This window comes from Dermacentor albipictus, chromosome 8, assembly GCF_038994185.2.
Source record: "Dermacentor albipictus isolate Rhodes 1998 colony chromosome 8, USDA_Dalb.pri_finalv2, whole genome shotgun sequence".
In the NCBI taxonomy this organism is placed as follows: Eukaryota; Metazoa; Arthropoda; class Arachnida; order Ixodida; family Ixodidae; genus Dermacentor; species Dermacentor albipictus.
In genome coordinates this window covers 28,680,218-28,745,556 of record NC_091828.1, presented here as the reverse complement: position 1 = coordinate 28,745,556, position 65,339 = coordinate 28,680,218, and the positions used below count along the sequence as shown (strand labels likewise).

At 46.5% G+C, this 65,339-nt stretch overlaps 1 protein-coding gene across 1 annotated transcript; it reads right to left on the bottom strand.

Annotated features, from left to right (window-relative positions):
* Positions 1-29,934: 29,934 nt before the first annotated feature.
* LOC135905267 (uncharacterized) lies at positions 29,935-62,527 on the bottom strand. The gene is made up of 6 exons (XM_065436285.1): positions 62,239-62,527; positions 51,663-51,966; positions 49,771-49,857; positions 45,237-45,320; positions 42,891-42,935; positions 29,935-30,106 (listed from the first exon to the last, which is right to left on the bottom strand). Exons 2-6 carry the CDS (start codon positions 51,712-51,714, stop codon positions 29,970-29,972), a joined length of 405 nt encoding a protein of 134 aa, XP_065292357.1. The 5' UTR covers positions 51,715-51,966; positions 62,239-62,527; the 3' UTR covers positions 29,935-29,969.
* Between the last annotated feature and the right edge of the window lie 2,812 nt (positions 62,528-65,339).

The following is a 65,339-nucleotide window of genomic DNA, read 5'->3' as shown; positions in this document are numbered from 1 at the left end:
CCTGATTCTACTATTACACCTCTCCTGAGAGGAGTGGCAATTCCAACTCAACCAAGGCGACGTTAAGAAGAGCGCCTTCATAACGAGTACTAGTCGCTACCTGTTTAGGCGTCTTTTCCTGGTCTGTGTTGTGTGCCTCCTGTTGTAGCTTCGACGGGGCGGCCGGACGAAAGGTTTACGGCATGGGGCCTAAACGGTCGGGGCGCGCAGCGCCGCAAGAAAGAGCCGGACACCTTCAGTCGGGGACCAGACAAAGAATGCTCTTTTATTTCTCCGAGGGGCAGCAGGAGGCAACTTACGGCGTTTGGCGCTGAGTGGCGCCCTGACGTAAACGACCCAACACCGAAACCAGAAGCTTACACAGGATACCACACCTCCCACGGCAAATGACTCATAAACCGTGTTCAAGAATACGTGAAGTTGTTGATAGCGTTGGTGTACTTGGACAATAGAATTCAGCACGCTCCTCTTTCCAGCATCCACGATGACTTCAGTTTGTCCAATGAGATCTCGACAGTGATACTCCCTATCAAACCATCCATATTTGCGCATGTATTTCGGATGTGAACTACTAGGATTGTGTTCATAAACATGAAGAAAGGGAGTTAACCGAGTGTTCTGATATTTATTAATCATAGCATAAGAAGCCCACTAGAAAGACACCAAGGGCAACACAGGGGACATTACTTGCACTTACTATTTGAATTAAAAGAATGATAAATAATGGAAAGAAAAGTAAATAAAAAATAATGCTAGTTTATGCTAGGATTGTGTTTAAAGACGCACAGCATTAGCCTTTGTCCTTGCGTTTACAACTTTCGGACACCATACCGCTTCCCATTAGGTTCAAACAAGTTGCAAGCATCGAGTACCGCACCTTCAAGTTTCGGTTTCCGGTCCCTGGATTTCGCACTTGGTCGGCACCCCTAAATTACCTTTCAAACCAAGATGAGTGCTGAAATAGGCACCCACACAGCGATCAACATACAACTATTAAAGTTGCGAGATACAACAGTACCGATTTGTCACTCAAATACACTGTATATAAATTGAAATACGCTGACAAAAAAACTACAAAGTGCATGAGGTCTTAGAGTTACATTTCGTTGTATATAATTTGTACATAGCCTCGTATGAGTTAATAAACTAGTGATTATTGTTAAGGTCGTAGTAATTTAGAAGCGAGGGAACAGTGTTCTACAAGCGCTTTTTCTGGAGTGTAGACGTGTTTTCTCTATCTCCTAATTTTCTCCACCACGCATACGATTATTTTGGGGTCCAATTCGTAAGTTTGTTAGTATGTGTAAACATCTGATGTTCTTCAGTGTCTCTAATTTGGATTTCCTGCGTCGTGTATAAATGTATGTATACGAAATGGTATTTCGAATAAAACTTGCATCATGGCTGTTAACGTTGCCTTAGTCTTCCCGAGCTTGTTGGATAAAGGTTCATGCTACGGCGGCAACCTGAGCCTGGCTGGACACCCCATGACACTTGCATTCTCTTTATGGCCATCCAGGGACACCTTCAGCATGAGCGAATGAGCATCTCCAACACACGTCACGTTAACGTTGCGGTAAAAAAAAAAACATTCGCAATAGTATGGGCCAAAACTAACCTTTGATTTGGCATACGTGCTCCCATAGAAACAAGCAAAAATCAAGTGACAATGATAGCGGTCAGCAGAAGATTAAGTCTTCGGATCTTGTATCATGAATGAACTGTCCTCGCTGAATGCCGTCAATAGATTTCATCATATTCGGCTGTACTCGCGTAAATTTCAGGGTGCACAACACTACTGATGTCGCGCGCACACTTTAGCCAACGACGACTCGGCTGCTATAGAACTGGTGACAACGCTGAAGAAACTGCGGATGCTGTAGGAGCGTCTGGTGGAAAATCACAACTTGATAACAGTCGTCGTCGTGTGTCAACGTACAGTCGTAACCAGTCAAATAACTACGCGTGGCTAACTGTCAATGCGACGGGTGCCTTGCACAGTTAGGTGTTCAGTATGATAGCCAAGTTAAATTTCGTCTTTCAAAGCCCAAAATATTTGGTGTTTTATATTTAAGAAATGCCACCATCCTGATAGATTACAGAAATAAGCATTGGTTTTGAAAGAAAAGCAAGAAGCTCATCGCAGTTTCAGTAAAATCAAATTCCGTAAGATCTTGCCCATAGAGCCCCAAAGTACTCGCAGGATAATTCGAACATCCCTTTGAAAAATATGTAGACTCCGTCGAGCCATCCTCATTTATGTCCTTCAGCTGTGTGGTGCGGTCCTCATAGCATCCCTCCCACACCAAGTTACTGCTTGATGATTACAAGATTTATTTTCGTTACTCAGGTCATTGAGCTCATTACCATGGCACCACCAAATGGCCACAACCGAATGGCGACGAGGTAATAAGGACGATCTTGATGAAACAATAACACCGATGAACTTACGTGACAAAAACTAGTCACGGCGACAAAACGATAATGACAAAATTACGAAGGCGAAACAGCAGTTTTATCGCGAAAGCGTTAACGGCCCCGTGTCGCAGACAATCGGGTGAAGTTATGCGGCATCCAGCGGTGGACGTCAATTGGGCAAAAACATTTGAGAACCGCCCATACCCAGCCCCTCCGCTTGGCGTAAGGAAGTTACTGATCTCATTGTATTTCTCAAGCAACAATATGTATAATAATCGCAAAGTACGCCTTACACACAAACTTCAAACAAGATAGCGGCGGATTGTAATTTCAATGTACGAGAAAACACCATTCTGCTACGCGAAACCTCAAATGAACCCTTTTTCCAGCGTTTCTGCCATTTATAGTCCGGCCACGGCGTCCACCATTTGCGTGTGAATATATGGGTGTCCACGCAGCGGCGTGCCTGCTTTCTTGACACAATTCCAGATGGCGCTCAACTCCGCCGCATCGCTGCCCACGCAGGAGGCCCCGTTTCTTCTAGAAAGCTCACCTTCACGCATAGCATTCACCACGAGCGTTTCCCGGTATGCATTAGGGTTGCATACGCTGCAGTTGCCGGAAAGCGTGAGAAGCAGTCAGGGATCTTTGAATGCTATCACGTTCCACTCTTAAAGGCGAAGCTTAAAGCACCCTTCACCAGGTCTTGCCATTTTGAACTGACAAGCGCCGAGCATACATTGCACGGTAACGATAATGTCTGCAATGCATTACATCACTACGCGCCGCGGAAAGATCTGAAATTACAAACCGAACGCCGTTTTTCCTTATCCTCGCGGCCGCCGCACTCCAAGCCGGAAGACCACGTACTCGTGTGCTTGTGCCTACGTCCGCAGTGTGACGTCACTCGTGGTGACACGTGACTGCGAGAAATATTCAAGACAACATCTGTTATCTGTGCGATCTCTTGCTTGAATTGACGAATTGAAGTTTAGAGACATAATAAAACATAGAAACCGAATATCTGCGTGTTTTTCGTTTTACTTCACACTGAAGCGAGAAAGGTGTACTTCCGCTTCAAGTGCTTGTACCCACGGTCGTGCGATTACGTGCGCAGGTACCGAAACTACGCCATTTTCTACCGCGCTCACGCGCGTGATCATGCCCTGCGATCCTTTTCTTCTGCCTATATTCGTGTAGCACTGAACTATCCCCTTAGTCATGCTTCCTTGTGCACAGTGCGCAAAACCGTGCGCTGCGCGAACGAGACAATGCGCGCGCGACACCGTCGGCGGCAGTGCGTAGCGCTGAAACAATGCGAGGAGAAAATAAAGTGAAGGTGGGGCCTGTGACGTATGCGTCACGCGATCCGCGAGGTCCGCTATGGGAGAACGCAGGGAAGGAATTTCGTTTATGGGAGCTAGACGGGGCGAGTGGAGAGAGCGTCTTGCTTGCCAGTGGAGTCGGTGTGCTGAAATCATGGGTTCGCGCGACACTGAAATATTTCTATCTGGGCTATTATGAAGCGGATTTGAAAAATTCTTGCGGCAGCACGCTCCCTAGAGGACACGTAACCACTTCCAGTGTATAACCAAAATTTGGTATGGGGCCTGGTGAGGGGCCCTATCATAGGAAGCCTTATGTCGGGTGCTCCTATATAAATACATGTAAAAGAAGAATTTGTTTTTCTCGGCAACGACTGCACCAAATTGGGCGAGGTTTGTTGAAGTTAAAAGAAAAAATGTAAAATCTAGTGACATTCTACTTCAGCTTAAAGAAGAAGTCATCGACGGCCTCAGCACCTTCCACAAGAGTGCTATCCTGCCACTCGACGTGAAGGGAGCCTTCGACAACGTCTCGCACGAAGCAGTGCTAAACAGCCTACAACATACCAACTGCGGACGGCGGACATACAACTACGTCCGGGGCTTCCTGACGGGTAGAACGGCGACCATAGGCCTGGGAAATCTCAGGACCGAGAAGTTCCAAAGACCGCAGAAAGGAACCCCCCAGGGGTCGGTGATCTCCCCGTTGCTGTTCAATATAGCGATGAGGGGATTGCCGAACCTCTTGGAGAACATCAGGGGTATCCGTCACGCAATGTATGCAGACGACCTGACCATGTGGACGTGCACGGGATCGGCGGGCGAACAACAAGACGCCCTGCAGGAAGCTATCGACAGGACCGAGCAGTATCTACACCGCTGCGGTCTTTCATGCGCGCCGGAAAAGTCGGAGCTCCTGATCCTCAAAAAGAGGACAAGAGGGCGGCCTCCGCAGGAGACACCTGACCCAACGTTGACACTAAATGGAGTCAGCAAACCCAAGGTGGACACACTCCGTATTCTGGGCCTCACTCTCCAGAAGGACGGTGCCGGTCTTGCCGCCATTAAAAAACTGCAAGCGACAGTTACCCAAGTCGCGCACTTGGTGCGAAGAGTGACAAACAAAAAGCACGGCCTGAAAGAGCAGGACACAATCAGATTAATACAAGCCCTGATAATCAGCAGAGTCACTTACGGCACCCCGTACCTGTGTCTCAAGAACAGCGAGAGAGGCTAATTGAACACCCTAATACGAAAGACCTACAAGCTGGCACTGGGGCTTCCATCGACGACGTCGACGGAGAAGCTACTCAGCCTGGGCATCCACAATACTTGGGAGGAACAAGTAGAGGCCCACAAGACGAGCCAGATAGAGCGACTCAAGCTCACCAGCTCGGGTAGGGAAACGTTAATAAGACTGGGCTACCCAGTCGAATATGAGTCCACAAAACAGCGGGTTCCTCTACGCCTGAGGGAGAAGATCACGGTGGCCAACATCCCGAGAAACATGCACACTGAATTCCACAGAGAAAGGAGGCGAGCGATAGTGAAAGCTCTACGTAAGGCCTACGAAGGACCAAAACAAGGAGAAGTCCGATACACCGACGCGGCAAAGCACAAGAACAGAGCGGCCCACGCTTTCAGCGTGATCAACGGCCAAGGACAAGAGGTAGCAGCGGCCTCGGTAAGCACTCCAGACATCGACTGCGCGGAAGAAACGGCGATAGCCCTGGTGGCCACTACGGGACAGCGAGAGGAAGATCTAATCACAATTATCACCGACTCACAAACAGCATGTAGGAATTATCAAAAGGGCCGCATTTCCAAACAAGCCCACAGCATTCGAAAAACGAGACAATTTTCCAGAAGTGTACATTGTCTGGGCCCCGGGACACGAGTCCCTGGCGGGTAATGTAGCGGCTAATGCCGCTGCCCGAGATCACATTCTCCGGGCTATCCCACCAGGTTCACGAGCACCGGTAGACCAACAAAATAGCGTCCCGAAAAGATACGCCGATATCCTGAGCCACTACAGACTGGATAGAAGGATCTATCCGCCCCCGCATCCTCAGCTGACAAGAGAAGAGGCGGTCATCTTCCGAAGACTACAGACCGGCACATTCCCGCACGGCACCCTGCTACACGCCACGTATCCTACGAGCTATACTCACAAATGTGCCTTCTGCTCTACGCCCAATACCCTCTACCACATGGTATGGGAATGTCAACAAAACCCATCGACACCGCCCGTCACCGGACCAACCGTCGAGCAGAGGGAGGCACAGCTAACAAGCTCGACCCCTGAAGACCAGCATCACCTGGTGAGCAGGGCCAAGCTATCAGCTCAGGCCCACGGCATCCTGGACTAGGGACGCCGCCCACCTCGGATGATTTTACCGTCGGCTCATTTCAACTAATAAAGTTTATTCCTCCTCCTCCTAGTGGCTGTTCGTTGCAAATCTTTGAGTTAGGTTGTCAATATTTTATTAAAAATTTGGAAAAATCAAATATTTTCGAAAACGAAACTGTCAAGTCTACAACTCTGTAACTCAGCAAGGAAAAATGATATCACAATTCTGTGAGTTCCATTTGGTAGTACATCTAAAGCGGACAACATTGTTCTGGTATGCAGGAATCTAAATATTTGTAATATGAAAATACAGCTTTTGCAGAACCCTTGTAAACAACGCAACAAATTCACGAAACATATTAATGGACATATGGAATTAGTCGGCTTTGAATCATCTAATGGATGCCGTTTACAGAACCACGATATCTGTTTTTGTTGCAGAGATGCTAATATATAAACTTCGTGCGTCTATATTTTTCGAACATTACAATGTTTGAAATTTTTTTCAAACATTCTGGCCCAAAATCGAAATTCTGTTTGAATCAGTCACAATTATTTAACTTTCTCTCTCAAATGCAACAAATTTCATTACAGGTTGTCTAAGGGTTACCTCAGAAAAGCGTTTTGGCATTTTGCATGTATTTGACTAGGCCTCGTCTGAGTTATGCCCGAGCAAATGGTTCCTCTTAAGCGTCCACAAACATTTTTACTGTGGCGTCTACGAGATTGCCTTTACGTCGAGAAACGACACCTTGACGGTGACTACGACAACGAGGGCTAGAGGCTTTCTTGGTGTGGCTCTTTTCTTCACTTTCTTATTACATTTTTAAGTAAGCTTTCCAGATTGAATGGAGATGCCACTTGTGAGAAAATGACGAGAACCTCAGGGAAGTTTTGCGAGCTCAGCAAACTGCCGAAGGCTTCTCGAAAAAGGTCACTCTTTCAGAACGCAATGCCGCCAACGCGAACATAATATGTGCGCTCTTATGGCAGAATAGAATGCTTAGAAGAACAATGATAAAAAACAAACGAAAAGTAGATACGTGATCGAAGAAAGCGTGCTGCCTGTGTGGGCTTTCCTTAAAAAATGAAATAATAAAATGCATATGAAATTTAAGAACAATGTCGAATATATGTTGAGTGCATGTAAAGCCAAGCGTTAGTGAAGTGATTCAGCAAGTGCTGTAGGTAGAACCAAGTTTCATCCATAGAATTATTTTTGCAGTCAAACCAGAGATAGCCCGCACACTAAGTCGATGTATCGTGTTATACGTAAGAAGCATTGTGATCAGAGGCGGATTCACTCGGAAGTGCGACACAAGCGCTTAAACATCATAGCTCGTACACAATGTTTTAATCTAAATCGCGCACAGCTTGCTTAAGTTCGTGAAGAATAGGCGTCGTTATTGCGCACATTTATGAAGTTTTTATCATTGTGCATTGTTATAAAGTTTACGTCATTGCGTTGTCGTCATACAATCGTTGTTATACATTGGTCGTCATAACGACGTTGGGGTGCGGTCGTGGTCGTTCTATCGTCGTCATTCTAACTTCGTCATCCAGTGCTCGTAATCCCATGGTTGCCATAGCGCCTTGATGAATCCATCGACGTAATTGCTTCGCTTTTATTCTATCGTAATCATGCTGCTTACATTCAGTCGTGGTTATGCCGCTATTGTATCGCTGTAGTCGTCATGGCGTCGCTGTCAGAGAATCGTTACCACGCATCCGTTATAGTTTCATCGTCACGCGGCCGTGGTCGCGCGTTGGTCGTAATTCGAGCTTCGTCATTCGATTGTCTTCAAACTGTAGTTCTCACGCCATCATCGTCATGCACTCGTCTTCCTAATGTTCCCATGCCTTCGTTGTCACGCTGTCGACGTTATACCATGGTCATCTCACTGCCGTTATGCTGCCGTTGTCATACCTCCTTTGTCTCTCTATCCACGTCATACCTTCTTCTCATACAATTATCGTCATGCCGTGAAGCTCATGGGTGACTTTGGCCTTTGTCAAGCAAGTGCCATACGAAAGCGGACCAATACTGGAGACAGTGTATGTCGCACATTGCAACGGAAGCAGCGGAAGTCTTGGAAAGAGCAGTACAAGTTTTAAATAAACGTGATTTGGCCAATATGGTGTGTCGCTACATAGCTTTAATGCTAATCGTATTGCCGTCCACAGTAATGGCGAGACGTGTTCTGCCATAATTTGTTTTTTCACGCTATCGGGTCAACCACCGCACCATCGCGTCATTGGCCCGTTTTTCACTTCTGGCGAACTTACACATCGAGCTCAAACTCGTAATGTGCACCGACATTGTTAACACAGTTAGCAGAACTCATCTGATTTGACCAGCAGCTCAGTATAACCTTGTGCGCAACGCAGTGCAGACGATGCCCCTGTCCCCGAGCCCGCCGCGACTCCCTCATTATGTCACACGTTACATATAAGATGGTTGTCGCTACATGTTGGGGAAGCTTCGAGCTCGTAATTCAAATCGCCGATCTAAGAATATTTAGAGCCCGCCAATTTCTGAAAGTTCACGATTAGGTTAACAGACTCCTGAAATTTTCATTACAATGTCATGCTATAATACGACAATCGACCTCGCCATAGCCCAATAAAGGAGTACGGAGACAAAATTTTTGTCGCATTTTTCTTGTTTTTTTTATTGCAGCTCTCGACACAACAATACGTGATGGTACCACACTTAATCGAGAGCACAACAGATAATGGCATAAACTTTTATGAGAATCACAAAAAAATATATATATAAGAACGGCTTTAGCTTCGGACATGAACCCGAGACTGGAAGAAGGGGGCGGGGGAGGGTAATCTGCAAGCGTGTACCTAGTGCACTGTCCCTTTCGGCTGCTCCTCAAGGCTTGTTGGAGCGCTTCAAATGGATAAACTTGACATATTTGATTGCAGTTCACGTTAACTTGCCACAGCGTTCAGAAAAATTTTCAAAAAATTCATTTCTCTGGTGATTGGTATATTGCACAGTCATGTATACTGCTTCCATTTTTTTCCGCTTTAAATGTGTTATTAGGAAGCTTACAGAATTGTGGTATGGTTCTTTTGATTGATGTGTCGCACAGTTGTAAACTACACATATTGCAATTTTCCACATTTTTCCTAAAAAGGAATTACTATATCAATTGAAAATCTGATAACAGCACTTGCTAGACCATACATTTTATTTTAAATGCAACAAATGTCAGCAACATCGGTGGAGCAAATACTGAGAAAAACGTTTTCACCATTCCCATGTGTCTGTATGGGAACTTCCGAGCTAATTGAAATTTCAAGCCCAAAGACAGTATTTGTCCGACACATTGAGGAAACTAGACGATCGTCCTCTGAGTGAACAGACAATATTAGAGCACCGTCCCGACCGATCATCGGCTCAGAAGGCAGTGAAGGCACTTTTGTGTTTTCTCAGAACTTCTGGTTTGCTCGAGCGACTTTAACTGAAGTGCTGTCCGTACGCGTACCTACACCTTCTCTCTCCCTTCTTTCTCTTCCCCTTCTCCCTTCCCCCAGTGTAGGGTAGCCAACCAGACTATTGACTGGGTAACATCCCTGCCTTCCTGTATTCTTCTCTCTCTCTCTCTCTCTCTCTCTCTCTCTCTCTCTCTCCGAGCTAATATTTGCAAGCGTTGCGTATTTCAGAGCTGGCGCGCTACTTTCACTGCTCCAGCTCGTTTACATTGATTCATTTCTCCATGCTAATGGCACCGCAGGAGGTAGACACAGAGGGACGATGTGATTGGACTTTTCTACATTCCCGCACACCCTGCAGCCGTGGCGGCATATCGGCATCTCGAACTGTCACGTTACCGAAAGGTTTCAGAAAGCGAGTTCCGTCAGCTCAGCAATGATCTGCCTTCAGCCTCATTTTATAGCGATAACAACCATACGGACACTCGGAGCCCATTAGTTCTGTCGCCCACGCCGTGATGTTTCGTATAATGTCCAAAGGTCATAAAATCGTCCACGCGCGCTGTGTTCTGCATGTGCGGGTGAAAACGTGTGAGGGCAAGCCGACGGTGGTGGCTCGATCTCGCGAGCGCCAGCGAGGAAAGCTGGGAGGACGTGCGCCGCCTACCATCGCACACAAGGCACGGGGGAGAGGGGAGAAAAGGGTCGTCTAACACTGGGCTTCTTCGATTTTCCACTTCTGGCTACCCGCGGGCTGTCAGAGTAAGCCAGAGCGTCTTCGTTTTTCTCGGGTTGCTCCGCCCACCGCGCTACGCACTTCCGCCGGGCGTTCGTTTTGCTCACGCTGGACGGTTCTCGCTACCCGCGGGCTGCCAGAACCTGCCAGGACGATTTTGGTCTGGCTGCTCTCTGGAAGTTCTCTGGCTAGCAGACGACTAAAAGAGGCGGTGGGCGATCGCCGGCATCTTTACGGGGACTTCACGGATTGCAACGCGGGCGCTTGAGGACTTAAATTTACCTCGCTCAGTCAACTGTCTACGGTCATCTTCGGATTTCCTTACTTCTAGCGTTATCTTTTTAGGTGCTAACGTTCCGTTCCGCGTCACGAAGCGGTGTGATACGTGCCGTGGTGAACCGTTTGAAGCTTTTGTGTGTGTGTCCCCTGATTGCTTCTTCGCGGCGGTGAACAGCGCGCCGCGCTCTCATGCGTGCATGTTATCTGCATCGTGTTCCACGTAAGCTGTAGACGCTCATGCATTCACACATTGCGGTAAATTTTGTGTTCGTATTTCTCTGGTGGCGTTCCTTTTCACATATTTCGCGTATGTATATCTCTCCTTTCTTTGCAGTTAGGGAAGGCTTTGCAGTTAGTCCTTGTTCGCTCCGTCTCTCTGTCGTATGCTTAGGTGGCAGCTCGAAACCGATATGTGTTCGAACTGTAGGCCGTTGAGCTAAGAATACACTGATTGCACTCGGTACATTTAGACACACGTACATTGGCTTATTGCTCTCACGATTGCGACCAATGTTGTTTTTCATGTGAAACGTTTCGCTGGTCACAGGCGATGTGCATTTTCACGCGCCAGCCGCGTCCCCAGCTCCTTAAATGAGAAGCACAATCAGCCACAACAAACTTTCTGAAATCGAAGCTCAAGCAGGTCGGCGCGAAATTTTATGCGTAAGAGACGTACTCGATAACCTGCTTTTTCATGTCTTGAGATGACACAACGCCAACTTGGTGGTCGACGTGATCGCTGCGAGCAGGGATCCTCCAGCTATCGCTTTCGAGTATACAATCACAATTTCGCGTCTTGTCATCCGCATCGTCGGTGGCCATCTGTTGCGCTGCGCAAGGCGAGGTTGGCCGAGTACGCGTCCTGCGCCGATTCGCGCGAAATCGCGCGAAAGTGATCGTATTCCTGAATGCAACTACACATGTTTAAGCTGGCAACGCATAAATGGGCCGACTACGCCGAGCGCGCGTCGGCCTCGACGGGCGCTGCCATGCTGGTAGCATATTTGCATTCAGCCAGCTGTACCGGCGTTTGATTTTGCAAACTTCGGGCAGGTTCGGGTTGACTTGGGATCCCTGCCCACGTGACTTCCTGTCAGAACCGGTACTAGCTGGCTGCCGTCTGGCTCCCAGCGGGCTGTCAGAACTCCGAAAATCGAAGAGGCCCACTGGCGGCTGCTGCGTATGGATGGCGCGGCCGCTCGGTTTCTATCTTGAAAGCGATCTATGATGCGAAGAGAGTGCACCAAGTGGTGATAGCTTTGTGTGCGCTGTCTTTTCGCCGCTTAGTTCGCGTTGAAGGGAGAGGCCGCACGAAGGACAATTCGCTCGCTTCTCATACCGCGCTTCCTCGTTTCAACTCTTTGACAGAGAGTTACAGACTTGCGCCTACGGGCAGTGCTGTGATCCGCTCCATCCACCCGGAAGTTCCCGAACGTCTATTTACGTCCGTGCGCGCCTTGCCCAAGCCGTCGTTCATGTGGCCGACATCGTTCCCACCTCTGTAGAGTGTGTGGCTGTGACTGTGCGCGTTGGGGGGGCCGACCCTTGTGTCGCCAGCGTGTACGTGCAACCTGTGCAGCGATGGGATACGTCTTTCGTGGAGAGCCTTAGCGCACACATCATCGGTTACTGTGTTTGTGCGGCGACTTTAACTCTCACCACACGGCATGGGGCAGCAGCCGCTGTGAGCCTAATGGCAGGAACCTGCTGACCTCAATCCACTCCTCTGGTCTGCTGATCATCAACACCGGCAGTCCCACTTTCGTGCGTCGAAAGGTGCGCCGGAGTGTGATAGACTTATCGCTGGTTAGCGAACGGTGCCATTATGAGCAGGTACGCAGCCCTGACACTCAGGGGTCGGATCATTATCCGATCTCGCTTGACCCGCTCGGTCTGAGCCGCGACCGGACCTGTACCTATCGCATCACCGACTCGTCTCTGTTCAGGACGCTCTGTGCCACGCCCCCTCTGGCGAACACCGACTTCCTCACGCACATTTCGAGGTGCGTTGTGGCCGCGACCAAGTCGTGTACGGTGCCCGCTGGAACGCCGGCGCCCGACATCAAACTTCTGAACTTACGAGCGGCACGCCGACGCGCTGAACGCCGCGCCATCAAAAGCGACAAGGTGGAGCACTGGACAATTTACAACCGCCTTGATGCCACGTGCCGTCGTCATGCCAGTCAGTGTCGCAACCAGAGCTGGCAGAGTCTCTGCCTCTCCTTGGAGGACACTCGCGACAAAGCACGCCCCTGGTGCATTCTCGCCGCCATACTTAGTCCCAAGATCCCCCGCCGCCCCGCACTCTCCGTCGCAGTGGCCCGGGGCTTGAGTGCCGAGGAATTAGCCGAACTCTTCGCGGATACGTTTGCTCCGCCGTCGGTGTGCCCTGTCACAGCCGCCGTCGAACTTCCGCCACACAACATGGTTGAACGCCTCGCTCCTATGCGCTATTTCCCAACGAGCGCAATTCTGCAGCATGAAGAAGTGCTGTGTTCTGCTGAGTTCATGCTCAGCGAGTTGCGCATCGTCTTGAACAGACGGAAACGTCGCTCCGCTCCCGCTTCCGACGGCGTTACTCATCAAGTCCTGAGGAACATTGACGCAGCTCAGCTTCCGTCACTTCTCGAGGTCTTCAACTCGGTCTGGCGCACCGGCATCATTCCCGCCAACTGGAAAGAGGCGATCGTCGTTCCCATTCTCAAGCGCGACAAACCAGCCTCGAACATCAACTCCTACCGCCCAGTATCGCTAACCTCGGTACCCGGCAAAACAATGGAGACCATGGCTTTGCACCGCCTTAAATGGATTGCCTCCGCCCTAGACGCCTTTGCCCCTGAACAAAGCGGCTTCCGCCGACTGCGCTCGACAGCTGATTCCATCGCGGACGTTGTCGCTACGCTCGAGGTAGTGGCAAGCCGCCACAAAGCTGGATCCCTGGTGCTGCTAGATGTGGAACGCGCGTTCGACGGCCTCCAGCCCGGCACCATCATTCATGCGCTTCGCGAGATGCGTATCACCAGCCGCCTACTGGACTATGTCTCGGCCTTTCTTAACGACCGAACGCTCAGAGTGCGCGTGGGTGATGCGCTCAGCACCCCCCGTAGCGTGACCTCTGGTGTCCCTCAGGGCAGTGTCCTCAGCCCTTTCCTCTTCAACTTGGCGCTGGCAAAGCTCCCTGATTTCATCCCGAAGCTGACAGCCTTCGAAGTCCGTGTGGCGATTTACGCTGATGACATCGCTCTTTTTGCTTGCGGGCCCATGGACCATGGCTACCAAGTGCTTCAATCACTTCAGTCGGCGATCAACGCCGTGGACGAATATCTCGGCAGCATAGGGCTTCAGCTCTCGGCGTCAAAAACCGAGGCGCTACTAATTCACCCCCCTACGAGCCGTGCACGCTTCGAAGTGCCAACTCTCTCGCTGCGCGGAAGCCCCCTCCCGTGGCAGAGAAAAGTCCGATACCTCGGCCTCCACATCGACTGCCGCCTCAACTTTAACGCGGCCACCACACAACTCTGCAGGGACTCCAGGAAAGTCGCAGGCGCCGCATGCTCCCTGCTCGCCCGAGGCCGCGGCTGCACACCGCATCTTGCGCTCCGAGTTTACAACTCGATCGCAACGTCGCGAGCGCTCTACGCGCTCCCACTCACCAACGCCAGTGCAGCCAACTAGAAGGCGGTCGACTTCGAGCACCGCACCGCAGTCCGCCAAATGTACGCGCTTCCCCTCTTCTCGCAAGTGGGGGCAACTCTCGCCGAAGGGGGAAACTGGCCGCCCTCACTTCGCGCTCGTAAACAAGCGCTTCACCACATCGAGCGTCCGCAACGGTCGCCACAGGGTCAGCGTCTCGTGTGCCGCCTCCACAACCTCCAGCGCTCGGGCATGGGCCAGCGTGCCACCGAGTTCAGCACTGGCATCGCCTCTTTGCCTCAACTCCTCCCCCTGCCGCCTTCGCCGCACGCCTCCCCGCTCCTCGACGTAAACATCACCATCCCGGGCGTCAAGAGCAAGCGACAAACAGCACTGTGTGCCATGCAGCAGGAGATGGCTGCATTGATCTTCGGCCATCTACGCGACCGACTCTTAGTGTACACTGACGGATCCGTGTCCAGTGACGGTTCCGCCGCTGCCGCGTGCACGGCACCGGACATTTCTGCGCCTCGACAGTGCCGCCTTCGTTTTCCTGCCTCGTCGACAGTCGCCGAACTCGCGGGGATTGACCTCGCGGCTGACCTACTTCTTCAGCAGTACGGTGTGTCGTCTGCCGCGATACTGTCGGACTCGCGTGCGGCTCCGTACATGCTGAGGAAGGACTATGCTGGTCTTCCTCTTGTGCAGCGCGTGGGATCCAAACTGCGCCATCTCGTAAATCAGGGCTGCGATTTGGCATTGCAATGGGTCCCCACGCACATCGGTCTGCCCGGGAACGAAGCGGCCGATGCCCTCGCGAAGCAAGCTCGTTCGACTCGCTTCCCCTTCGCCAGCTCTGTCACCCGTTTCGACGTGGCCAAGACGGCGATACTGCGCATCGTCCGCGCGCAGCATCCGGATCCGCGCGTTGCTGCAGGTACGCCGCCTCACCTCCTTCTCCGCGCGGGTCTCTCCAGATGGGACCGCTCGTTTCTCCTTCGGCTGCGCATCGGCTGCTACAACACGGGCGCCAGAATGCGCAGACTGCACGGGAGAGGCAGCCCCGCGTGCTTGGACTGCGGCGAGGAGGAGACGCTTGAGCACCTGCTGCTCCGCTGCCCAGCCTTCGATGTTGAGCGCACTGCGCTCTTTGCATCATACCGTCATGTGAGACTGCCCTGTGACTCAGAGGGAGCACTTCTCTTTCCGGCAGCCCACCCTCCTATTGTCAAGAAAGTGCTTCCTGCCCTACTTGACTTTTGTTCTGACACGCAGCTGGGAGCGCGCCTGTAAGCCTCGCATTGCTTCTTCAACCTTCTTGTTATTTTTTTCCGCCCTCCTTTCCTTCTCTCCCTTATCATTTTCTCCCCACTCCCCTTTCCCTGTGCAGTGCTGTTGAGGTGTCCTCCTCTGAGAGACAGTTACGGCACTGCACTTCTCTCTTCCTCTCCTTCAAAAATCACTATACACACAGAGAATTTCCGCAGTCATCCAGTCGCAGGTGTTCACGTTTGCTTCTGCACGCGTGGAACCATGCTGGTTGATTTAGTTACTAAGCGAGTATTTCGAAGTTTATACGACCTCTAGAACTATTATCCTCACTTCGTCTATCTGTGTACTAATTAGCTATCGCAATCGATTCGCCTTTCGGGTGAAACTGCAACTTTTTCTCACCTTGGCTGCATTTCTAATGGTTCCCCCTTTCCTACCTTTCACCCTGGGGAACCTGCGCTGGTTACGTGGTCAGGTCAGTTGGCCCCTTCGTTTGTTTTTAGTTAGGACACTCCCAGAAAATGTTCTCTATTTCCTGGTTTCAGTGCGTTAACCAGCAACACTTATTGACCCTTGGCCTCCGCGGTGTCTCTTCTTTCATTCGGAAAGCGGATCTTGCCTCGACGATATTTGTGTTTCGTCGACAAATGAAATTCACCGGCGATAACCATGTCGAGCCTGTCCGTCACACACGTTTTCCCCTTTCCAGTTACCTTGTCTGGCCTCCATGTGGAGGTCATTACCCCCTGCTCTATCTTGGAAGTGAGGTGGATGACCGACAGGGGTGCTACCACAGCAACAGGGCAAACCTGCTTCACTGTGGTCCAAGGCCAGTCGACTCTCCATTTTCAACCTGTCAAAACGTGTATTACCTCCGCTAAAACGAGATCCCTATAAGTGCAGACACAGGACATTTACGCTTTATTTTCGACCACTGCCATGGACGGCGCTTCTCATAATCCTGCTGGCAGCGAAGATGCCACGAAGACGCCCCGGACCAGATGACGTTTGCGCAAAATTGCTAAAACTTACAAGACCAACTATATCACGTATCTTAGTTGCTATTTTTCAACAGTCAGTTGATACAGGATGCGTGCCTGACGCCTGGAGGTGTGCACGCGTGATTTTCATTTTTAAATCTGGTGATCCCTCCTTATCTCAAACTTCAGGCCCATTTCATTAACAAGCATGCGTTGTATATTACTAGAGCACATCATGTCATCCACTGTCGTGAAATTTCTACCAGATCACAATTTCTTCTCTAGCAATCAGCATGGTTTTTTTCGTGGTCGTTCCTGTGAAACCCAACTATTCGAATTGGTAACTGACCTCCCCGAAGCCATTCATGGTGGACTAAAAGTAGATGCCATATTTATTGATTTTGCAAAAGCACTTGACAAAGTTCCGCAAATCCGCTTAATAATGAAGCTAACGAATATTAACATAAACAATAGTATTACAAATTGGATAGCTATTTTTTTCCCCAACCGAAGTCAATCAGCCTACGTGAATGGGTACTCATCTTCACTTTCGCATGTATAATCCGATGTACCACAGGGTTCGGTCCTGGGTCCAATATTATTTCTGATCTATATTAACGACATAGGAAACACTTTATCTTCTACTATAAGGTTATTCGCAGACGACTGCATCATCTACGGAGGAATAAGTAACGCCGAAGACGAGAACTCGTTACAGGTAGACCTCGACAAACTCGCAATTTGATGTTGCCAGTGGCAAATGGGAATTAATATTTCTAAAGCAAAGGCCATGACGTTTACGAGAACACATATACCGGAATTGAGCTACTACACGATTCAGGGAATTCCTGTTGAGAAAGTATCCGCATTTAAATATGTCGGCGTTCATTTATCCTCTGATTTATCTTGGAACGAGCACATTATTACCATAACCAGTAAGGCATCCAGAACCCTCGGCTTCATTAAAGGTAACTCATACTTGGCGAACTCTGCTACTAAGTTATTAGCATACACTACGCTTGTTCGTTCAAAGATAGAGTATTCATCCATTATTTGGAATCCGCATCAAACCTATCTGGTCGATCAGCTCGAAGTAATACAAAATAAAGCAGCAAGATATATCACAAAAAAGTACTCGCGGAACTACAGTGTTATGGATGTCAAGGAATCACTTTCATTGCCCTCTCTTCAAAACCGCCGACTAATAACATTGTTATCACATTTTCACGCGCACTTTATCATAGTAGATACCCGTACCGCGAATCTTACACCAATGCAGCTCATAGTATTTTTCAGCGTTTTATTCATCCACTTAAAGTACAACCCCTTTTTGCTCGCACTTATTCGTACCGTCATTCACCATTACTTTTGCCAATCCATCATTGGAATAAACTACCAAGGGACATTGTATCTGCCATTAACCATGATGTTTTTGTTAACAAGTTGAAGGTTTTCCTAAATGTGTGATTATTTCTGTGTTGAGTGCTTACTTGCGTATGTTATTCTTTCTGTATATAATTATGTCACTGTATCTTACCAATGTTCTTTTTTACACGTTTGTAATTCTACCTGGCTCCCTCCCCCCCCCCCCCCTATGTAATGCCTGAATGGTCCTTTAGGGTATATGAATACATAAATAAAATAAATAAATAAATTACGTCTCCTGTCATCGCCGCGGAGCTTCAGCTTCGCAGCTTTGAGGACAATAATTCTCGAGTTTGGTTTACGAAATTAGAGGCCCGTTTTCAACTCCCGCACATCACTTAACAGAAAGCAAAGTACTTGCACGTCGTCGGCGCGCTGCCCTCCGACATCGCCGATGCCATAGACGACTTGTTAGTGGGTACACCTTCGTCCACAACATACGACGACCTGAAACTTCGGTCATGCAGCGCCTCGAGCCTTGGCAACAGAGCCGGCTTCAACAGCTCCTCTCCGATGAACTCGGGGAGCAACGACTGTCACAACTCCTGCACCAGTTGCGCCAGTAGCTCGATGGCCACACTTCAAACGAGAGCCAGCTTCCAATGTTGCATGAGCTGTTCTTGCGGCGCCTCGCACAGCCCGCACGCATGGCGCTGGCGGGTTCTGACGAGACGAGTCACGATTGGCTAGCTGCATTCGCTGGCCTCATATGCGACTGCTCATCTGCGGCACTGCTACCTATCGCGGCTGCCAGAGTCTCAGAGACAAGAGAGCGACTCTCGCGCCTGGAGGAAGCAGTCGACCGCCTTATCAGTGTACTGGGGAAGCTGAAGACCGGTGGTAATATTAGCGACCAACCTCGGCGCAACCATTCGCAGGCAGCTTCTCGCCCGCTCGTTGCCCATCAGTTTCGGTGCCCAATATTTGATTCACTGCATGGGCTTAGCCAACTCGGCAGCAGAGCGACACATATGCTTATCACAGACCGCTTCGTCTGTCCAAGTATTACCAAAAATTTTCGAAGCTGAGAAAGCAGCTGCCGAGCCTGTCGAACCATGAAAGTGACTGGGCACACGTGTTCAGCGGCGCCGCCGTTTCCACCACCCGAGAGCCGTTTCGATCACGTGCATTTGGACTTATTGGGGCTTCTCCTGCTCTGCAAAGATTTCAAGTACCTCTTCACGGGTGTGGACCGGTACTCAAGGTGACCTGAGGCGACACCTCTTCAAGACATCACGGCCGAAACAGTGGCGGAATCTTTGTTGCTGCATAGGTGTCACGGTACGTTTGTCCTATGCGATTAACTATGGACAAAGGCCGACAATTCCAAAGATCGTTTTTTTTTCTGCTTTGGCGAGACTGCTCGCACGCGCCTTCATAACACCGCATCTTACCACGCACAGAACAATGACATGGTCAAGTGTCTCCACCAACACCTGAAGGTGTCATTGACCGTCACGCTCGACACACAGAACTGGGTAGGAAGGCTACCCCTAGTAACTAACCACTGGGGCTGCTAACAATCAAGGATGACCTCGAAGTCAGCGTAGCCGAGATTCTGTATGGATCAGCAATCCGCGTTCCAGGTCAGTTTTACGGCACTCAGCAAGACACATCGCCAATGGCCACGCAGCACGTAGAGAAGCTGCATTCATGGCTCGACCAGCTTTGACCTGCACCACAACGTATTTCCCGCGGGCAGCCTGTGTTTAGTTTCCTGACAATGGACAGAACCATACACGTGTTTCTGCGGTGCGACTCTATCAAACCACCATTGACTACCTAAGAACGCTTCTTACTTGCGGCTTCGTGTTCAGAGAAAACCTTGAAGAATGACGTACGCGGCAAAGAGACAATGTCGTGCGACCACGTGAAGCCAGCTATACCTGGAACGTTACGATTCAGTCCTTTGCCACTCACACTCAAACGTTCGGCATGCATTCTAGGGAGGGAGCCCTAGTAGTGACCATCCTTCACTACACGTTGTCCCTGCTTCTGGGAAATCCAGTTATGTCGCCTGGCCTCCACGCGGGGTCTTTGCCTCCTGCTCTTTCTTGGTAGCGAGGTCGCTGCCCGACAGGGGCGCCGCCACAGCCACACGGCGAACCTGGCTTTACTGTGGAATAAAGCCAGTCGAGTCTCTGTTCTCAGCCTGTCAAGACGTGTAATACTTGCCTCTGCTAAACCCGGCACCCTTGAACGATACTCCCAAATGCGAAATTTTAGCACAGCTCTATACGTGTTTTCGTTTCGCGATATATTGGCTGGCGCGGACAAACTATATCGTGCAGCACCTAGCAAATGGAGCGAATTGTGGCGTGACTGCCTCGGTAATTGGGAGATCGCGTAAGGCAGCGCGTGCATAACGCGTGGTCGCGATTCAAAGAAGCCGCCGCCGACATACATGCGCTAATGCAACGCTTTGTTTCCATATATCGTATCGATGGCATCATCGGTTCACAGACGACGTGCGCTACCGTTGTGCTATCGCGTAGGTATCGTCCGCACAGAGTCCGTCTTTCGCGGCCCAACGCTTTTCTTCTCAACCCTTCGCCATACTCTCCTTCTGTGCTTTACACCTCATGGATCCGCTTCACTATCCTCCTCTGCTTTCCTCCTCGTGCTCTATTCGCTATCGCCGTCTTTCAGCATCTGCTGCACTGCTGGTTTGCTCTTTCATTCGTCGCTGTGCTCGTTCGACCGGTTACTAGATACGCCGACGCTCCCCGTAGGAACGAAAACTGAGTGTCTCACGAAAGCGTCTTATTAGTGATGATTGTAACACCAAAATGTATTTTGCATTGGCATGTCACGTTGGCAGGGTTCGGAATGGTCTCGTAGAAGTATTTATCTGGACTTTGTGGTCAATGTTGCCGGACTGCCTACCAATTTGTACGGGGAAACACGTCGTCAGATGTTGCGAACGCAGTGACGCCATTTCCGAGGGGCGCAAGGTTATCAGACGAGGGACATAACAGACGCTCCCTCTCCAGTCTCCAGCTAGTACGGTAATGTTGCTTCATAACCCGCACGCTTTGGATACGGTTTCTCGCATTGTGGGCCCTGTTCTACGATGGTTAGGCGCGCTTTTTGTAGCACAAAGCTACACTATGCGGGTTCGAGCCGAGCTTAGCATGGGTGAGCGCCTGCCATACTGCGCATGCGTCGACCTCGCGCACTGCGGCGCCTTCCAGAGGTGTGACGTTTGCAGTCTCCGCAGATGCGCCGGCTCCGTGTGCGTCCGCTGCTGCATTTAAGGCCTAAACATAGTCTGACGTAGCGTGAACGCGCGCAAACATTACGTCACGCTGGCGAAAACAACAGTGCCTATAGTTCGACCCATGGTTCAAAGCACTGGCACCGCCAACGTAACCGGACGCGGCCAACCAGGCCAACGCGCTCCGACGCCCACGGCGTCTAACGATGCTCGCCCGCGCACCGATATAACGTCGAACAACGCGCCTTTACGATTACGGCGCCGCGCGGCACTGCGCATGCGCGAGGAGCGCGCACCGTGCGAGCCGCTGCCAGTCGGCGCAAACGACTGGAAAATTAACCATACATAACCGTACTATTACGCTACGTATATCCAGGCATAGTTGAGCTAAGCCACTGTCAATTTTTTCGTTGCGCGTGCTGTGGCGCTTACGCACAGGATGAAGGTTTTGGTGGATCTGAAACTGAAACGCGCTGTAGGACATTATTGTGCGTGATGGCGGCAACCGGACAAAGTTGATTGATTTGCCTTGCATCAAGTCTGAAAAATATAGGGGTGGCATCTATTTCTACGCGCTATATCTGAAACGGGACGAAACGGTTGGTTTTCCCTGCTTCGCGGCGGTAATATCTCCGGCTTTCGCTGTGAGCGTTTCTAACACGCGTCACATAACTCTCATAGAGCTTCTTTCGCTGCACGCACTGTTGCTATTTTGTACAGGTTGAAACGTTCGCTGGATGTGAAACTGAAACGGGTCGTGCAAATCTCGAGGCGCTTTCTATCGCTGCGCGCGATGGGTGCGAGGGAGACAAAACGTTTTCTCTACCGTGTTTTGCATAGTGAATTGGCCGCGGCTTTCGCTGCGAGCATTACAGGCTTTTCTGAAACGCGTTGCAAAACCCCCGGAGCGTTTCTTTCGTCTCTCTGCGACCGCGACTACTGACGCAAGTGCGCCGCACGCCGGCGTGGAACTGTTGCTGCCGGCACGCTATTCATACTTGTACAATGCTTCTTCTTGCCTGTCACCAAATGCGGTAGCTTAAGAGGAAGCTTAAACTCGGGTGCTCGTAGCTAAATACATGTAAAAGGAGAATTCGTTTGTCTCGGCAACCACTGCACTAGATTTGGCGACGTATGTTGCATTTAAATAAAAACATAAAAAACTATTGGCCGCAGGTATCGCATTTTTTATTTTGGTCGTCAAGGTTTTCTTAAAAATTGGCAAAAATTGAAACAAACTCGGGGAACGAAACAATCAAGTTTACAACTATGTAACTCAGCAATGAAAAATGATATAACAATTAAGTAAATTGCACCTACTAGTACATCTAAAGCGGACAAAATTCATGATAGACGTGAATCTCAAGAAATTTAGAAATATGAAAATACAGCTTTTGCAGAAGCCTTCTACACAACGTAACGAATTCGCATGTTGAAGTTGTCGGCCTTGTATGACCAAATGGATAGCATCAACAAAACGGCGATATCTGTTTTTGATATAGAGCTAATAATTTGTGAATTTCCTGCTTCCATATTCTTTAAACTTTCGAATTCTTGAAAAAAGTTTTGACAAAAGTCAGGCCCTAAATAAGAATTCCGCGTTCACCAGTCACTAGAATTTCCCCTTTTCTCTCAAATGCAACAAACTTCATTAAAATCGCTCCAGGGGTTATCTCGGGAAAGCCGTTCTGCATTTTACATGCATTTGAATAGGCCGCGTTGGAGTAGGGCCCGAGCGAAAGCTTCATCTTAAGTATTTTCAATCTTTCAGTCGCCACAGCTGCATATTCCTTATATATGCATTGAATGTGCTTGGAGAGCATTGCAGTGCAACTGAGTTATTTCTCTGGTAGAGAAGTTCACCGTCCGAGTAGTATGAAATTTCTCAACTCTGCCGATGCATCACTAGAGGGGCCCTGAAAGGAGGCGTGTTTTCACTAACAGAAGTCGAGACAAAGCACAGGATTTTCGACAGCAGGGGCTGTCAAGCAGGTGCACGTCGTTGTCTTAAAAGGGCGTATCGGTGGGCGATCGCCTCCTTTAGCAAATAGAAGCAGTCTGTTTTCCCCGATCACCCATTGACCGCCATCCACAAGATAGAGACTAGCTGTCAGCGCAGCAGAGCTGGCGACGTTTTGTGGCCGGTCCGAATTAGTCAGAGCTTTGCGTTCTGTCACTCGCTTCCATTAATACATTGCCCGCCGATACCCACTCAAAGACGATTAAGCGCACCTTCTTGTTCCCTGTTGAAACAGCGCAACCCTCTCTGGGGGATCGGCCAAGACTTGTGCGGTGAAGGAACTGTTATCAGTTTCGTTTAATAATTTAGGGTGAAATGAAATAAGTATCTTGAGTATGGTATTCAACGTGGGTACTGTTACGGATATGTATAATTAATTGTATACCTATTATGTAAAGAATTTTGTGAGCATAACACGTATTAAGAAGGATTGCATCATGCAATTCACCTGCTTGACAGCACCTCCTGTCGAAAATCCTCGTCTTTTTTTCTCGTCTTCTCTTTTAGCACATGCACTCCTTAGCCCAATTTGCCGTTCATCAACTTCATGGCGTGACTGCCCGGTCTGCGAGTCAGGTTAATAATGTAGCGCCACAATTTAACTTCGATCCTTCTCAGAAGTATCAATTCAACTCCAAACCATTTCGTACCTGTCACATATTGTTCTTTCCTTTAATTTAACTGGGGTAAGTCATCTTCTGCTTTCCTTCGCAGTAGCTCCTGTAAAATGCGTGTTTATGCTAGCCGCTGTGTCCTGCATGAAATAATTCCACTGACGACTATTATTGTCTTGTTGATTTGCTTGTGGTCTTTGGCGCGTGGCGTACGCTATTGGTAAATAATAATTCTAGTAAGACAGTCTTTTCGTCATTTACTAACAGGCGTGAATCCTGTATTTTTGCATATTCTTCGAATGCCAATGTGGCCATCCGGCGCGCATTGCCGCCATCAGCAACAGACGATCGCTTACAATTTGTTTGCACGAAAACTATTACCCACTGGAGTAAAGTGCTGTATAAATTACCATTCGCTGCATGTCACACCTACTGTTAAACTTCCTGCGCAATCGGGCTACGATGCGAGGCTAGTTCAACTCGGTAGCTAAATTCCACAGCCTCTTCACTGGAAACGCAGCTCAGCTGCCTGCACACCGTAAAAAGCAGCCTTGTTATTACTAAGGAAATATTAGGAAAATTGTAAAAGATGCGAAAAATAAGCACGTTGTGTTTGGCAGCGGCTGTTGCAGGACATGCCATCGCCTTTGAAACGAACGGTGATATGCTTAGCGGCGGGGCGCTTTGTAGCGCCGTCGATACCCAGCTGGCCGCGGGGGTCCCTGCTTCAGCACTAGGGTTATCGTTCCCAAACTTTGCTTTAAGTTACCAGGCTAACGTCAGCTGCAATAGAGTTGATACAGTGGCTACGTCGGGTAAGCCTGCGGGATGGAGACATGAGTTGTTGTGTCTTCTGGCACGCAGCTAAGCAGCGCTGGTTTTCAATGAACAATTTCGTAGACAAAGATTATAAATATCAACAGACCATAGTAGCTATATTCAGAAAAAAAACTATTTCTTGAATAATAGATATAGCATATACAGCTAACGGACGGCTCTGCATATATTTAAAACTCGCCGCGGCTTTGACAGCCTAAATGGCATTATTTAAAGCAAGCGGTGGCACCGTACCTTTCTGGCGTGTGTTGGAGAGCCGATTTACAAGTATAACTTTAATATTCATATCACAATGAGTCGAAATATTTTCATCTGCACGGTAACCTTAGTACACAATTAGGATGGTTGTCTGTCCTTTTAGGCATATTCTACAAATGCTATTGTTGGAAGGCTGCGGCTTTAGTGGGCTCATCGCGAGAGATGAACACATCTATGAAACTATTGTACATGTCTGCAATGACTGCGAACAGTAGCGGAGCCACAGTGGAAGCGCAAAGCATTTAATATCGTGTCCACAACCATCAACTAACTATTTCCTTTTTTCTTAATTAAAACTAATTAATTTGTAAGATAGATTGTCCCGTAACCTTGACAGTGCCCACAACCGTGGTGCGTAGTGGCAGCACCTTTAAAGTGAAATCTTCACAGGCAAACACGTGCTTAATTTCCAGCCACCGCCAAGAGAGAGAGAATGAAGAGAAAAGGCAGGGAGGTTAACCAGATATGAGTCTCCGGTTTGCTACCCTACACTGGGGACGGGGGATAGGGGTTAGAAAGATGACAGAGAGGAAAACGCAAAAAAAACGAACGCGCACACATGGAGACACACACACAAAAGGCGTTCCAGTTAAAGTCGTTCACACAGGCCGGTAGATCGCAAGAAGCGCAAAAGCGCTTGCACGGCCTTTTTCTGTGACGGCAGGTCCTTTCGATGTTGCAGAATTCGCCGCCGATGTTGCAGCCACCGCCAAAGCTACTACTGTGGCTTTGGCTTGATGCTCCTGCAATCTGGTGTCGCCGTGAATAAAAACGCCAAGGCAACTCTTGGCTTAAAAGTGTGCGCTGTGTGGAAAGTTCAGCCGACAAACTTTAATGGCGTGCCTACCTAACGAACGAACCTGCAGTGTCGGGTACGCTATCGCAATAGTTTGGGATCAAGGAAGCAGACGCCATAGTGACTGCAAACGGCAATGTTGCGGTGTCTAGGAGCGCCCGATCATTGCTGCTTTTCATTATGAAGCGTTCACGCATAATTTTAGTGGAGATGTCCTGCGGAGAGACCTTAAAAGTACGAGACTAGGGTTTGGCTGGCACCGGGTGAAAATTGCTAAAGCGCTCACGTTGGTCCAATACAATGATGGTTAAAGCCACTGCGATCATGCTTTTTGACCGCTTATTACCCATTCTAACACATATCAAAATTCAACTGTCTCATTATCACCGAAATAACGAAACTCTCTTCTCGAGTTGTCGCGCTAGCCGATTAATCGGTTTTCCAACTATTACTATTATCTTATCTGACAAAACTGTCTGGTTCATTTTTTAAGGTACTTATATACGATTTGCCGCTTCGCGCAACCACCCACTTCCCCATTTTCATGGTCCGTGTTTTTTGTTCTTTTTTTTAGTTCAGTGGCATGCGAGTTTCAGTTTCAACTTTACATTTTCATTTCGACTGTGATAATTGTTAAAGTCTCCTATGTAAGTTCAGATTTGCTAGTATAGTATTTAATAGACAATAATGCTTTATTGTACACGTGAACTTTTCCTACTTATATTTATGTGCACTAAGAAGCACTCGCCTTTGCGCTGAGACAAAAAATACTCATAATGTGTCTTTTTAGCGTACAAAATGGCATCGCTATTATTGTAAAACATCACACAGTAGTAGCGAGGCTGCTTATTAGCTTTGGGAGTTAGGAAAGAAAGGAAGGAAGAAAATAATATGAACCGTATATCTGAGCGTAGGGATCGAATATTTTTTTAGGAACGTGCTAGCAAAGAAGGGAGTGCCTCTTACTACTTCCGAAGAACCTGGACTCGTCGTATATATGGAACACTTAGGGGGAGGCACCTGAACATTCTTTGGTCTTTTAAGAGCCCGAAGACTATCTCTGCTCCATATAGCGTGGTTATTTAACTGCTTACACAATAATCATGCACACTTTGTTCTAATAGTCCCCTGGACTTTCAAGAGGCTTGCATGGATACCCTCTGAATTGTCACAGAACTACTGCTGATGACTAAGATGACTCATGCAGAAGGGTCACATGACCACTGCTTAGCTAGTCAGTCAGAAGAGTCCAATGACTCCAACAGTGTTTCAAGGTTCCCTTTGTGAGGGACGCATAACTTTTCCATAGAGAGTAAAGCACCTAATCCATGTAACTCGTTGGGCTCTTGCTATCAGTGTCGAGACGCTTCTTAAGATCAGTCACAAACTCTTGCTGACAGTGTCATTTCTTTAAATGAGCGAGATGGCCATTGCAAAAATGCAACAAAAAGTAATAAGTAACCATTTAGTTCTGAAGGACTTGGCAAGTCAGCAACAAAAAGTGAGTATTGATGCCAAAGCGTCAAGTGGCTCATTGACCGAAAAAGCCGACGTCTGTCGTCTGGAGCAGCAAACCAACAGCCGAATTCCCATTGGCTGCCACGCCATGTGTCGACCAGACCTCGACGGAGCAGAACTATCACATTTTAGCCCGACCGAAACCACAGCCTACCGATTTCATCACACCGGAATAGGATGCTAACAGCAAAAACCGCTGAAACACATGACATGACGCTGCCGCTGAAACACATGGCATGAGGAGGCATGTGCCCTGCAGGGGCACTTGGGCCGCTTTGGCTATGTGGTCCAGCTTGAAACCTTTCTCCATTTCGAATGAGCTTATTGATTGTTTTATGCAGGTTATATATTTCGTACCTTTTGTGGTTAATTATTGCCTCTGTTTCAGCAACGCGTCGTTTTATATAATATTGACTATTACGTTTACTTTGCATTTCTGCTATTCTGAGCTTCGTATATTTGTTAACGTTTACAAGTGTTTTAAGAATTTAGTTACATATATGTGTCTGTACATGGTTCACCATTACTCTCCATGGAAAAGCTTTGTATATGGTCATTGTGCTGTTTTCGGCGCCGATCAAATGGGGTCAAGCTGGAAAACAGAACAGTTTCGCGTCTATAAAAGCATTATCCTGCTGATTCATTTAAAAACATCGAATAAAGAATTGGAGTATGATTATTATAAATAAGGAAATCAGCGCACTTTCTTGATGTTAGTGTTGTCAAGTGCTTATCCTTCTCATGGGAACAGCGTACGCTCCGTTTGTTTGTTCTAATACACGTATGCTTTTCTTTAACTTAAAGGAGTACTGACACAAAAATTTGAAGTCGAGATAACTTGTGAGATCGATTTAGTGGGTCACACACACATCGTGTGTAAAATATCACCGGCGAATATCGCTTAGAACATATTTAAAATCAATTTTAAAGTACGTGCGCGCAGCCAACCGTAAAACAGAGCACCTCGCGACATTGACATCTCCCGGTTCTGTAAATAGCCAAGAAAACGCTACGTCATGTGGCTACGTCACGAATTTTCGTTGGCTGCCATGCAGCTTTACACGTGCTCTTTACACGTGCTCGCCGTCGCCGGCTGCAATATCCGAGTCGCTGCTCTCCAGTGGGTCAAATTGAAAGTTATTGGCCACGTCTAATACGGCGGCAACTCCCACATGCAGGAAATCGTCGCCGCTGGACGACGAAAACGAGGACGACGACGACGATGATGGTGAGGACATGGCAAACTACGTGCAGGCGTAGCAGACGACTAGCAACACGAAGCTCGCGTGCTGGCGCGCCGCACGCTGGCTGCGCGGCAGAGCATACGTCATGGCTTTTTTGCGAACACGTGACCACTTTGTTTACACTCCCGGTGGACCGTTTCGTTGCTCTCTGAAACCGAAACTTGGACTGGTCGCTACAAAAAAGACTGCAGATAGTTACCTGTCGTGCTCTGAAGTAAATAAGGTCTCGTGCCGTGATTACTGGGTCATTAACTACTTATTAAAGCAGCAAAAACCACATGGACTTTTTTTGTGTCAGTACTCCTTTAATGTACTATACGAGAATGGCTCCTTTACGGGGCACCAGATACTTCTTGTCGCTTATGAAATGGAAATGATATCACAACATTTTTCACACACTGCGTAACTGATGGGTCAGGAAATACAGTGAGTCAGCATGAACAAAAGATTGCCTACGTGAGCCCACAGAGGAGAAACATCTATACAGATGCATACGCAAACAGAAAAGCATCGAATTGTCGGCGAGCACATGACAAAACACAGTTTTGCAGACGAGTGCGCGAAGCATAAGTACGTACACATCACGTAGGGCATAAATACACGACAAAATAAAACGTTCGCATTTATCCCACTCAGTGTACATCACTTGATTTTACTCACTTGTTTTATTGTTGTTTTGACGCTGTCTTTTCTCCGTTTGGGTGGAAGCTGCAGCATATGAAGCTTTTTTGTTTGCTCCTCTTGTCACCAATGTATATATTTGGGCTAATAATTCTGATTGTTTATTATGTGTCTGAAAGACTCTAAAGTGTAACATACACTTAAGGTTTATTGTGTCTTTTAAGGAAATTTCTAAAGGGACAAGCGCAATTTATCTGACGCCGCGCTGTTGGCTGTGGGCCAATATCTTTTCAATAATCGTCGATCTAACAGCATTAACTCTGCTTCCAACGATAGCCTTGCAGTTTTGTATCTTGACCACTCAAAAAGAGGTGGTGTACAGGTTTCTCCGGGTGATTTGTTGAAATACTTCAAAGAAAACAGAATTTCACTCGGGAAAATAGAAGCTGTGCTCGAAAAGAAGTCTGCAAGTAAAGTTCTGTTGCGCACGTACATAATCACAAAACTGGAGTTGAATTCGCAAACCTCCTTCTTCATAAAGGTTCTGCAGTTGACAAGCTACTTTCTGCACTAGCATGTCCAGCATACAAATTTGCTTAAGTTTTCCTTACGAACGATCCTATTGTGAGAGCTTTCGTAAATACTGGCCCTGGTGTATCAGCAGGAGAGCTCTGGTATACGCGCAGCTAACTGCTTTGTTTTGAAGAAACAAACTTCATATATATTTATTAAAACGCTGCACGGCATCGATTCTTCTCAAACACGATTCGGTTGTAAATACGGGTGTACGTGCATTCTTTTGTTTCGCTTGTGCCATCGTCAATGGTCTAGAACTTTTAACGTGTTCTCCGAACTGCAACACATCGCAGTCGTATTTCAGTGTCAGAGCACTACTATAGACTCGCCTGGCTAACGTGAGAGCATCTGGCCAGAGTCATTCATCCGTAGCGCTTCTTTATTACACATCAAACAGCAGAGATCACCGATCGGTGTCGCTCATGGCGGCTGGAAGGAACTCAGCCACGGCATTTCCCAATGCCTTCTGCACGGCCTTGGAGGTGTCACTGACGGGGTCACTCCTTCCGCCCTCACCCTCATCGCCCTTCTCTGTGGCCACTGTGAAGAGGTGAGTGAAAACCTTGAGTTCAACTCAATGTCGTAAAGAAACTAGGGCATGTAAGCAGGAAATAATATGCGTGAAGCTATACGTGCGACTCATCCTGGATTAGGTTGTATTGCGTCACTCGGGAATCATGGTCATTTGTAGTATCTCTGCATTTATCCCCGTTCTGTTTTAACTAGAAGTTTTACTTGAGAATCAGTCTAAACGCAGCTGACTGTGACCACCTTGACGACAGCTCCAACACAGTATGGCACATATATAACGAATTAAGTGGCATAGACATATTTGCTACAGCTTCAGTTCTGGTGGTGGCCCGACCCGTTCTGTTTGAACTTGCACATTTGGCAGCTGAATAACCTCACATAAAGAAATACATGCCATGAAGTCCGTAATTCCTTTAATAAAACTTAGCTTGCTTTTTTGGAAGGGGGAAGGGGAGGTGTAGAAAAACAGAACAATTCCAATGACAGTGTATTAGAAAAATGTGCTGAGCGTAGAAGCAGTGTGAACCGTGATTACGTGGGTCGCGTAGTGGGAGTATCTGCACGACATTAAGAGACATATACATGCGCGCCAATGCGAGGCGATATTACACGAAATTTTTCTGATGGAGAAAGAACGTGAACAATTGCGAGCGTGTGCTTACTTTGAAATGAAATTACACGTATCGTGTGTCCCTTTGTACGGGGTAATAATTTTAGGTTTCATGTTTTTTTTTTAAATCACCTGTGGCTCACAGCGCAACATTTGTCTTTGAGCTTAAGTATTCGAAGAGGCGCACATTAATAGAAGGACAAATCCACACACTTTTCATTTCATTACCCTCAAGCGCATACGCATTACAGATGGAAGTGGTACATAATATAAAGAGCAAAATTAACAAACGTAATCAAGACTAATGAAACAAAAGGCAATACAGAAAGCCAACTAGAAGAAAAAACGTACAGAGCCAAATACACGTTAAAGTAGAAGCAATTGATCAAGAGAATAAACGGTGATAAAGCAACGATGCTACACATTAGCTCAAACTACAGTCACAAGCTGAGCAACGCATACACAAAACACGATGCACTAAAAACCCGATGAATGTCGGTAAAAATTAAATAAAATTAAATCTCATGGATCAGTATCAAAATATCGCACGCGAGATGAACGAAATCAGTCATCAGCTGGTATTGATGCTACGCCGGGCGGAAGGCGATTGTGCTCTGTCGATGTTGTAAGCGATGAAGTTTACTTTCTAACGATGGTCGATGCGGGATGAGCAATAACATGGCTGCGAAATAAAAGCATGCTTCAATTCGTCATGACGATAAATTCTGTAAAGAATGATAAGGCGAGATACTTTCTTACGAAGCTCAAGAGACGGCAATAATAGCGTTAGTTTCAATAAAGTTATGCTGCTAGTACGGCTGTAATTGGAAAGAATGAAACGCGCCGAATCGTTCTGGATAAGCTCGAGTGAGGATGTTAAGTTCATGAAACCGGGACTCCAAATTCCAGAAACATACTCTAATTATGAATCTACTAATGCATTGCACATAGTCAGTTTAGCAGAAACAGCTGCTTTACAAAAATGCCGGCGCAGGCAAGCAAGCATGCGATAACTGTTCTTAATTATATAATCAATGTGATGCTTCCACCTAAGATCATTAGCTATATGGACACCTAAGCATTCGTAAGAGCTAATAGGATCTAAAGGAATACTATTTAATTCATAGCAAGCAGGAGCAGCGAGATTAGTGCGCGATACGCACATAACTTTACTTTTTTTTACATTTAAATTCATGGCCCCTGTGTTACACCATTTAACCATGCTATTTAGGTCAATTTGTAAAGCACAAACATCGATAGGGTCAGCTGTTTCGCAATAAATAGCGCAGTCGTCGGCGAATAAGTGGATAGGCGAAGTCACGCAGTGAGTAAGGTCATTAATAAACACTAAGAAGAGACGTCCCAAGACGGACCACTGTGGCACATTTGACTGGGTAGATGTTAACGTCAGTTTCATCTAATGAACAAACATTCATTAATTAAAATCTTCATTAATTAAATTACGGCACATATTCGTATCAGATGTGCAGTTTATTGAATTTTCAGTACGAAACCCGTTTCTAGATGTTATTTCCGAAAATGTGAAAAGAAATGCATGTGCCTTCCATTTACTTTTCCTGCCTAAACGCATAAAAGAGCATTTTGTTAAGAAAGTCGGTGGGACAACAGTGCATTTTCGTCTTTAGTTTGATGACACATATCTCCAAACTGACACCAAACTGGTGTCATTCTGGAAATTATTTCCAAGTGGATACGCCTCGCAAACTCACCGGCTACAATTCGTTATTGCAATACTTGCCGTAAGTTATTAGTATGTTAAGCAGTGAATATTTTGTTAAGTAGTTGAACGTGCGTTTCTATTTCTCATACGAGTAATTTCCGCCTCTCAGATTAATGTAGCTCTAGGACTAGAGCTGTCTTATCTGCAACAGACGATTTTTAAATTTTAATACAACTTAAAAATGACCGCCCCGTAAAGTACGTACATGAAACAATTCAATCAGTGTTTCCTGCTCCACTTTACGTTTATTCCAATCAGTGCATTGGAAAATGCGTAATTTTGTTTCTTGTTTTTGATTTGATTTTGTATAGTGCTCTTTTATTCGTTGCGTATTTTACTGGCCATATTTTGTATATTGTAGTTTAGAAAATGCGTACTCTACGATCAACCCTAATGCCTTACAAGAAGCCTCTCTAATCAAGCGATCCTAATTGCGGCTCGACATGCACAAAGCTGGTGCACTTCGAGCCACAGTTAGGATCGCTTGCACAAAGCTGGTGCTCAAAGATTGTGCATTAAACGAAAATTCTCGGCATGTTGGCGCCGCAACGATGATTTGATTATGTGACACCCCATAGTCTAGGTTAATAATAACCACATGACGCTTTTTTGCCGTGCAGCTAAATCGATGTACATAGGCGTTTTGAATTTTGCCTTCATCTAGCTAATAATTTCGGTCGAGCAATAACCGTCGACTTACTTCAGACACAAAACGAAAGTTGAAACAACTAAATCATTAGACAGTTTTAGTTTAACGTTTCCAACCAAACGTAAACGCGTTATGTACGTAAAGAAATAGCGTTGTAAACGCTGCGCATGCTTCGAACATTACTGCGCTTCTGCGATTTGCGCGTGCTATGATAACGTACCTTATTTGGCGAGTTTAGCTTTCGAATTCTTACGTACGCTAAGATATATCGTTGTCAAACATGGCGGCACCCATGGATCCCGCTTAAGCGTTAGTTCTCGTGATGGCTGCGCTCTGACTCGCGTTGATTGCCAGTAAGTATTGAAATTAGCTCTCGCTTTTTCTAAGCTCACTTGAAACGTTATTTATGAGCGCATGGCGCTTCGATTTCTGAGATTGTTCGGGGATTCCGGCACCTGTAGATTAACGAGACGCCTCCGCACAGCAACAACAGGATGGTTTCTAATGGACTGTCTGAACTTAAATACGTTTGGCATGAGACACCAGATGGCACCCTGTTTCATAACGTCGTCCTTACGTTTGCGTTCCCGTACGCCAAACTAAAAGTCTTGAACGGACGCTCACCGTAACGTTCCACAAAGGTGGTTATGTTTTGCGTACGTAAGGCGACAATCGCTATTTTAAAACTGTCAATTAAATTCATCATCGTGGGATGCCACAGGTGTCGTATTACGTTTTCTGAGATGTGGCGGTACTCTGCAGGTAATAGATATCTTGAAAATAGAATCTGCAGGCAAACGTAAACGCATTACGTGAGTAATGAAATCACGTTGTCCTCACTGCGCATGCTCCGTATCGTATTGGTTTTCTTCAGTTTACGTGCGCTACGTTACTCTACGTTATTTAGTGGGGTTAACATAAACCCAATGTTAACTTAAGCTAGGAAAGTGCGTTGTCCAACATGGCAGTACCCGTGTTTCCCCCTTCACATTCAATTCTTAAGATGGCTACGTTTTAGCTATCGTTCATTGCCCGCAACTGCTGGTACGACATTTCGATTCTTATGATCTCACCTCAAACGTGGAATCGTTAAGCGATTCTATTGTCCGTAAACCTTACGAGACATGCAGAAACGACAGAACGGTTGCTACTGGATTGCATTGGCTTGAATATGCATGGCCCGAGGCTCCCAGATCCCTCCCTCTATTCGAACGTCTTCCTTAAAGGGAAGCTGAAGAGACTGTCGAATTCAATAAGACGCTCATATATGGATGCGGGAACCTTATAAACCATGTAGGTAAAATTTGGGTTTTTTTTTTAATTAGGAGCGACGTAATCGTCAGTTGAAATTGCGCTGTAGCTCCGCCCCCCTTTGAGTGAGCGAGTGGGGCGGAGACCGGAAACAGCGGTGTTGTGACGTCAACTCTGCTTCGTTCCTTCGCAGCGTCCGCGACCGTGCCTGACCGCGCTTGTTTCTGCGTGCGTGCCATCGTAATCTGCTTCGATCGACCCTGCATTCCTTTGTTGGTGCGTCTGCGTGTATGTAGAGTGGTAGTCAACGTGCGTGGTAATCAACGTGAGTGGTAGTCAACGTGAGTGGTAGTCAACAGATGAACGTCACTACACATACTGCATGAACCGGGAAGCTTTTCACGCGTTTAAACCGTCTTTGTAGATTGCCCACAGCTTTGGACAGCGCACAAATGCCTACGATCGCATCCCCGCTTACGTTCCACGAGAAGGCATGCAGGAACACAACACTACAGTTCTTTGACCGGAAACTAGCTCACTAGACCGGCGAAAGATTGGCGAGATCACTATATCACTTTGCAAAAAACATACTCCAAAAAGAGCATTTCCAACACGAGGAGATCCCAAGACTTTGCTTTCGTTCGCGTCCAAAGCACTGCTCGCACCAGCATCGTTTGCTTCTTCGAGAGGCCGGCTCTTCGCAATCGGCTCGTACATGTAGGGAGTAACGTCCAACTCCTCAGAAAAACGCAGTCTCTCTAAAGTTTCCATTACCGTCTCAGAAAAACAGCACCAAACTACCTGGCACCGCGCTTCATGTGTAGCGGCAGCGGTCGGCAGCGGCAGAGTTGACGTCATGAGGCGCACCGACCAATCACAGGCGGAAACGAGACACGTGAGTTGGGCGTGTCCGCTGCTGCACTTTTCGTCGAAATAAAATATATTTGCGCTTTCTTTCGCTCAATTTCGATACGATATTCGAATTCGGAGTGTTGAAAACCATTATGTACAGACGTTCACTCATTTTTTCTGGAAAACCTTTCAGCTTCCCTTTAAGCTTGTGCTTACCGTACGTTAAACTCAAATTCTTGTCAAATGTGCATTTCTGAAATAGCGTATTTACACTTCAAACGACTTTCTACACTTCGATAAAAAGGGGTTCAGGGCCCCTTTGGGAGTTAGCTTTAGCTCCGGGGCTCCTATCCAAATATAGAAAAATGGAGAACTTTTTTCATGCAATCACTGCACCTCGTTGCTTTAGGTTTGTTACATAAAAAAAGTTATTATCTATTGACTGTAAGAAGGAAATTATTTATATGGCAATCAATCTTTGTACTTGTTGAAAATTACAAAATTTAAAAAAGCAGAATCTATCGAGTGTACAGCCCTATAACGCAGCAAAAAAGACCTATATCCCAATTCGGTAAACTTTACTTCATATCATATGTGAAGTAGACAGCTGTGGACACCAAAAAATTGAACTGTTACATAATCCTCTGAAATATGCCACTACCTTGTGCATGGAACTTTTTCAAAACAAAACATTTAACAAATTTCCGTAAGCTGTTAATTCTTGTACCTTATTCGTCAACGTTAAATGTTCTAACGAATGCAGCTTTCAGAACGGCCATATATAATTTCACTTCCGAGTTACGAATTAGGAAACCTCGTGCGCCTAATTTGTTAACTTATCAATAATTACAAGCTTTTCTAAATAAATACCAGGCTTTAAATGAAGATTCCCTTTATAACAGTTTCCTAATTTTAACATTCGCCCTTAAAAGCTACAAATTTATTTCAAATAAGTCCAGGGGTTTCTTTGTAAAAACATTTCTACGTTTGACATATATTTTAATATGCGGCGTGGGAGATGACCAAAACTGAAGCTTCTCCTTAACGGGGTACTTGCGTGATGTTTTTGTCTGTTCATTTGTTTGCATTCACTGAAGTCCCTAGAGGTCTATACCATTGAAAAAGAAGGGGGCGAGCCTCAGAAAGGCCTCACTAGTTTTATGTGTTAGCTTTTCTACAGCCAGCTGCGGCTTCTTTCCCCAGGAACATACTGTGTGCTGATGTCAAGACACAGTATGTGGTCACCTGGGAGCAGGATCGTAGCCGCGTTTACGTGCATACATAGAAGTGTATCGTAATAATTTACCGTACCACATAAGCCCATACGTTACCATTTACATGAATGCGCATTTTCCTGTCCAGCCAGCTAGGGCTTTTTAGTGTGATATTTGAAAGTTAACGTTCTTACACTCCGTAAAGATGATTTTTCACCGGCGTGAAGTGCACCTAAAGTAGCGAAAGTACCGAAATGCACCAAATGCACCCGACACCCTGAAGGTGTCGAGTGCATGCCTTCAGCTTCTCGTTAATTTTCATATGTGGACAAATCTACGGGACAATTAGTTTGCAGAAGCGTACCATATTCTATTAGAATAATAAAATTTCCGGCACGGTGCCGTGCCCATTAGTAGCCGAGCGCGGCCGCTGCGGCTTCGATATCTTCAAAGTGAACTCAATACGGTTGACGCCACTAATGAAGTAACTCACAGATGTTATATCTATTTAGTACTGACAAAGTAGACACTGTTTAAACGTGCATGATGTACTCATGAGTAAAAAAAAAAAATTGGCTCCAATTCATGCTCTGAAGGCGGTTGACCAGCGAAGCAGTCCTGTCGCCCGATCCGACTGACGAATGAGGCGTAGCCTCGAAGTGCGTCTTGCCGAGCCTGAGCACGAAGCTTTGTGGATACTGACGTTGCTCTACCTTTCGTCGCCCATCGTGTTTACGCTGCTCGGTGAGAGAGCCCTAACAACACATGGCCTTTTGATAGTGATATCAGAACACAGATGAAATCACTTGCTAGGTGGGTTGCTTTACGTATGAAAGTCTACTTACGTCTCTCCCGCCTTCGTAAAGTACAGTTGCCGCTTTCCGACAAATGCTGCTTATGCAACTATAATCTTAACCGGGAAGCGTGTGCGGCGAAAGCTATCAGTAAAGGCGACCTTTTTGGTCCTTTTCTTCTTTTCGCATGGCGGGCGCCGCCGCAACTATGAGCGTCCCCATTGAGGCGGGGCGGTGGGTTGGGCTACAAAGCTTTTGTTAAGCATGAAATGATTTTAGATTTCGCTGTTGGCCACCTTCAAGTGACCTTCAACCAGAATTCAGAGCCATTATCCGGGCACTCAAACGAAAATGGGCAGTTTTAAAGAACAAAACGAGATAATCAGGGCAAACCGTCAAAACTTTTTAAAAATGCGGCCTCTGACACCCTACATTTTGTAAAGGACCCCGTCACATATGCTAGCTACTTGCCAAAGTTACAAAAGATATTGATTCCGAGTTCTTCCTAATGTTTGTTCAGAATATCGCTCAAGCTGTAACTTCTTGTACGCTGAAGTTTGTCATTTCCAAAAGGCGACACTCAAAAGGCAGATGCAGGGCACTATACACTTCCTTGTCATCTTTTGACGCTGACCGCTCAATGCCATCGGTCCGCAAGTTCTACGGCTCGGGTTTTCCGTCTCCTCGAGAGATGGCGCCACGTTGCGTGGCGCCTCCTTCAGACGCTTCTACCCGTCGCGGTTGCTTAGCTGTCATGGTATTGTGGTTGCTAAGCGAGGGGTCTCGTGATCAAATCCCCGCCGCGGCGGCTGCATTTCAATGGAGGCGAAATGCAAAAACAGCTGTGGTCCCGTGCATTACTCCTACGGTAAACATCCTCTCATGGTCTAAATTATTCCGGAGTCTCCCACTATGGCGCGCCTCCTAACCAAATCGTGGTCTCGGCACATAAAACCCCAGAATTCAATTCATTCTTCTACTAGCTGTGTAGTGCGCTCTGCCTCCCTGGCGTCTTTCGGTGCCTGTCGTGCAGCCTTCAGCCGGTTTTCTTCTAGCTTCATAGCGTCTATATGAACCAGCACACAGTATGGCGTGGTGCGGTGTGGTGTGGTGGGGTGTACCGTTGCGAACATGCACTAGTCCCATTTTAAGATTCCGCCTAATATTGTCTCCAACCAATCTGCTTTGCCGGTTGCCATTGCATGAATACATCTACTTTCGATGACGGCAAAGCTAGCAATATTTATTATTTTGCATATTCTGTTACCTATATTTTAAAGAAACGACATAATTCACGGCATAAAATTTTCGAGCACTATTGGGCACTTTGTTTTTGTGCGTGTCCGTTGTTTGTGATCTACCTAATTTTCCTCCAATCTCCTTTCACTTGACTCTATTGGGGACAAGTTTAATTTCCCCCTGATTTCACTGAATCCGAGGGCTTCAAGGGGGCAACAAACAGCTGGGCAGATGTCTTCTCATTCTACTAAAACATGCGCCATTGTTTCCTTTAGCAAACATACGGCAGCAGGCATCCTGATTTTCAGGCATCACTTACCGCTTCATGCATCCTCATTTCGCTTCGGAAGTAAAGAACGTCCCTTTAAGTTAGCACAAAAAGTTTCTTTCCTGATTTTGTGTTTTTCCTCTAAGGTAGTTACTCATAGCAAGTTTCTTTCCCATTGTCGCCATCCGTGAGATTGGCTCAGCCTCTCTAACTTGGCGTTTGACGTTCTTTTCTTTACGTTCTTCCATATTCCTCATTAGTTATCCGAAATCACTCACTTCAAAACTTGTCCTGCCCATATCACTTTCCACAGCTTCGTTTGCAGTTTTCCCGTGAGCCACCAATGAGAGGCGTCCAACTGCCCTTAGGTTGTCGTCCAGTCCCGAGTGTATCCTTGACTTAAAGCTGACGGCCACATTTCTACGTCGTCATACGCTCTGATAATGTCGAAGAAAGCCACATTAACGGTCTCCTTGTTTCTGTAGATATTTTGATACAATGTATAAGAACATTTCGGTTTATAACAAGACGCCTACCTATTCTGAAGACACTCTGAACTTCTTCCAGTATGTCATTATTCTCTCCCATGCTTGCAGGCTCAATTTATTCGCCTTCATAGTTCACCTGTATATTACCGACGATGGATAACGCTCTGTATGAGTGAATACTACATTTCCCACCCCGCTTTATAAATTAATTTCATTCTTGTGACCAAGTGTCTGGTATTCGCCCATCTTGTAAGCTTTTCTCTTCTGCTTTCAGCAGAGCTTCATAATTTTTGGCGTACTTCGGTAATCAGCGGAGCGGTGATGATGATGATGATGATTTATTGGCATTCCTTCTGAAACGAAGCCCCGACAAATCATCCCTTAGCCTGCTTGAATTACTCAGGTAAGCTATCAATTGTTTTCCTTCCAGCATTCTTGCATACATCTATTTAATCTTCTCTACGTACCTTGTGCAGCAGCCTATGCTTGTAATGGGTCCGGTCCTATCAGTCTCTTCCTTGCTTTCTTTCCCACCAATACTCTAAATGTCTATTGCTTTTCTCGATGGCTGACTGATTGATACTCCTTTAAATCCAAGCATTTCAGGAAGTTTCAAGTTGCGTACTGGTATTGCTGGGTTAATACCTTCGCATTTCATTAGGATGTGCTGAATGGTGTCGGGATTTTTGCTGCACTTTACACATGCCTAACCCAATAGCGAATGTGTTCTTCGGAATGTTTTTGTCCTTAGGCAACTAGCCTGGGCCTCAAATAGCAAGGGACTTATCTTCAGGTTGTCGTACATATTTACCCTTCTAATTTCCTTTTCCTCAATCTTCTAAACCTCCATTTTTTTGGTTCCATTCTTTGCATCCAATTCGCTTTCTCTGTTTCTCTCACTTTCTTTCTCTTTCTCTCACCTTCTTTCTCTCACCTCTTCCTCCATTCCGTGTCCAAGCTTTTTAGGTACAGATACTTGGGCACTTTATCCGCCCGTTTATTTTGATCCATGCTGCTGAGTCTTTCTCCAAACAAATATTCCTCTGTGTTTGTCTCACTTCAAACGAGTCCCAACTGATGTCCCCTTGCAATGTCTCATTTGTCGTTTTACAATGGGCTCCGAAAGCTAACCTGCCCACTGATCTTTGGTTGACTTCCATCCGCGACAATATATCCGATTTTATTCCAAATTTATCCAAACGCGTGCAGGCGAGTGCCATCTGGTGGTGCTGCAAGGAACCCAGCCGCGCACCTCCCGCTGTAATTTGTTGAGTCTTCACCCAACAGCACGACTAATGCATTGAGGGGCAGAGGTGCACAGCGTCTCTCTTAAAAAAATAACGTGCGGCCTGTTCCGTAAGCCGCCACATTTGTTTGCAGGTCCCGCAGTGCGGCAGCTACCGCCACCGATTGGTGGACGGGTTAGCGCTGTTCGCACTAGCGCTGTTTGTGGCATTTGATCTGATAAGCTTTCCTAGCGAGTTACCTCGTTTAAATGGGATGCGATGCGCTTGATAGTTAACACAATACGCTTCTGTCACATTCATTAAACGCGGCTAGCGACGTTCTGACATTTACTCTGGCTCTGTCGGTGATTTCGTAAAGTTCTGCTTATCGTGAGGGCGGATGTACTACAAGAGCGGACAACCGAGCAAGCCCGATCGAATGTCTAAACGTCGCACTCTCTTGTTCCCACGTGACGACATACTGTGTTCTGACGACATGACACAATATCCGAAACTAGCAGTAGAAATACCGAAGCTAGCAGTAGAAATGCTGTCATACTAAATTATTACTGGCGTTGTGAGGCTTATTTTCTGTCACTATTTTTTGTTGGGCATAGAGGTCTAAGCCTTTCATTTAATGTAAACAGTAAACATTCGAAAAAATTTTGTCAGTACCCTTTTAAGTCGGTTCTTTTTGAGTGCAGCTCTTAGGCACCCGTTCCTGCCTCTCGTGTTAGCCTCAGCCCTCGGCGTAAGCGAGTGAACGAGCACAGCGAAGGATGAAAGAGCGAACGTGGAGGGCAACGGGAAATGAAAGACGGCGGTAGCGATGTGAGTGCGAAGAGAAATGTGGAGGAAGAAAGTATGGCAAAAGCATGCGAAGAGCAGTGCTACGCAAGACGGGCTCTGTGGTGACGACCGCTACGAGATGGCGCCACAGTAGCGCGCCGTCGTCCGCTCACCGAAGGCAAACGGTGAGCGCGTCCACCGATACTGTATATGAAAACGAAGCGCTGCTGAAAAGGACGTCTGTCTATGGCTGCTGCTGTGAATCGCATCCAGGCATCACCCACGTGCTGGCTTTCGCGATCTCCCGATAGCGAAGCATTCGCCACACTCTGTGCTCCGTTTGCAATGTGCCGCAACAATGTCCGCGCCAGCCAGTATATTGCAAAAGGAAAACACGAATAGAGCTACACTCAAGTTTCGCATTAGAGAATATCTTAATCATCGGTGATTTTTTTTGTTACCCTTATCCTTATCGAGCTTGGACGGGTCATTTTCACATTACCTAACACCGCATAAAGTCATCAGGGGAGGAGGGTGGGTGAAGCAGTGACTCTCGTTCGTCCGAGCCTCGTGAGCCGCTGCAAAGTGCAGTCAGCGGCACGTTCCTGAATACCTGGGTGCAGAATATGTAACCACTGGTGGCGGTGGCGCGATCCGTCTAGCCAAGTTACAGACCACCAGGTTCACCCTACCTCCACGTTCTTGGGTGAACTGATCTTGTGTCTCTAACTTTTTTCGCTAACGATATCACCATGGTTTTCTTGAGTACAGCAAGCTTCGTTCAACGGGCATTATTTTTTTAACGTTATTTTGGCACTGTAAAGTGGTACAAGCCGTATCGATGTTTCTGTGCTTTCTTTCGTCGTGAGGTTTTAGACACATAGTCGACTATGTAGCAGAAACTTTTCGCGTCATTATTATATCTTAGAATAAATGTGCAATGATTATTTGAACGAAATTACATGAACTACGTTTAGTGTGCACAAATAAAATAATTTTCATAACTGCAGCTACCTATGCCTGTTATTTAATAAATTCGCTCTCCACCCAGCGCAAGCATCATAACAAAATGAGTACTCGAGTACGGCAACAAAATCAGTACGGCAACAAAATGAGTACTCACTCATTCCAACAATGGCATTGTGTTTGTTTCCCCCGTAATACTTCCACCCGATTTCCGTGATATAGAGGCATTGCGCAGCTTAATGTTCAGGTACTGCAAGCGTGGTTGCGTGTAAAATTTTAATTCCCTGAACTCCGTACGAGCGGGGCAACCGATTAGAACGAATGAGTGGGATAACCGTGAACAAAAATAACAGTATTTATAGTATTGACAGAGCCTTGTGATAACAGTAAATCTATAAAATAAGATGTTAACGTCCGCCCCCCCCCCCCCCCATCCGCTCCCCCACCAGTGTCTTATTCCAGCAAGCCCCTCGAAATAGGAGGCTGCATCCGCCATTGTGTCAAGCTACCTCAAAGATTTGACGAAGGTGTCGCTGAGGCTGAGTAACTTTTTGTTATTTGCTCGCTCGCAAAACGTGGAGCTATTACTAAAATGATTAGGTTTCCATTGCAAAGCTCCCGCTTTCCCATTTGTTTAGGATTTCTTTCTAACAGCGTCCATTTCAATGATGTCATCGTCCGGTTTAGCCATGACTAGGCTACTCACTTGGCATGTCTTTCATGTCTGCGCCCATTCCTTCGCTTTCGTCGTCTGAAAGAGAGAACACACATGCTTAAGACTGACATTCTGCTATGCAGTAGACGGAAACATTTACCATTTCATCTAGTCTTAAACAAGTAGCTTTTAACTCTTGTATTAGGGCAAAGCTCAAATAAGTCGCTTTTTTCTGGGCACCGACAGTAAAAAGTATATCCGAGAAATAGTGCTCGCTCAAATGGCAACAGTACTGTTTATTTTTAGCGCCGTATTCTCCACACTATCGTCCTGACTCACCGTACAATCCGCCGGGGCAAATTTGGTTTGAAAATAAAAATATATTTTTTTACACAATACGCGCCCACTGCATAGCCTGCGCGCGAGAACTTCTACTGATAACAGGTTTTCATCCTGTCTACTACCAGACTACAGTAGGCAAGCAAATATTTTATGGGGGAAAAGTAAAGCCTCGGCTCTTTATCAGACAGCCTACTCGAGCCAATTCTAAAACTCAGCTCATCCTTATCAATGTTTTCAGTAGAAAGCATGGCGGATTCGATTAGTTGTTTGTCAATGTCATCGCCTTCTGTATCTGACATCGCTTTTGCCTAGCCGGACTTTCGTGAACCGTTGACGAAAACATGACATTGGCGAGCGTGCCACGAATCAAAGACCCGCGCTTCACACTTCCGCTCATGATACCCTACGTATTCGTCTACTTTTCTCGTACGTTTGCCTGCGTCTAAGATTCCCACTTTTTTCTGAAGGTTGTTATTGTAATCACAGTTCCCCAAAGACTGACAGCATTTAAAATAAGCGGGAAATATCACTGTCGTTGCTGATTCGGCATCCTAATGTTCAGTCATTAGAAATGCTAGCAAAGTTTAACCGGTTGTAGTTTTCATAGAACTACCTTACATGGAATAATGCATTAGACTTTTCAACTTGTGTTATAACTGGCGATACCATAAAAAAATCAGACCGCGCTCGTGAGCACTTACTGACCTCAACATTCACGCGTGCACATGCGCATCCTTCTCGACGGACCGCTTTTCGCCGGCTAACAAATGTTAGCGCTAACTCAGCGCTAACAAATTAGGCTAACTCAGCGCAGGACGCGCATGGCATGTATCGAAGTTTCTCGAATGTTATCGATGGTTCTATTTGTTGTCACCGAACGTTGAACGATTTGATAGTATAAGCGATGCGAATTGTGCAGTACTTCTGGAAGACACACGGGCACTAGCAATTACTCTGGAACGTTCGATAATACACGTACAGGCGCCCAAATCTTTAACTGGTGTGCGGGAGCGGCGACTTTTCCGGGCGTCAGCGCCGTATGACGCAGCGAGGCTGGAAACAGCCTAGTAGACGATGGGCCCAGCTGAGCGCGCTTTGTCCGCATGCGCTTAGCCTTAGACTGTTTCGAGCCTCGCCCCGTCAAACGGCGCTGACGCACGGAAAAGTCGCCGCTCCCGCACACCAGTTAAAGATTTGGGCGCCTGTACAAATTGCCGACTTGCTTGTACGGCAGATCCGATTAGCGACGACCGCCGACTGTGTTCGCCGATGTCATTGTACTTTGAATGTCACTTGCTCTTAGGAGCACAAGTTCAAGTTCACGCAGTAATGACTTAGTTTCGGCACTCACAGTTTTGCGACTGTGTGCTTGACTGTCACTACACCTTGACAATATTCAGCCAGACTAAAACGTATGAATTTTGTTTCTTTAGAGTTGTTCCAGAGTGGCATATATTACCTACTCTTTTATGTGGAGGAAATAACTTTTTGTGAATTGAAGTACAACTTCCGTGATTGCTAATTCTATTCACTTTACCCTCTTTCTCTTATATTTGGGTTGTCTTGGTAAAGCGTATTTTCTCAGGGCCTTCCTGCTTGGCCCACAATGTGTTCTGCACTATTGTCTAATAACTGAAGATTAGAGTAATTGCTAAAAATCTTTCACTTTAACGCCTCCGTGTTTACTTTCTCAGAAAGGTGGGAAATTGGTAATCATAAATTGATCTTGCAACTATTCTGCGAAAGTAAAGCAAACATAACAAGGGAAGTTTTCCCATATCGGTTCCCACTTAAGCACATCTTCACTACAACTATATTTATTTGTTATTTTTGCTGAAGCACGCTATGTAAGTGTTATCTCCGACTATACCAGCGTTATTTAATGCCAAGGAAAGAACATCTCATGTCCCGCTGTTGAAAATCGCCTTACAACTTTTCATCCTTGAATAGAAAGGCAATATTCCCTTTTGAACAAATATTACATCAGCGCGAAGGCTTGCATTCGTGTTGCTAAATGTTATTCTGTACCGCACGCAGAAAAAATAGCACTCTTACCATTTACAGGTTTTACTTGAAACATAACGACGGCCTGTTTTTCTGTGAGTTTTCTCATGTCGCCTTGAGCTCCATCGTAGGGGTCTGCAAAGCACGGTTTGATGCTATAAGAATGCATTTGCAGAATAGAAAAACAGAGACACACAAACAGAGAAACCTAAAGCAGTCTAGGAAGCCAATCCAATAACCGTTTCTCTAGAGAAAGGCGCGTTTAAAAGAATGCACCATAAAAGTGCTACCGTTTTTTTTTTTCCATTTCGCCGAAGAAACATATGCACAAACTAAATATTTTTATTGTACTAAACGAGGCTATCTGAAAAGAACGACACGTTAGATTATAGTCTTTCCACTGCCGGTTTCATATTTAAAGTGCCAATCACACCTTCGGTAAAAAAAAGCGAACATGTGCGCAGATAATCCCAAGTGAGCCGAGCTACGGGACGATTGGATGACAGCAGCCTACTTGCCATCCTTAGCAAAGCCTAGTGATAGGACTTGAGCCGTAAATGATTAGCTCACGTTTGACGACGGTAATGACAAGCACAAAATGAAAGCAGTCAATGCCAGGACCATCTGAAGTGACATGATTGTATGGGCGGCGCGGAGAATCCCGACGAATATAAAAGGCGAATATTACCTTTCTCAAATATGTTTTCAATCTACCATTAAAAACATCTCATTGAAGAAACAGAATGAGACGTTTATTCAGTAGACATAGTTCACATTTGTTTTGCTACCTCTGAAACATAACTTGTTTTTTTACACGAAGGTGTCAGTTTTAGAATATTATTATGTGTTTTCCGACTGATATTTGTTATATTTATGTACAAAATTACGTATCTTTAGACAGTACCTTACACATAATAAGATCCGTATGTGATTAATGGCTTACATTTCTTGAATAAATGTGACTCAAGTTAACTTACAGCGTCGTTCAGTTTACATGGTTGTATATTGCCTTCTAAGGTGGTTGTAAAGTGCTTCTGCACCCTATCAACTGCTTTATTGGTGGCGAGGACCCTGTCTGACACTTGCCTTTAGTCAAGGCGCTCAATCTGTATTGAATCATTGGAGATGGTGAAGAGGGGTAGGAATGCTTTCGAGAAGACCATGCGTACGAAGCAGCGGTATTTAAATAGGAAATATTTTTCTACGGGTTCAATAAGAATCGCGTAATATAGGCTTCCCTACATAGATGGGCTGTATATATTTATGCGCTGATCTTGAAGGTAAGGGATTGGACAGGGAGCTATTGCAGTTGTAACGTACCATAAACATATTGTGTGCCTTCAAAATCTCAATTTTTTAAGCTCTGGGGAACTTGTACCCCGGCGTATTTCAGAGCCTACCCGCGTCTCCAGCAGATCCGTCAAGAGGTACCCCATTCGCTTTTCATTTTCTTTTCACAGCAGCACCAATAGCTCTGCCATCGCCAAGTTCACCCAACATCGATCATGCCACAGGGCAGTGGAAGTGGCCGTACAGCGCCTGTTGTGCATTGTACAAACTCCTTGCATCGTCTCGTTGCGCAGGTTTGGGACTGTTGCGGTGGTCAACTCTTCAGCGAACTGGGGTGAGCTTTCCAGGTGCTAAAAGCATCACCTTGGATTCAACTTTTTGTCCATTTATTGCAGTCATTGGGATAGGTGTATATGTCAAGAATGACAGCACACATGCTTTTACATTTTCACGGTTTTTTTTTTTCTGTCTTGGCATCGCATTGTTTAACCTCTTGCATGAGGACTCCTGCAGTGAGATGACCGATTTATTAAATGTAGCGCACATTTTGGAGCATGTGCCATCATGAGTGTACTAGACTAGGATAGCTGAATGGTCACTGCTCTTATCTAAGACACTTTCCACTAGGTTCGAGTGAGTCTCAGATACCACACGAGTTCCTTTCTTGTTCCGCGGTCGGTATTTAATAAAAACGCGATCATCGCCAAAAGAGCAGGGTTATCTACTCACTTCACCGGCTATATAACTTCACCTTGCCTAGCATCCAAAATAATTATGGCAAATTCCCTTATGCGCGCCATCTATAGCCAAAGAAGGGTACAAACTATTCTTCCTAATTTATGGCTTCTAAAATCTATTAGCGCACGAGGACCACTGCGCGCGCCACCAAATCTCGGAAGTTGTGTGCAGTAACTGCAAACTCTCTCGTTAAGCCTAAGCACCGATAAATCAGTGTACACATCACGAGAACAGCGCCAATTGTTAAGGAACACATTGCTGTCGAAGAGACATGACACAAACCTAACGAAAATACAAGCATCAATTTGAAACAATGAACCAAGGGCTGCACCGCGACAGAACCGCCACTACGTTTTAGGACGCAGCCCAGAAGTCGGTGGCGAAGCTCGGAGCCTTGCTTGCACTGGCAATGATTATACGATTTACACTATGAGGCATAGTGTAAATTGTATAATATTGCATTGACCCTTTAAGAGGAAGAAAATGCAGTTGAACATACCAATGCCCGCATTCCGAAAATTATAAGTTTTTTTACCATTTTTGTTCTGGTAACTTTCTGGTAAATTCTGGTAACTTTCGAAACCATAGCCATGTACAACGTTGGTGATCTCTACGGCAGCAATGTATAACATCCCATTATGAATTTCTTAAAATACTCATAGGGACACTAGCACTTTCTACAAAACATCTAATAAAAGTACAATTAGCTTATAATTTCTTGCAACATAAAGCCAAACATGAATAAAACTTAACTGGGAGAAATATAATACACCTCATGAGTTCAAATATTTACGTATATAATGCACAATGACAAATTTGCATTTCGTCGTGTATCTGCTCCGCCACAAAGTGGGTTTGTCGTAATCATCACCAATTGAAATTCCAAAGATCGTGCAACAAAACTGTGAGACAGGTGATCCTGTTAAACTTTTAGATGATTTACATCGGCGGCAAGGAAAATAAAATAATACACTGCTGTCACAAGGGAACGAAGAAGCCTTCGTTGAAGGTTTACACTTCGGGCAATGGAAACTGCTCGGCCTCCCTTATTATCGACGGCTGCTGACCTACCATCTATACTTAGAATAAAAGCGTACGTTTTTACGATAGACAACCGCAAATACTTGAGCACTTCAAGTTGACACAATATAATTCACCAGAGACCGCATTAAAAATGCCTAGTCAAGAGTTCTATATATACTAATCTGTGAATACTACGCGAACCCTTTCAAAAACTCGTCATGAAAAAAAATTTTTCTGATCTTAAATATTTAGAATTGACATACTCTCGTAGCTAAAGCATCGTAGTCACCTGGATCAAGGAATTTTTACAAAAGAAATTAGAAACGGTATCACGGCACCTCGAACTATAAGCGCTACTTTGTAGTGCATCTGTACTTTCCGTTCGTCATGGGCAATACTTTTCTGACAGCGTTTACACAACGCGCAAGTGACAAACATTATATCTGCCTTGTCTTTTTCTTATAGTGCAAGCTTGTCATCGTCTCAAACTCAGTGGGGTGTTGCTGACCCAATAATTATTATTTCCCGAAGTTTTGATCCGCCTTTCCAATAGAAAAAAATGCAATGCTCGCAGTGCATACCAGCTTATGCACTATCGCTCTTCCCATAACAATTTTCACGCTTAGTTTAAACGAAAACTAAAAATACTTTATGCGCTAACCAACAACGCGATTATGTGGCAGGCAGTATAGTGGGGCACTGCGGAATAACTTTAAACACAGACCAAGTGGCGTTCCTCAACGTGCGCCGAATGCACGAGGCAGGAGCGTTCTTGCACTCGGCCCCCTTTTCACGGTGCAGCTGCCGTGGCGGCGATCGTTCCCCCGACGTCGGGTTAAACCGCACAACGCCCTAGCCACTGAGTCACCAAGGCGAGTGCTACCAACGACAGCTGTGCGCTAGGAAACAAGGTTGTAGCTGCCTCTGATGATATCCAATTTAGAGCACTGTTCTTTTTGTCCTCTATGTGTGACTGCGATATTTTACGACTGCAGTTCTATTCATTGATCTCACCTTTCCTGAACACTGGCTTACATTACATTACATTACATTACATTACAATACATTACACTGGTTGTGTAATGTATTAGCATTAAGGCAGCATTCGTAGAGAAGCAGAGGAAGCCCCCTGATCGAGGGACATACAAAGGAGGGCTACGACTGCGAAACGCTCCTTATTCGGGTACAACATGCGTGAGAAAGATGAAAAATGTGTACTGCGGTAAAAATGCTCTCCTGCGGGAGCAACCCGCAGCGGCTATGGAACAGCCAGCAGGCGCAACGGCAGGTATGCTTGACACCATTCGCGTCCAGGATTTAAAGCGTCGCCGTCGACAGCTTCGATAGTGGAAGTATCAATTAGTAGCTGTATTGTACGTAACAGTGGTCTCATGAGCAGCATCAGTGGCCGACAGAAACCGTATTAGCAAAAGTGGCGGATATCCCTCTACATTTTAAACAGAGGCGATTACCTGAAGAGATATTGTGGACCTGCATTCACAAGCTGTTTCCACGTGTCGTGTGAACCACTCACCTGCTTTCGATGAGATGTCGAATTTCCCCCTTTCGAGCATCTCGGATCCACCTACTGCATGGCCCACTATCCTGAATGAGCTGACGGCTGTGCCAAAGAAAAATGAAGACATTTCACTTGCGCTAAACCACTTCTTCTTTAAGCGGGAACTTCTTATGTTACTGCAGTAATGCCAGTAATATGATTTTACTCTTCGCTGCTGGAAAGTACTTTTTTTCTTTCTCTTTTGCTTCTATTGACACATCCTTCCACCTACTGATTGCAAATGTATTCTCGGAATTGACGCTGAACATACTGGACGTTCACGTATGTGGTGTGTTCTCGCTATGCCTGGAGCGCTCACTATTACTTTTCTGTAATGCAGGACTTGTATTCAAATTCTTGAAGACATGTTGCTATATAGTCGCTTCTTTCCTGCCTCAGCTGCAGGATATCGCACTTTTATCTTTGCCGAATAACAAGCCCTTCGAAAGCCTAATTCTTTCTCGCTCGCATAGTTTATTAAGTCAAGATTTGCGCACGCTTTCGTGCACTTTTAACAAAACGATGCCGCTTACCTTTCGTGTTCAGAGTAAAGTGGTGCAATAATGCGAAACTGAAAGCCGGTCGAGAAATGGATGTATTGCCCACGTATACAGTTTGTGCCTAGCCTAAATGTGCGCACACGAAGTTGATGATTAACGTCGTACACAGGGCTAGCTCACTGAGGAATAGCCTCATCTTGACTAGTGCTCCGAAATTGACCGAATAGTAATGGGGATGGATCGAGTGAGTGCACTAACTAAATGATTTGCCTTCTTTTTTTCAGAATTCGGCTGCAATCTATTCGAGGACACGCTATCGAACCTACTAATGGTAAGTGTAGGATTTAAACATTTTGATTTACAGATAGCAAGTTGCCTAAACCCCTAATACAATTCCTACGCGACGACGTCCTGTACTCTTTCGTTAAGTAACCGCACGCGGCAAAGCTTGTCACTACTACCTGTGAGGTAGTGCCGCAGCTTGCATGGCTCAATGTCGAAATAACAACTTTGTTCACTAAAGGGCATCATATGATTTTTCCGAGGGCGATAAGATTTCAGGGGGCTATACTTGAGCTGCCATAGAGCCATATACATGGCAGCGTCCTCCTAGGGAGTGCTATATGAAGAAATTCCAAAAAACATTCACTAAGGGCAACAAAAGAATGGATACTTTGTCATCGTTGTCTAACATTGTCTTAGCATTGATTATGCTGTTCTAAAGATTACTTTTGGTCATGTTCCGTATGCGGCATGATAAATGTTTGGGATAGCACGCCTACAAAAATATTGGTACCACGTGTGAAAATGCGATGGTTTCCTGCAACCATTTTTGAGAGGTGGCGTTGGCTAGTTCTTTGAATATTCACATTCTTTAGTTGGCTAGGGCTGCGTAAATGTACATAGAAATCAAATAAAAAGCCTTCTGACAGGCAGCTATCGTGGAGCCACAGATATTGAGAGACGAATGAAAAAACACGATAGACCCAAAATATATATGAGCGGCAACATTCCGTCAGTTCTTTGCGAAAATTAAGCACTTTGGTAGCGCAAGGTCGAATTGTAGTAATTATCTGCAATATAGTTTGAGAAAGAAAAACTTACGACATTTTGACAGCAAAAAATTTATCTCTCCTGTTTAAGCCTGTGGCGTGGCGTCTTTTTAGATCGAATTTTAATATAAACCATAAATCTGTAAAGCCAACTTTTTTTTCGTATTCATCCGATGTGCTTCCTTCATACATAGGCTTAGTGCTGAATATTACTTTATCCTAAAGCGCAGTACACAAACGGTACATGACAATAGGCTTTCATATGTCCCCGTGGTGGTGAAGATAGGCTGGATGTTCACCGGAGAAACGTGCTTACCCTGAAGCGCCGAGATGCAGAAGACCACTGCCACAAGACACATCGACGTCATCTTAGCTGAAAAAGCTTGCGAGCTACGTTCGGGCTGCTGGTGCACGGCGTTTAAGTACGCGCGCTCGCGCGATTCTTGCGAGCCCACGTGGAGCGGGCAGCGGTTGCGCAAGCTGCGCCCACATGTGTCAGTGGCGGAGCTTCTCGTGTGGCTGCGCTCGCCTGCGCCATCAGTCAGGGCGTCGCGTGTCACGCAGGCTTGCGAAGCTCAGCCGGCCGTCTCGTCGATCAATGAACCCGCGCTGCCCGCACACTGCGGGCAAGAATCGTGCGCTCTTGGACAAAACGACCAAACAAGATGGGTTGTTCGGCACGTTTATCTCGCTTTGTAGATGCTGCAACAATCATACGCCACTCCGAAAAAAAATATCCCCATTACTTCCAAACGAAATCACTACTTATGTAATGAGTGTCACGGTAACTTTGCTCCAGAGAGATGTGCCAGCGAATAATTTCAGTTGCCGTTCTTCGGACGTCAATACTGAGAAAACAACGTACTGTCCGAACACTACGTACCTCCCGTGCTGGCGAATGTTCAATGAGAAGTAATAAGAGCAAGTACTGCAGACCTGTCCTAATGGCTACACCTGCAGTCTAGTTCTTCTAGTAACTGGATTGGCGACATCATCTTTACTTTCACCGCTAGCGTTTCCTACCGTAATGGTAACACACCTAAAATTCATTGCAGCAGTAACCGGGTTGCTATATTTTATTGAGTTTTGATGCGATATCATACTTCACATACTTTGCAGGTATCATCATCTGGCGTAAAAGCGTGGACCAATCCCTACAGCAGTGCATTCTAGCACATAGTATAAAGGCTTCACTGCCTTAAATGATCAATGCAAGAAAATGGCATGAGAGGCTCTATAGGTTAGGTGTTCTTTTTTTTGTCTTTGTAGTGTGTACAAGTTATTTGTGCATGTGTACTCTCAGTGCGCATATAGTCCCAACAGGGCTGCAACGCAAGCGAGCCTACATGTTCCCTGCTCTACAATAGTTAAATCAAGATACTGTGCATCACAGACAAAGTCACATGCCAACTTGAACCATTTTTAGCCACAGATGGTCGTCAATCTACGTCGGCTACCACACATGTGCAATGACAACAAATTCCTTATGCCTTGAAAGAACCCCTCCAGGCTGTCAAACAAAGACAGTGACATATCGCTCAAGCATGTGTTACACTTTGTATTGATAGGTGAGCACTTTGTAGCTGTGACACAATAATTTTCTACTTGTTTCACCATTCTCGTTGCTATTTCGTTTCTTCTTTGTTGTATATTATTAGTGCTGCCGCCTTGTGGATGGGTTGTGTCGTGCTTAAATTGATGGCCTTTGTACGAAATAAAACTAGTTGCATGATCGTGATCGTGTTCGACTCAGTGTTACTCTAATGGAAGAAACGAGGAGAAAATGGGTTAACCGCGAGGGGCCTGATTTTTAAAGAAACACTGATACCAAGGACAACACAGGGGAAATTACTTGTGTTTAATAATATTATAAGAAGACAACAAACGGGCTAATGGAAGAACTAATGCATTAAAATAAAGGAACAAAACGTGGACGTACAGACCCAGCAGAAAAAGATTACCGCTCGTGACTGGTGGTCAGAGCCGCAAGATCGCTACGCGTGGCACTGTTGTTCCCCCAGCATGGCGATAGTGAGGGTGCAAGGCACATTCCAATTTACAAGAGAGGGGTGGCCGGTAGAAACGCACTTACATGAAAGATTTTTAAAACTGTGATATGCCTCACTTTTCTTACAAGCTATCCGCAAACTAGGCTGCACAACGAGGCAGCGATAAAGAAACTACCATCTCTGGTAACGCCTGCATAGAGAATAAGTAAATGGGCTCATTTGCAAATCGGCCCCCGCAGTCACTCAAAACCGAGCACCAGCTCGCTTTATTATACCTAATAATTCCCATCACGCAAGCAGTACATTGACGAGGCAAATACTTTACTTTCCAGATGTTTCGTGACGTCGAAAGTGCAGTCGTCTTCGCCTTCTCCTGCAAACCGGTGCTAAAGATGCTGCCTGCGCGTCCTTCCTACTTGTGCTGCCGGACTGATCACGTACGCAAATTTGACCTCCATGCTACTCCTACAAGCTTGTATTGTTTCTGATAGCTTTCTTCGGGAGCCTCGGCGCGTTTTCAGGCGACTACCTACGCCGTCTGCGACTCTAACCATTTTGCCACCAACTTCAGTCACTGGGCAGTCCTTGGTCTAATGCGTACAGCATAGCATTGCTGTGCTGGTCGTACAGGATTCGAAACCGACTGTCGAACCAGCTTAGGTCACTGAGTATGTGTCACCAGTGCCACTTTTCAATAAACCTCCTCGGTGCCATCTTGCGTCACTGCGTATGCGCCGCTCTTCAGTGAAACTCTTTCACACTAACTCAGGTGGCTGCGTATTTTGCCCCTGGGTATGTGCCGCTTGCTTTGTGCCGCTCATTCATGAAAACGAAACGTTTAACTTGACGCAGATATATTCAGACAATCGGACCTCAATATATATTCACCCAGGCGTTGCACGCGCACTTCGCAGTGGCGCAACTGCTTGGAAAACTCGTTCAGTGAGAAGCGTGAAAGAGGATCCTGTTTTCACACACGCCTCGTACATGACTCCTTTCGGTAATGGCTATACTGTGTCGCTGCATTACTTCAATCCTAATTGCACCCACGTCGACATTCATCGTGAGATGGTCTATGGCAGATTTTCATATTTTTTGTGCCACATGTGCATCGACTAGGACTACATTCCGACATCCATCGCTGCCATTCCGGACAGATTAAGTTCGAAGACCGCTGTTTGTTACGTGAGCAGTTCAATTCTGCATAATACGGTTGAGTGTTTTTCAAGCGACGCTTGTATTGCCTCACAAGTGGCGTTGTAGTGGTCACGTAAGAACCCAGTTGCTTCCAGAGCAGAGCAGCAGCGTGAAAAGGTGCTTTGTAGCTGCGCTGGAGCCGGTGCGTGAGTCATTAGGAAGGATTCCGCAACCAATCAGAGCCGTTTGGCTTCCGCCGGGGGAGGGAAAGGGCAGGATAGGATTTCGCGCGCTGCGCCGGCTTCGTTTCCGTTCAGTTCATTCCAGGAAATCGAATGGAAGGCCCACGCATTGCGCGTTCCCCTGAGGAACTGGCAGCGTTCGACGAGTGGCGGCGGGCACTTGCCCGTGAAACGGCTCACCGTCGGCACGCCGATCCAGGCGTTAAGGCCTAAATATAGTCCGAAGTAGTGTGAAAGCGCGCACACGTTACGTCACGTTGGCGAGAATAACAGCGTGAATAGTTCGGCCGATGGTTCGACGCACTCGCACCGCTAACGTAACCGGACGCAGCCAACGCACTCCGACGCACCCGGTGTCTAACGACGCTCGCCCACGCACTGAGGACGTCGGACCATAAACACGCCTGTAGAGACGCCGTAGATTTGACTACCCAACAGCAACAAAAAGATCGCGAGTTGAGGGAGCGAGAGCCCGAAGAAATTTGGTACCGCTACCTGCGGGCTACTTAACCATGGCGAAGGTCAGGTGCATGCAGGACAACCCACCGTAGGGGAAGTGATGGTCATTTTGGTTGGGTCCTACCCCTCCTTCCCGCAGAGCGCACGGGCCTTAAAAGTGTAAGGATATCAATTTATAAGTAAACCAACCGACCAACAAAGTCGGTCGGTCGGCCGGTAAGCGACTGTGGTTGCGTGCGTCTCTCAAACGTCATCGAAGCCCTCTTAAAGGAATACCAGATTGTGCATCGCACCGCCTAAGCCTACCATCCTCAAACTAACGGCATGACGGAATCTTTCAATTTAACCCTTGCCGACATGCTGCCGGTGTACGTGTCCGACGATCACACAAATTGCGGCCGGGTACTTTCATCGTTCACATCCATATCATTAACCAGGTTATAGAGAAATCCGCAGAGTACAATAAGCTAATATAATAATATATGGCTTTTGTAGATTACGAAAAAGCATTTGATTCAGTAGAGATACCAGCAGTCATAGATGCATCGGGCAATGAAGGAGTGCAGAGCGCTTACGTAAAAACCCTGGAAAATATGTACAGAGATTCCACAGCGACCTTAACACTACACACGAAAAGTAGGAAGATGCCTATAAAGAAAGGGGTCAGATAAGGAGACACAATATCTCCAATGCTATGCACTGCTTTCTTAGAAGAAGTATTCAAACTATTAAACTGGGAAGGCTCATGAGTAAGGATCGACGTCGAATACCTTAGCAACTTTCGGTTTACCGATGATATCGTTCTATTCAGCAACAGTGCAGACGAGTTACAGCTAATCATTGAGGGCCTTAACAGGGAGAGTGCAAAAGAGGGGTTGAAGATTAATATGCAGAAGACAAAGATAATAATGAACAACCGGGCAAGGGAAAAAGAGTTCAGGATTGCAAGTCAGCCCTAGAGTCTGCGAAGGAGTACGTTTACCTAGATCAACTAATCACAAGGAACCCTGACCATGAGAAGGAAATTCACAGAAGAATAAAAATGGGTTTGATCACATACGGCAGACATCTTGAGCTCCTGAATGGGAGTTTACCGTTATCATTGAAAAGGAAGGTATACAGTCAGTGCATTTTACCTGTGCTGACATATAACGCAGAGACTTGGAGACTGACAAAGAATGTTGAGAGCAAGTTAAGGGCCACGCAAAAAGCGATGAAATGAAGAATGCTAGGTATAAATTTAAGAGACAGAAAGATAGGGGTTTGGATCAGAGAGCAAACAGGTATAGACGATATTCTGATTGACATTAAGAGAAAGAAATAGCGCTGGGCAGGTCATGTAATGCACAGCTTCGATAACCATTGGACTAGTAGGGTGGCACAATGGGTACGAAGAGAAGGGAAGCACAATAGTGGACGGCAGAAGACTAGGTGGTGCGACGAAATTAAGAGACTTGCGGGTGCTAGTTGGAATCGGTTTGCGCAGGGCAGGGGTAATTGGAGATCGCAGGGAGAGGCCTTCGTCTTGCAGTGGACACAAAATTAGCTGATTATGATGATGATTTCCATTTTTAACCTACGCTTATAACTCTGTGGCCCAAGCGACCCCTGGTTTCTCACCTTTCTTCCTTCTCTATAGGCGTGAGCCACCACACTCCATAGGATTAATTCTGCTATACCGACCTGACGTTTCGGAAGCGAAACTTATTTCTGAAGCGAAACTTATTTCTGAAGCGGCTGCTAATGAAGAAGAGTGCCGTAAACTGGCGCGTTCGTTTACCAGGCAAAACGAGTGTCGTCAAAGAGCGCGCCATGACGCCTCTGCGCCATAGCGAGATGCGCACACTGTTCCTCCGTAACGCTGGTTTTGCTGTGGGTTCCATCTGCCACTCTCGGCCTTTCTACCAAGCTCTTGTCCAAATACCATGGTCGTTACAGAGTCCTAGATCAAACATCGCCCGTGAACTATGTCATTGAGCCGGTGGAGCCAGGTCCCGACAATCGTTTCCGAGGGCGCGAAACAGTTCATGTCGCACGGCTTAAACCATGCTACGACCCGCCTGTGCTGTCTTCTGCCTAAGTCGCCAGGTTGGCTCCTCTATACCCGGGGAGTGTTGTACAAGAGAACTTCGGTGCCAGTTCTGTGCTAGCACAGAGAGAGAGAGAGAAAACTTTAAGTGGTCCATTAAGGGTTTAGCGTTCGGTCTTCGTCTTCATCGATGCAGATGCTTGACCTTCTTAGCAGGGTTGGGCCCCTAGTCCAGGGCTCCAGAGTTGCGCTGCTTCGCTTGCGTGCTGCACAATAAAGAAGTTGACGTTCGTGTGTGTCTTGCTCTGTCTTTTTTTCTGGCTGTGGCAGCGTTGCGTTAGCGGCCCTTTTCCAGCCCCCGTTACTGAGAGGAACAGATTTCTTGCAGTATATATATATATATATATATATATATATATATATATATATATATATGTATATATATATATATATATATTGTACTGGAGAAGAACGCGCAGCAGGCATTGCTGACGAGACAACGTGTGGTTGGAAGCCTTGTGTCTGTGTTGCCGAAGCTCTGTGTCCTCTGGCTACGTGCTCTGCTATCTGAGCGTCCCATCAATCGAACTATAACGCATCTTACGTTCTTCCCCGCTGCTCTCACGCCATCATTCTAGGATGGGACTTCCTCTCATCTCATCACGCTATTATTGATTGTGCCCGCGCAGAACTTGCGCTTACTCCATTCTGCGGCAGTCTTTCTGAAGATTTGCCTCCGCCTTCTCCTCGAGTGTTCGTTGCCACCGCCACTGATGTCCCTGCTTTCTCTTCCGGCCTTGTACCCGTTTCCTGTGCTGCTTTCTACGATTCCACCAATCTTTTCACGCCATCTCAACTTGCTGCACGCCGTCATCTCTTCTTGCTTCCCTTTGTCGTCCTTCCCTTTCGCCAGGGCTCCAGTGCACTTTACGTTTTGAATCCGTTTTCGTGTCCATCAAGCTTACATCATAGCGAGTGCCTCGGTTTTGCTGATGAATTCGACACGAGCTCTGTCTACGATGTGCCTGATGACTCGACTCCTCTTCACGTTGACGCCATGACTCTTCCTGTCTCTGCGCCTCCGCTTGCATGTGACCGAGAGTTTGCTCCGTCTATTTTTTTTTATTTTTTTTTTATTTTCAAATACTGTTGACCGTCTTGGCCGTAACAGGGTGGGTACAGCTGGTCTGCACATAGCGTAAAACAATGTAAACACTTTACAAACGTAAATTGGACATGAAGCAATGAATGTTGGAAATACAATGTGAAACAAATAATGAAATACAAAAACAATAGTTTGACTAAGAAATAGATGTTTCTAACATTGTGACAGTGATATTGGAAGCAGAATGAAGGAAAGACTATTGTATGTATTTCTAGAATAGTGTGACAATGTTTGCACGGCACCACTAAGATTAAATTTCATAAAAGGTTTTTAACGTGTTCCTCAAAGATTTCAGTTCTACGCGACTGCAAAACATACGCCGGCAAACTGTTCCATTCCTTAATCGCTCGCGTAAAAAATGAATAAGCGTACATGTCCAGATATGCTTTTGGAATTGAGAACATGCAATGATTGCTTTATCTGACGTTTCTACCCTGCCTGGGAGCAAGATAGGACGTGGTTTCAATATTGAAGTGGCCTTTCGAACCAAAAAAAGAAATTTAAATCTAGCTAACTTCCGCCGTTGAGCCAGTGGAGGCAAATGAAGCAACCGAAGCATTTCGGAAACAGAGTCAGTACGATAATACCGGGAAAGAATGAACCTTGCAGATTTTCTCTGTATCTTCTCAATGCGGTTTATAATTCCGCATTGAAACGGATCCCAAATGACACTGGCATACTCTAACGTTGGTCTAATGTAAGTTAAATATGCAAGTAGTTTGACGGGTTTCGTTGGTAGCTTTATTTTCGGCGAAGGAACCATAACTTTTTTCCTGCAGCTCCACAAATTCTGTCTATGTGTGATTTACAACTTAAGTCTTTCGAAATTGTTAAACCTAGGTATTTTATGGTTTCAGCTTCGGTAAGAATTGTGTAGTTCATCTCATAATTACACTCAATAACATGCTTTGTTTTGTTTGTAACTCTGAGCATGACTGATTTAGATTCGTTAATTTTCATTTTACTTTTTGCGGCCGAGACTTCTACAGTTTTAAGGGCTTGACTAAGTGACGCCTGATCGCTTTGGTTAATGATTTCGCGATATAATAAACAATCGTCTGCAAATAACCGGATGGTTATGTCGTTACTTATGTTATGAGCAATATCATTTATGTAAACTAGAAAAAGAAGTGGTCCTAAAACGGATCCCTGTGGAACGCCTGAGGTTATTTTAATTGGTTAGATTTGTTACCATTTATTTCAACGTATTGTGTCCGATCTGTAAGATATGAGCGGATCCACATAACAACATCATAATTTATATTCATTTCCATCAGTTTTTTCATTAATTCATTATAGTACAACCAGATCGAAAGCCTTCGAGTAATCTAAAAATATAGCGTCGACCTGCTTTCTATTGTTCAAGGAAGCTGAAAAATCGTTGATCGTTTCTATCAACTGTGTGACAGTCGAAAGGTGCTGTCTAAACCCGTGCTGGTTGGGAAAAAAAGCTTTCTTGTCGTCAAGGTAGGTGTAGATTGACTTTGAAACTATGTGTTCAAGTAGCTTGCAGCATACACACGTGAGTAAAATTGGCCGATAGTTTCCAATATGTTGCCTTTCACCAGACTTCTGAACCGGAAACACTTTTGCGACCAGCCAGTCATCTGGGACCCGTTTTTGTTTCAGCGAAGAACTAAAAATTAACTCTAGATAGTGAGCTACCCATTCCGCACATCTGCGCAGAAAAGCATTTGGTATGCCCTCTGGACCTACAGATTTCTTATCGTTAATTTTAAGCAAAAGAGCTACAATGCCTTCATGCGAAACCTGAACATTAGGCATTGGTGATGTGTACGGGGATTCTAGAGAGAGGGAAGAAAGACCATCTGCAGAAGGGTCCGTAAAGACAGATTGAAAAAAATCATTAAAACATACTGCCATACGCGAGTTGTCCGACACAAGCTCGTCATTAGCGACAATGACACTTGGACCTTCGTTATTATGCGACAAATGGCGCCAAAAACGATGCGGATCGTGCTTCATAAAATTAGTTAATGTCACGTCATAGTAATTTGTTTTAGCAGCACCCATATTTTTGCGCTATAGAGAGCTTAGCGCCGTAATTTTATTATAATCTTTGTTTGACTTCTGTCTCTCAAGGTTAATTTTCCGCTTTAAATGTATAATTTCGCGGGTTATCCACGGGTTCCGTTTATTTATTTTCTCCTTCCGAGTTGGCCCAAATCTGTTTACACAATCAAAAACAATATCTTTAAACGCAATCCACATCGCATTGACGTCGTCCATTGAAGTGAATTCATCAAAACACAGCGAAAGATGATCAATAATGCTTGTGCCATCGGCTCTATCAAAGCACAGAACATGCGTAGTACTACCAGCCTTCGGGTATACAGCGGTAGACTTTATCTCCACATAAACTAGCTTATGATCCGAGAGGCCGGTTTCAACCGATACGTCGTAGTGTTCAAATCGCCCGTCTAGGAACACCAAGTCTAATACAGATCTTGATTTCCCAACTACGCGTGTGCACTCATGAACTACCTGTTGTAAATCCTTACTGAAAGCTATTTCTAGAAGTAGTTCACAATGGGCATCTTCGCGAGGCTGAGCGCTAAGCGTGGACCAATCAATCCCTGGTAAGTTGAAATCACCAGCAATGATTATGCGACAGCTGCGCTTTTTAAGGCTTTCTAGGTAAAGCTGCATATCTTCAAGATAGGAAATGGGGGATTTAGGCGGTCTATAAACAGTTCCAAGAATTATCCTTGTTTTATCTAGGCTAATTTCACACCAGATGCTGTCATGTGTTGGAATGCCAGTAATTTGCACGCAGTCAATATCGGCCTTGACTACAACTCCGTCCCCACGAGCATCGCGGTCTCTTCGTGTGATTTTGTAATTAGGTGGTACGAGCTCTTGGTCTTGTATTTTGGGCCGCAGCCATGTTTCGGTTATTGCAAGCACATGGGGATCGTAATTAGCCAGGATATATTCTAAGTCTCCAATTATGTTTACTAAACTTCTAGCGTTCAAATTGATCAAGCGGAAGGCATGCGAATCACATTTTGTGTTCCGTCAGCACCCCTACCAGCAGTAGGGCGTCTGTTAGGATACGGAACCTTCACACGGCTGCGCTTTGATTGGTCCCACGTGTACACGTCAGAGTCCACATTTAGTTTGTCATAATTCAAGTGAACGCGATGCCCGTCTTCCCTTTCTTGTTTCGCGGAATCCCAGAGCATTTTACGCTTTGCCAGCGTTTCTTTCTAAAAATCCTCAGAAATGGAGACGCCGCTGCCCTTCAGCTTTCTGCATTGTTTGTAAATTTTAGCTTTTTCCCTGGAGTCATACAACCTGAGAATTACAGGTCGAGGCCGGGCGCTCTTTTTTCCTATCCGATGTATTCGTTCCACGGTACTCAAGTTGACGCCAAGTTTTTCTTCGAATACACCTTCTAACACTTTCGTTTCAAGGTCAGTTACGCATTCCTTCACGCCTTCTGGTATTCGAAATACCACTAGGTTATTCCGCCTACTTCTGTCCTCAAAGCTGTCCATTCTATCCTGCTGCTGCCGAAGCGTACTCTCTAACTTTTTTACTGTTTTAGACAGTTGAGCAATTGTACTCGCCTGTTCTTTATATATTTTCAGGCTGTTTTCAACCACCTTTAGCCGCTTGCTCAAGCTGTCTAGATCTGATTGTATTGCCTTTTGGCCATCGCACAATTCTTTCAACATCACCTTCATTTCTTGCCCAGGGTTCATTTCTACGTCGCCAGATAGCAACAGACATAAAGATGCAAAGCCGGAAAAAATCACTTATGGGCACGGCAGCACAACAGCAAAACGATTATCATTCTCGTAGCCATAAAAATAGTAATAACTAACCTGTTCAAGCAACAGAAGGTGGTTAGACGACATTGCATACGCTGTGCCGCCGTGCCCATTGAAGCCGTAGTTTGACAGTGGCCGATTTATAGTGCCGGACGTGATTCCCGTCTCTTGCCGGTGGTCTCCGTGTCCGAGAGTAAAGTTGATAGGACGGTCCAGTTGAATGCTGGTACGGTCCAAAGGTCCGATAGCGCACTGGTTCCACGCATGCAGCTGGTATGATGCGGCGATCAGCATTACCTGTTCAAGCAACAGAAGGCGGTTAGACGACATTGCATACGCTGTGCCGCCGTGCCCATTGACCCCAACCTCACTCCGAGTCAGCGCACGCAGATCGTCGACCTTCTTAACCGATTTCGATCTTCTTTCGACCTCCAGAAACAATGTTTAGGCCGTACCTCCACAGTCGTTCATCACATCGACACCGGCAGCCACGCGCCGCTACGCCAACGTCCCTACCGTGTGTCCGCGACGGAGCGCCGTGTCATCGATGAGCACGTAAGAGACATGCTCCGACGCGGCGTGATACAGCCATCACACAGTCCTCGGGCTTCTCCGGTAGTGCTGGTCAAAAAGAAAGATGGGACAATTCGTTTTTGTGTGGACTATCGACGACTCAACAAGATACCCGGAAAGATGTATATCCTCTTCCCCGTATCGACGACGCACTGGACTGCCTCCAAGGCGCTGAATTGTTTTCGTCCTTAGACTTGCGATCCGGTTATTGGCAGGTCCCGGTAGCTGATGCAGACCGTCCGAAAACGGCATTTGTTACGCCTGACGGCTTATTTAAATTTACCGTGATGCCCTTTGGCCTCTGTAATGCACCTGCAACTTTTGAAAGAATGATGGATAACATCCTCCGGGGCCTCAAATGGCAGACATGCCTTTGTTATCTCGATGACATTGTCATCTTTTCCCCGGACTTTTTTTCTCGCCTGACTTTTCCCCGGACTTTTCTTCTCACGCGTGCTCACTTGCCTTGCCGATGCTGGACTCCAGCTCAACTTGAAGAAGTGTCGCTTCGCCGCCCGGCGGCTAGTCATCCTTGGCCACGTTGTTTCGAAAGATGGTGTGCTCTCAGATCCAACCAAACTCCAAGCCGTTGCCGAATTTCCAAGACCAAAGACCACAAAAGAACTCCGCAGCTTCATCGGATTATGCTCCTATTTTCGTCGTTTCATCCGCATCTTCGCCACCATAATAGAGCCTTTGACGCAGCTTCTCGCGTGTAACCACGACCTCGTGGCTTGGCCGCCAGCTTGCGATGCCGCATTCACGACGCTGCGACGTCTTCTAACCTCACCCCCCATATTCCGACATTTTGACCCAAGCGCACCGACAGAAATACACACGGATGCCAGTGGCGTCGGCATTGGCGCTGTTCTTGCACAGCGAAAGGCTGGATTGGATGAATACGTTGTTGCCTTCGCTAGCCGCGCACTCACGAAAGCTGAAGCAAACTATTCCGTTACAGAAAAAGAATGCCTGGCTATCATTTGTGCCATAAGTAAGTTCCGTCCTTACCTCTACGGTCGCCCGTTCGACGTCATCACGGACCACCTTGCACTCTGCTGGCTGTCGTCCTTGAAAGGTCCTTCAGGTTGCCTCGCTCGATGGGCGCTTCACCTCCAAGAGTATGATATTCGAGTGCTGTACCACTCAGGCCGTACACATTCGGACGCGGATGCCTTGTCTCGCTCTCCAGTGTCAGGCCAGCCCAATTATCAGAAAGTACGAATATGCGAGTCCTCCCTCACCGCCACGGATATGATTTCGGAGCAGCAGAAGGATCCATGGATTGTTGCTATGCTGGCTTTTCTGTCAGACCCATCAGCGCCTTCTACTGGACGTGCGTTGCGTCGCCAAGCACACCACTTCGCTGTTCGTGACGGGCTCCTATACCACCGTAACTACCTCTCGGACGGGCGCAAATGGTTACTCGTGGTTCCTCGGCATCTACGTTCAGACGTATGTGCAGCGTTTCACGATGACCCGCAATGCGCACATGCAGGAGTATTAAAAACGTACGCGCGCCTATGAATTCGTTATTACTGGCGCGGGATGTACCGATTCGTCCGCCAATATGTACGCTCCTGCGTCGCTTGCCAACGCCGGAAGAATACCCCTTATGCCTTAGCTGCTCTACTGCAACCGTTGCGTTGTCCAGGACGGGCCTTTGACCGGGTCGGAGTTTATCTTTATGGGCCCCTTCCTGGTACTTCAGATGGCAACCACTGGGTGATAGTGGCGATAGACCATCTCACGCGTTACGCGGAAACTTTGCCTTTGCCCAATGCATCTGCGCGGGATGTTGCCGGGTTCCTTCTGCGTAACATCATACTTCGCCATGGAGCCCCCAGAGTGTTGCTGAGCGACAGAGGCCGCGTCTTTCTGTCTGCTGTTATAGAAACCCTGCTCATGGAATGCAACGTAATTCACCGTACTACTACTGCATACCACCCGCAAACTAATGGCATGACTGAGCGCTTTGACCGCACTCTTGGCGATATGTTAGCCATGTACGTCACATCTGACCAAACTAATTGGGACCGAATCCTACCCTTCGGGACATACACTTATAATACCGCCACACAGACCACTACAGGATTTTCCCCGTTCTTTCTTCTTTACGGACGCGAGCCTTCCTGTACAATGGACACCATCCTTCCGTATCACCCTAACACAACGGAGGCTACTACCCTGTCCGAAGCTGCTGCACACGCGGAAGAGTGCCGAAAGCTCGCCCGCACATTTACTTCGGCCGATCAGCAGTGACAGAAGCACCTTCGGGATATTCCCTCCTCTCTGGCACCCTATGCCCCTGACTCACTAGTCTGGCTTTGGGTTCCCGCTACCGGCCCTGGACTTTCACCAAAGCTTGTTTCCAAGTATCAGGTTCCCTACAGTGTCGTCAGTCAAACGTCTCCTGTGAACTACTTGGTAGAACCCCTTGAGCCACCTTCCGATAAGCGCCGCCGAGGGCGCGAAATCGTGCACGTTCAGCGGCTCAAGCCCTACTTTGATCCACCTGTGCTATCTTGCCCGTAGGTCGCCGAGACGGCTCCTCTTTTCTGGGGAGGCAATTGTACTGCAGA

Coding starts and splice junctions, on each gene's coding strand:
- LOC135905267 (XM_065436285.1), bottom strand. CDS start 51,714: ATGACGTCGATGTGTCTTGTGGCAGTGGTCTTCTGCATCTCGGCGCTT. Junction 45,321..49,770: donor CGACATCTCATCGAAAGCAG/GTGAGTGGTTCA, acceptor CGTGCTTTGCAG/ACCCCTACGATGGAGCTCAA. Junction 42,936..45,236: donor TCAAGTAAAACCTGTAAATG/GTAAGAGTGCTA, acceptor TCTCTCTTTCAG/ACGACGAAAGCGAAGGAATG.